This window comes from Camellia sinensis, chromosome 12 (genome assembly GCF_055761805.1).
Source record: "Camellia sinensis isolate YWXY chromosome 12, ASM5576180v1, whole genome shotgun sequence".
Lineage (NCBI taxonomy): Eukaryota > Viridiplantae > Streptophyta > Magnoliopsida > Ericales > Theaceae > Camellia > Camellia sinensis.
This window is the reverse complement of record NC_138972.1, coordinates 37621302-37693390: the sequence shown is the minus strand read 5'-3', so window position 1 is coordinate 37693390 and position 72089 is coordinate 37621302. Positions and strand designations below refer to the sequence as shown.

Genomic DNA, 72089 nt, shown 5'->3' with positions numbered 1-72089 from the left:
GATCTGTTGAACCTTTGCATCCGATCTTCATTTAGGTTTGAAACTCATTCTATTTATTTTTTGCTGAGCTTCATTCTATTTATTTTCAGCAGCTTCATTCTATTTATTTTCAGTAGATTTTTTCCAGATTTTTTCCAAATTTTCTGATCTTCTATTTATTTTATATTTTTTTTCCAGATCTGTAACCTTTATCCCTGTTGGTTGATTTCTTTGTTTTATTGATTTATGTATCTTTACCTTGGATCTATGGTAGATGGCAAGTATACAAAAGACAAATCCATTCAGTTCAGATCTGTAACCTTTCGTCTTTTTTTTGCTTTGTTTTTTGTTTATACAAAGAAAATCCATACTCTGTTTTTTGCCACATTTGGGACAACATCCCTAAACAAAGATTCATTAGTACTCTTGACATTTTATAGGTGGGAGTGCCTTTTTTGGTATAGTTATATTTAAAACATTAGTTAAAATCTAAAATGATCTCCTTCACTATACTTGGACCATGATATGCAGCAGCACCAGCCATTCTTTCCTGCAAATTCCACATGCTAAACACAATTATTTTTTCATTTCAATCTAAAAATACCCATATTATTAATTTCCTCACACATTTGCCACTACATAACTGATTAGGCTATGCTTGGATGTTGGATTCGTCAAGTAAGAGGGAAATGTTAGAGAAATAATATTACTTATACAATTTCAAGATCCAAACACTGCATTAGTGCACCCAAAAAAAAATTGAGATGATGTACAGAAGTAATGATCTCATGGTAGCAAAATACAAATATTGTTAAAAAGACATGGCAAAACGTAATCCATTCTTCCAATTACATATTTCAAATCCACTAGAAAAAGCTCATCTGAACCACAAAAAGAGAGCTAAAACATAATACCCATTTCTTATTTATAAGATACAAAAAAATTAAATAAAAATAACTTTCCTCTTAGAAAATAATTAAGCCTCTAAGCTGTGGCCTGGGGCAACAAAATCAATCTTCTATGTAGTATTTAATTATCAATAGATTCTCTGCAACCAGGCTTTAAAGGTCCATTTTCAGTGTAACAGCTATCATCCTATTATAGTGGTGGCCAAGAAGTTCATTACCTCCCCAATGTAACCACACAGGCTGCATCAAACCACGAAAAGACCAATAATCTAAAACATTAATTTTGTTTATTTTCCAATAAAATAATCTATTTATTTTCAGCAGCTTCATTCTATTTATTTTCCGATCTTCTATTTATTCTTCGATCTATTTAGTAAATTGTTTATGATTTGCCGTTATGTTTTCTCATTTACTTAATTTATTTGTAATTTTAAATATTTTCTTCTATATAGAGATGGATCAGAATATCAATGATTTTGATTATGAGAGTAACGATGAGCTTGAATTATACGTAGTGTTGCAAGATGTAATGCAAGAACTACACGCTTTATGCGCCGTAGCTTTTGTTGTCATTAAGGTTGTCTTGAAAAGGTATTTATCTGAGTATCGCCATAACCTTATTAGAGAGCCCAATCGATTGCAAAAACAAATGGACTATATTAACCGTTTAGTGAGAGAAAGTGACATAACATGTGTTGAACAACTCTGTATGGATCGGCGTGCTTTTATGACCTTGTGCAATATGGTTCATACAATAGGTGGGTTAGGGCATTCAAAATATGTCACTTTAGAAGAGAAGGTAGCGTTTTTCCTCTTCATCTTGGCACAACACTTGAAAATACGAAATGTTAAGTTCAATTTCTATAGGTCTGGAGAGACTGTTAGTCGGTATTTCAATGATGTCTTAAAGGCTGTGTTGCATCTGCAAGCCAATTTACTCGTCACACCAAATCCTATAACTGAAGCAAGCACCGATCCAAGATGGAATTGCTTCCAGGTAATGGATTTGTAAAAATTTGGCAACACTGCATTACTTTTTTTTTATTTCTTTTATTAAATCTTTTTTACCAAAAACAAAAATCATAACTATTATAATGTCTATTGAATTGGTTTGTTTAGAATTGTCTTGGAGCACTCGATGGCACCTATATTAAAGTTCATGTACTTGTGGTTCATCAACCAAGGTATAGGACAAGAAAATGAGAGATTGCTACTAATGTTTTGGGAGTTTACTCCCAAGACATGAATTTCATATATGTGTTGCCGGGGTGGAAAGGGTCAGCGGCCGACTCTAGGGTTCTGAGAGATGCAATCAATCGACCCAATGGCTTAAGGATACCAAATGGTAATACAAAAGTACTTAATTTTTCTTAAATTCATGAATAAAAATTTAATCTAATGCATAACATTCCACGCACAGGTTACTATTACCTAGTGGATGCGGGGTATACGAATGGGAAAAGATTCTTAGCACCTTACCATGGTCAGTGATACCATTTGTCTGTTTGGAGAGAAGGAGCAACTCCAAATAATTACCAAGAATATTTCAACATGAAACATGCATCAGTTAGGAATATCATAGAAAGGTGTTTTGGAAAGTTGAAAATGAGATAGGCTATACTTCGCAGTGCATCATACTATCCCATTAGAACCCAAAATCGAATTATCATAGTCTAGACACCCCATTTTTGACCGCCCTCAAGACTTGGGCGTTACTGATGGTTTACTTGGTGGAGAAAGGTGTGCAGGGCAAAGGTTTAGTTTCTTCAGCAAGGAGAGAGACAAATCTCAACTTCACACCCCATTTTGGACCAAAGTTATTTTGGAGGGTTTTTAGACCTTAGAACCCTCTCTTTCAAAACATTTTTGAAATAAAGTTTCTACAATGTTCCGAGGCTCACATTTTGTCAAATGATGCGCTTTTCGATAAACCAAGCAAGGACAAAGTGGAAATGAATGAAAGAGAGATGAAATCTTTAAAAATATTTCAAAACACCTTGCTTAGGGGTTTGAATTTGAGAAAAGAAGGGGAGGAGAGAAGAAACCAAGTTGGAGAAGAAGATAGGCAAGAATCGCTAAGAGAGGGACGAGCAGTTCTCGCTAAATCAAGCTTATCTGTCTATACAAATGAAGTTAAGCTATGAGGCCACCACCGCTGGAAACAAGACTTTCGAGGCTTCATTTTTTATTCAAGAATCTCTTAAATCCGAGTCCGGATGGCGGAGATATGATTGGTTGAAGTTGGGCATCATCCCGGTTGGACCAAAACTGAGCAGCCTTCACCAAAACAAGCATAAATCTTTGCACAGTTGGAATTTTGATGCAAGGATGGTGCCATTAGAAAGCTTACTTCCAGGGCTTCACTTTTGACACAATATTGACCTGAAAAGGAGTTCATATGAAGAAGTTATGCCCGTTTGAAGTTGGACCTACAGAGCAGATTTTTCCTGCCGACCGGCCTGAACAGATGGCCGACCGGCCAAATAGATTGCCGACCGGCTAGTTAAAGTAGCCGACCGACCAATTTTGCTAGCTGACGACCTTCCGGAGTATTCTACAGATTGAATGGATGCCAGCTGTGCCAGCTATTCTCCACTCAACCTACTGTCCGAGGGGCTACCTTTTGGGAGGGAAATTTGAATTTGTTTTTCCCCCCCTTTCCTTAGCCTCTCTCCCTCTATATAACCAGCCCTCCACCACCATTTTGAAGGGTTAGAAAAACCAGCTGGAGCTATATGCATACAACCCTCCCTATCTCTCTCATCCAAGCCTTCAAACACCCTTGACCTTGCACCATTTACCCTGCACCTCATAGCACAAGGCCTCCATCCTTCATTCCAGAACTTTGAGATTGTTTTGGAGAGGTTAAAGGCTCAGAAATTTGGTCCAAGAGCTGCTGGTTCATTGGTCTTCAAGGGTAAGTCCTCTTCTCCTCTTTTCTTGCCTTATTTTGCTTTGTATCTAAGCCATACTTGCTAGATTTTTGTGGGCTTCGACCCAAACTGTAAATAGTCATATTTTGAGCTTCTTTTCATGTTTGATTAAGGGTCTTTCTCTGTTTGAGAACAGCAGCTGTCACTTGCTTCTTTATCTCTCTTTTAGGCCAATTTTTGCATAGTATTTTAGGCCTATTTGTGAGTTGTTTTGGACTTTTCCATAAACTGTAAAATAAATTTTTTTGAGCCCCTCTTCAACATTGTTGAAGGGCTCTCCTCTGTTTAAGAACAGAAGCTGCCACTTGTCTCTTTACCCCTCTTTTAGGCCTTTTCTTTCATGATGGTTTAGCCTTATTTGTGATTATTTTCGTGGCTTGACATAAACTGTGAAATATCTTGTTTTGAGCCCCTCTTCAACTTTGTTGAAGGGCTCTTTGCCATTTGGGGCCAGATGTTGTCCCTTTGTGTTTAATCTCTCTTTTAGGGCCATTTTTGCATGATAGATTAGCCCTATTTGTGTTCATTTTTGAGACTTGTTATAAACTGTAAATATGCATGTTTTTGGACTTTCTTGTATCTTTCTTCATGCTTCATGATCAAATAATGCATGCTTTGTATAGCTGTAAGTCATTCCGGGTGCCTAGTTTCGAGTTGCGGGTTTCATCTCATGCATCGGGTGCCATTTTTTCATGTTTTGGGGTTGTTTAGCATCATGTTTCAGTGCTAAAATCATATGTTTGTATGCCATATTGCATCCATTGCCATGCCTTGGTAGAGTCGCATTTTATGCCTTAGGTTAGATCCTCGGTTTGCGTGCATGTGTGCACGCATTTCGATTGTCTCATTTTCATCTAATGGCCACTGATTTTGGCATGCTTGCGAGCTATCCATGTTAGTTTAAGTCCATCATCGCATTTTGTTGTATGACATGTATGCTTACATGTTTAGGTTATGTGCCTATTACATATTAGATGCATTGCATAATCATCTTGCATTAGCCTTGCTTGCATGCTTAGGTTGCATTACATTGTGCATGCATCCCTTGCCTCTCGATCAAGCATGATAGAGGTCGAGGCCTTTGATGTGTTTTGTGTGTGCATTCCATTTGATATCGAAGTTGCTAACTTGGCCTCTTAGGCCATCATGCATCAAAATGCATAATTGATGGCCCGAGGGTCGAGGGCCATGCTCCCTTGAGTCCATTGCATGATAGGGGGTGTGACCATGCATACATTTGCCTAAAAATTTCATGTCATACACTGCTTGCCCTCTGCTGCTGTCAATTGCAGGTTCTGCAGGAAGCTTTGGCCGGTCGGCTAAATACAGTGCCAACCGGCCAGTAATCTGTGGCCGACAGGTTAAAAGGCGGCCGGTGATCATCCTGTTAGGCCGGTGGTGTTTCTACTTGGTCGGTGGTATTCCCCAACATCCAGAGAGCATGCCCTTGGACTTTGGCAGTCCTCAGAGGAGCAGAGCAGTGAAAAACAGAGGCAGCAGTGCTATGGCAGCGAGTTTTCGGGCGAGACGAGTCAAGAATGCATCATTCATGCATCCCGAGGCGGGGCTGTGGCCCCCTTCTTTTGTTATTAATTTGTTAATTAATTAGAGGGTCTGTAATAATTAATTAGCTAGGATAGTTGATTCATTATTCGGACTGTATTATTCTTTTGGACCCTCCGAGCGAGGGCAATTGTGTAATAAGTGTGCGTGAGTGTGTGTATGTCTTCCAACCCCACGTCTTTCTTACCTTTTATTTACCCGCTTATGATGGTAGACTAGGGCATATTTAAATTAGCATACCTTATGCTATGCATGCGTGCATTCATACATTTGTCTTGCATGCACCAGGCTCGGCACATCATGCTAACTGCATTGTGTTTCAATTCCAAATTGAATATATGTTAGTTGTAGCATTTCACATGCCATGTTTAGAATAGCCGAGCCCATTTCTAGTTGCATTTCGCATGTGTTGCATTAGCCATCTTAAACTAGGATCATGCATATGATTACTAGCTAGTTTCTATTTTGGCTTGGAGTACTTGGTAAGCATTTATCCTTTAGCATACCACATGCGTGTGAGTGTTGCCATAACAGCATGATTACCATAAGGCTAGCTGCTTATGTGATATAACTGCTTGAATGCCTGTGGATGGAGGTTGAATTACTTAAATTGGAATAATGCATTAAAACTGTGAGTTTTAAGCCCACTAGATAGTGGCAAAACCATTTTTTCTAAAAGCCCACTCGAAGGTGGCAAAACCTGCATTTTAGCCTACTTGCGAGTAGCAAACCATCTTCAAAACGAACATGCAATGTTTTGTTCCAATTTAGGCGATTTGGTCTATACTTGTTTACTGCGTGCATAACATAGTAATTCTAGGCTAATAATTGGAATAAGAACATATAACGTTTTCAAAACTGGATATCATGGTTAGTAGAGGCCGATCTTCGGATCGGGCGAGAGGGGGTGCTCATAGCTGACCTTCCCCAATCGTACCCAAGTTCCTGAGCCGAGGCAACTTTGGTGATGACGGACACGTGGCCTTTGGCACCGAGTCAAGGTTTCCTAAATTCCCCCAAAATAAAATATTTAGGTGGCGACTCTGTATCTGGCAAAGCAGTCCATGTTTGGCACTTCTTTTCTAAAAATCTGTTTTTCTCAAAACGATTTGCCGGATTTGGACTCTTTGGTTCAGATTAAGAACCGTGACAATTCAAGAGTCCGAACTGTAGTGAGCCCATATGAACAGAACGGGGGGACTCGTCCTCCCGGGGCGTTTGGGGACGTCTACACATAGCATGTTGCTTGTTGCACAACTTCATTCGACGAGAGATGGTAGTTGACCCTCTAGAGGATGATCCAAACTTAGCGGATGCCTTAAAAAATCAACCCCCAATGGGAGATGATTTTATTGAGACTGTTGAGACATCTAACGAGTGGACTGAGTGGCGGGATACATTTGCAATGCAATTGTACAACAATTGGTTGGCTAATGGAGGGGCTGGATAAAGATGGCTTTGTGTTTCTACTTTGCTTTGTTGTTAAACCATTTAAATTTGTGATGTGCCATTGCTATGTACGTTTATGAATAATTGACATTGTGGATGTTGAATTATATTTGCAATGGTTGGTATTATGATATATATGTTTGTGAGTTATTTATATTTTATGGTAATGCATATGAAATGTTCAATTATTACTATAGGCATGGATAATGAGGTATCCAGTTCTCGTAAGAAAAAGAATAACAAGGTCGATTCATTAAAACAAAGACCAATATAGAGCCCACGTGAAGAGAACTGTCTAATTTCAGCCTTGTTGTTCATTGTGAATAATGGAATGAAAGTTGACAATTCTTTCAAGGCAGGCTATCTTATGAAATTGGAGAATAAAATGGCGGAGTTGTTACCCGGGACAGATTTACGTGGCTCTTCCCATATCGAATCAAAGATTAAAATATGGAAGAAGCAATACAATTCTATGTCTGGTATGCTTGCTACTAGTGGGTTTGGATGGAATGATACTGAAAAAAGAATTGACGTAGAGAGTGATAGTGTATGGGAGGCATATGTTCGGGTAAAGTTATCTCCTTTTGTTATTTACGTACTATTTCATATATGTATTTTAACCTGATGTTGAAGATATTAATTGGGATTAGTTGGTCATTGTAGAGGTACAATGATGCAAAACACCTGAGGAATAAAACTTTCTGACACTTCGATGAATGGATTCAAATATTTGGCAAAGATCGAGCTATAGGAGAGTTTTCTGAAGGCCCTGCTGATGCAGTTGAGGCTATGAATGCTGAGGAAGATGTGTTGTTGCATGGTCTTGCAGATAATGATACTTTTTTGGAACAAATGGGATTAAATAGTCAGACTGGTGAAGCAATGGACTATTCAAACTCAGCAACTCAACGGCCTTCTGATAGTTCTACCAAAAAGAAAGACAAGAAAAGACCTAGAGCCAATGATGAAGTAGTTGAAGGGCTGACCATGCTTGCTAACAAGTTGGTGGATGTCTTGGGAACAACCAATGATAAGCTAGAATTCATTGGAAAAAGAATGGGGTATTCACATGATCTTGCATCTAAACAGGCATCACTAAACGATGAACTTACGAAGTTGCCAATTACTGTAGATGAAAGGTTAGATGCTTGTGAAATCATATCCCATGATGTCCAAAAGCTTGACATGTTCTTCAGCTTGACACATGATGATAGGCTAAGGTGGGTGATGAGGTTGTTAAGTAGGCATGCTCCATAATAAACTTGTTGCATTTCATTGGAGTATTTTCTTTTTGGCCATGATTTGACATGCATGGTAGGGAATGCTTTTTGTTTAGTCTATTATAAACTTGTTGATAGACTTAATTATTGCTTCTTTTGTGTACAAGCACCCGTATTTTGTTAACTATAATTGGGATGCTTTTTATATATTGTTTCTGTGGTTGGCTTTGTATAGTATCTTTGCTTTAGACTTCGGATCATAATAGAAATTGTGAAGTGTCCTTATTAGCACTTTTCCTTTATGGTGTTTATATTGCCACCTGATTGAATAATCGAATAATTGAAATTGTATATATTGCCTTTATGGTGTTTATAATTGAATAATTGAAATTGAAATTGTATACATTTTATGGTGTTTAATTGAAATTGTATATGGCCCTATTTGATAGGGCTTATTTCCAACTTATTTCAACTTTTAGTTTAATTTAAGCTATTTTGATGTGTTTGGTTCAGCTTAACGATACAGATTATAGCTTTTTGTAAGTCAAAAATCAACTTATTCTTTGAGTGGGGGAGGAGAAGCTTAATTTATAAGTAAGAAATCAGCTTATGTTCATAGCTATAAGGTATAAGCTGTTAAGCTATAATCTATAATCACTTTCCCACAGCTCTACCAAACGGGGCTTATATTGCCTTTCTGTGGTTGGCTTTGTATTGTGTTTCCAAATTGCTGGTTATGACAAAGCAAAAAAATTCTGATAATAACATAACAAAGCAATATATATCACAATTTTTTAATGTAAAAGTGTTCACAAATTGTGTTTTCAGATTTTTTTGCTTTGAGGTTGTCATTTGATTTTTTATGATAATAAAATTGTGATTTTTTATATCAAGGGTTGTGATATATATTCTTTTTATACAAAAATCTAGCTACACTAAAAATCTAACTAGATGTTTAGTTGAACACTTGAAAAAATTGGCATGACAAGGTAGAATTAGGCATGAAGTCAAAAAAATCTGTGACGCATGAAGTCAAGAACTTTGTCATGTTATTATCACAATTGCTACCTTGTCCTGATCTACTAGAATTAGGCATGAAGTCAAAAAAAATTCATATTTGGTGCATTTATGGTATTAATTATACTTAATAAAGTAAAAAAAAAAAATTTAAAATCTCAATTACAAATTAAAATAAATTTATGTAATATTTATTAATATTCTATTTATTTAATATTTTAAAAGTTCTAGTAAACAAATTAAATAAAATTTATAATTTAGATTTAATATTCTTATTATTTAGTAAATAATTCAAAAGGGCAAAATAGTCTTTTGAACATTTATCATTCTCCATAATATCCCAAACAAATATGAGATTCAATAGAATAGTTCAATCCAGACCTCTAATCCCATGACTAAACAAACATAGGATACAAATCCAGTCCGACCAAATAGTCCAGGGACAATGTATCCTAGGACTAACAGTCCGATGGATTACAATCCCTCCTTATCCAGTCCGTCCAAACAAACGCACCAGGGTGTGTTTGATTGGGGGGACTATTTACTGTGCAAATTGTAATCCGGGGGAAGCATCCAATCCGCCGTTTGTTTTTTTTTAGTCCACCGGACATGGAGTCCGGTCGGACTCCTTATCCCCACTATATGGGGACTATTGTATCCTGGGGGGGTATGGGACAATTTTTTGGGGACTACTCATTTGTTGGGATTAAGTGGTAAAATGACCATTTTGACCATCTATTATTTAATTATGTATTATATTTAATAAAATTCAATAAAATTTAAATGTCTCAATTTAAAAATAAAATAATTTTATTTAACTTTTTATTGATGTTTTATTTATTTAATTTTTTTAAAATAATTTTTTATAGATATTTTATTGATGTCTTATTTTAAAATTTTGTTTATATTTTATTTAATTTCATTATTTAAATTTAATAGATGTTTTATTTAATTTCATTGTTTAATTATTATTATTATTTTAAAAAAAATTATTTAAAATTTTAATTAAAAAAATAACATATATTTTTATTGATATTTTATTTATTTAATTTTTAAAAAATAAATTTATTTGATTGTGTAAAAAATAAAATAAAATAAATTTTTATTTAATCTAGCTAAAAATAATTAAAATATTAAAGATATGTTTAATATTGTTATTACTTAGTAAACAATTGAAAAAGGGTAAAATAGTTTTTTGTTCATTTATCCTATCCTATCCAGTCCGTCCAACCAAACGTTGGATTCACTAAAAATAGTCATTTCCAGAAATCTAATCCCATGAAAAAACAAACACATGATACATATCCAATCCAACCAAATAGTCCGAGGGATCTATAGTCCTAGGATTCAAGTCCGATAGATTCAAATCCCCTTTATCCAGTACGTCCAATATAAGGGGGGGATTATTCACTATTGAGATTGTAATCCGGGGGAGGCTCTTTATTCGGCGTTTGTTTTTTTTTTAATCTGCCGGACTCCTTATCCCCATATGGGGGACTATTGTATCCTAGGGTATGGGGCAATTTTTGAGGGACTATCCACTATTGGGATTAGGTGATGAAATAACCATTTTGACCCTCTACTATTTAATTATGTATTATATTTAGTAAAGTTCAATAAAATTTAAATGTCTCAATTTAAAAATAAAATAATTTTGTTTAACTTTTTATTGATGTTTTATTTATTTAATTTTTTAAAATAATTTTTTATAGATATTTTATTGATGTTTTATTTTAAATTTTTGTTTATAATTTATTTAATTTCATTATTTAAATTTTAATAGATGTTTTATTTAATTTCATTATTTAATTATTATTATTTTTAAAAATAAATTTATTTAAAATTTTAATTAAAAAAATAACATATATTTTTATTGATATTTTTATTTATTTTATTTTTAAAAAATAAATTTATTTAATCGTGTATAAACTAAAATAAAATAAGATTTTATTTAATCTAGCTAAAAAATAAAAATATTAAAGATATGTTTAATATTGCTATTACTTAGTAAACAATTAAAAAATGGTAAAATAGTCCTTTGTTCATTTATCATATCTAGTCCGCCTAACCAAACGTTGGATTAACTAAAAGTAGTCATTTCCAGACATCTATTCCCATGAAAAAATAAACACAAGATACATATTCAATCCAACAAAATACCGGGGGATTCACAGTCCCAAGACTCAAGTCCGATGGATTCTAATCCTCCCTTATCCAGTCCATCCAATCAAAACACACCCTAAGGAGTTTGTTTAGAGTGTTACGTTATTTAAATTTAGGAAAAGTGCACTAAAACGGTTTTTAGTGTGTTACATTAGAGTATTACGTTGTTAGAGTATTACGTTGTTGTTCGTAATATGAGATTTGTTTCAAAATTAGAAAAAATTCAAAAACTCTATAGTGCGGATTGCTCAAACCCACTTTTATCTCTAAAAAATTAAAGTCAAGTGTGTAAGTGACTACCATATTGTGTAATTTCTACTTTAGTGGGATCTTTTGGTTCATAAAAAAAAATGGAGGACTGAACCGTTCATAAGATCACATTTTGCGATTTATTGATATTTCCCAAATTATTAATTATAATACATTTATAATTTTAATTTGGAAAATTTCCCTATAAATCCTATCTTGGGAAATGATGATCCATTTAATCTAAAAAAATTTCTTATAGACCAATTAGTCTCATTGATTTTAGAAAAGTAAATTTAACATATTATTTGAAAATTAAATTTACAGTTATACCCTTATTTCTATTATTTTTTTCTCCTTTTTTCTTTCATGTTAGAAAGATAACGTACACGATATATGATAATCAAATTTGAGATGAATTTTTATATAGGAATATTTTTTATTTAGAAAACATTTCAAAAAAAAAATACAAAAGTAATTTGAAATATGGGATTCTTCAAACATTCTAAAAGAATATAAGATTCTTCAGATATTTCAAAATGAGTACAAAATCTCCTTAGTAAGATTTGGACAAATGTATAATTTAAGCTATACCACTCAAACGTAACACTCTAACGTAATATTCCAAAAAAAAAAAAATCTTTAGTGTTCTTTTTTCAAACTTAACACTCTAATATAACACTCCAAAAAAAATTCCTTAGTGCAATACTCCAATGTAACACACAAAAAAACTATTCAGTGTACTATTTCTATCACGACCCTAACCAGCCCCTACAGGTTTAGTATCATGACCGGCCAGTAATCACGGATTACCTACGACCTCTATACAAATATCCAACCAATATTAAATACAGGGCTTAGCGGAAGCAAAGTAAATATGGAAGAAGTCCATCGAGCCGTGCATAAATGAAAAGAGTTTACAGTAGCACTGTTTAACCATTCCAAAGGTACGTACTTATATATTACAAAAGCTTTCAAAAAAAGAAAAAAAATAAAACAAACAAAGGTTCAACCACAATTCAACTAGACAAAAAACATACAAAAAAAAACCCCTTTACCAAAATTCAGCTAAGAGTTCGTAACAAAATTGGGGGGAGGGGGGATTAGGCTTGCTTGGCTCGACATGAGCCCAAGTGGCTCCATCTTGAGAGCTCCACAAAAGGCTGACCATGGGATGACTCCAAGGCAATCTCTATCCTTGATGTTCACCTACAAATATATAAATTTAAATAGTGAGCTGATGCCCAATGAGTAATAACAAGATAAATAAGTTATATAAATGAAGTTTCACAATAGTACAAATATCAATTAGATTAGCCATCATATCAATCCTTCGCAATAAACAAAATCATTGATCGATAACATATTCAATACAATTCCGATTTCAATTTAATTCTCAATGATCTGTGTTATCCTAATAACAATTCTCATTCAATAACAAATTACGTGGTACATCCAATAGAGTAACAATGTATCAGTAGCAATGGGGCCTTGAGGGTCAATCAATATATATCTGTAGACGTCCCCGAACGTCCCGGGAAAGATCCTGTTTTGTTCATTGGGCTCACTACAGCTCGGACTCAAAGTCACGGTCCTGTATCTAATCTCCCTGAGTGCAATGCAAGACCGATGGATCATCAAAAAGTCCAAATTCGGCAAATCGTTTTGAAAAATTGATTTTTTAGAAAGAAGTGCCAAACATGGACTGCTTTGCCAGATACAGAGTTGCCACCTAAATATTTTATTTTGGGGGAATTTAGGAAACCCTGACTCGTGCCTAAGGCCACATGTTCGTCATCACCAAAGTTGCCTCGGCTCGGGAACTTGGGTACGATTGGGGAAGGTCACTTTGTGAGCACGCCCGCTCGCCCGATCAAAGATCGGCCTCTACTAACCATGATATCGAGTTTTGAAAACATTATGCGCTCTTATTCCAGTTATTAGCCTAGAATTACTATGTGATGCACACAACATACAAGTATAGACTAGATTGCCTAAGTTGGAACAAAGTATCGCATATCCGTTTGTTTTAAAAATGGATTGAAGTTTGCTACTCTCAAGTAGGCTAAAACATGGGTTTCGACGAATTATTCCAATTCAAACAACCCAACCTTCACCCACAGGCATTCAGGCAGTTATATCACATAAGCACATAGCCTCATGGCAATCATGCTATCATGGCAGTCACTCACACGCATGCAAGGATGCTAAAGCATAAACACTTACCGAGTACTCCGAGCCAAAGAAAAAAGCTAATTAGAAATCATGCATAAATCCTAACTATACTAAGAATGCCTAATGCAACACATGCAAAAATGCAACTATGATAGGCTCGGCTATTCTAAGATGGCATATGAGATGCAACAATCGATACATGTATTCAACTTGGAATTGAAATACAATGCAGTTAGCATGATGCGCCAAGCCCGGTACATGCAAAACAGATGAATGGATGCAAACATACGAGCATAAGGATGCTAATTTAAACGTGCCCTAAAACTAACCATCATAAGCTGGTAAATAAAAGAGAGAAAGACGTGGGGTTAGAGGACATACATCACACACACGCACACTTATTACAACATTGCCCTCCTCGGAGGGTCCAAATAAATAATACACAACCGAATGAATAACGAATTACAGCTAATTATTACAAAACCCTAATTAATTAACAAATTAACTAAAATAAATAAGCTAGCATGCAAAACATATGAAATGGACTACCTCAGCTCGGTCTTAAATGATAAGGAATACATGCATGCTCGAGTCGCCTTGCCGAAAAATCCATCGCGATGCCCCGATTTGCCTCTGTTTGCAACTGATCCCAAAACACTGTTCAAAACTCCAGAAGGTTGAAACTCCACCATACTGTAGGGATACTACTGACCAGTTTTTGCTGCTGGTTTCTGGTTTGCTGCAACAGAGAGCAAGAAAGGGGCATGGCAAAGTATTTTCAACATATGTGTGCACGACCACTCTCCCCGTCATTGCATAAGCTCTAGGGAGTGTAGTCCTCGATCCTCGTGTCACTAATCACGCATCTCGATGCATGATGGCCGAGGAGTCGGATTGCACGACTCGATGTAAAATGAATGCACATATAAACACAACAAGGCCTAAACTCCATCATAGGTAATCCGGAGTGTCAGCGATCGAGAATCGAGGCACGTTTCATCACTTGGAGTATGAAACGTCCCTCGTTTCCCGTATCTGGACTAAACCCTACTCCAAACACAATGCAATACACATGACATGCATGAATGCAACTCTAACATGCAACCTAAACATAATGCCACTAAATGATGCAAGCATACAAATGATGATATGCAAACATGCTACTAGCATACACAATGATATGAAATAATCAATGTCATACTCAATGCACATGAAAACTATATGGCATACGCAATGCACACATGGAGACTAACAATGAAATGATCAAGGCATACACAATGCAATGGTCAATCATGCAACAACATGGATTATATGGCATATACAATGCAAGATGGACTTAAACTAAAATGAATGGGCCTCAGCCACACTTAAATCAGTGGCCAAACATGATGAAATTAGGCAACGAAAACACATGCAAATATGCACAAATGCAAGGGACCAAACCTAAGACACCAAATGCTACTCTACCAAAGCATGGCAAGGGATGAAATATGGCATACAATCACACATTTTCCAGCTCTGAAATGACATGCAAGATGGTCCCGAATCATGTAAACACCTCACACAATGCATGCTAGATGGCCCGGATACCGAAACTAGTGAAGTGCATTACACTAGAGGTACACAAAGCAATGCTCAAATGACCCAACCAGCCCCAAATAGTCCCTATGCAGGTCCAAGACAGTGGGAAAATGATCTAAAATGATGGCTCAAAATGCATAGAAATGAAGCTCATGCAATGGTCCATAAATGAGGTATTTAAGCACGACTCTCAAACACATTTAAAGAGTGGAAAACATGAGAATATGGCACAAGTATAGGCTCTGAAATGACATGCTCAATGGCCCCAAAACATGAAAACACCTCAGTATAAGCATGCAATAGGCTTCAAAACTCAAGGCTAGGCAAGGGTATTACACTACAACCATGCATAGCAAGCATCATTCGACCATGAGGCATAAAAACAGAGCTAAGATAGTCCAAAACATGCACAAAATCAGTTTAAGGCATGGCCAAAAAGTGCTGAATCAAAGACCAAAATAGCATGCAATACAAGTTAGTGAAGCGGATTTACACTACAAGTATATGAAGCATTCAAGAGGTCACTAAACTAACAAAATTCAAAGGTATGACATGCCAAATAAAGCCCAAAAACTCATTGAAACATGGTCAACGCATGCAAGAATGACATGCTCCTTTGATAGGCTATGAAGAGGGTTGTTCTACACATGCAAGAGACACACCCAAGGTGACAAAACCAACTCTGGAAAGAGCCTATGCAGGCCCTAAAAGTCACTGAAAAGGCCTGAAATAAGGCTTGGAGGTGTGCAAATAAGGGCTCCTTTGTTAGGCCAAATATGCTAGGAAACAAAACAAGGGGAGAGGGGGTCACCCCTCTCTCATTTTGGCACTCAAAATAGCATGCTAGCCACTAAAAATCCACTGGATTTCAGTTGCTAGAAGGCCAAACAAAGGTCAATGCAAAGGCCCTAATGCATGGCTCAAAATAAGGCAAAATAAAGCATGCAAGGGGGTAGATGACCCCCAACAGAAAAATGATCTTAAATAAACATGTTAAGGACCTCAAAATAAGACTTTTTTCAGTTTACACCAAAGCTCGAAAATGCTTGCAAGTATTGCTAAAAGATGAAGCAAAATAAAGCTCAAAAGAGGGAATAGGGTGTTACCCTTGTAGCTCAGCAACTCCAGCAACTTCTGGACAAAAAATGTAGCTCCTTAGGACCTCTCAAGACCCTCCAAGAAGCTTAGGTTGGTGTTGGAGGGGTTAGGCTAGGAGATGATGTGCAAAGGGCCAAAAACTTCACACTTTCTAAGCCTAAAGGGAGAGATATAGAGGGAGATAGATGTATATGCCTTAGAGAATTTCAGAACCCTCTACAAAGGAAGGGAAGGCCTTCCTTTATAGCCAAGAGGGTCCAAAGGTTCTCAAAGAAGCTAAACAAACAAGCTTGAAGATCCTCCATACACGTGTATGGAGGGTTCATTCTGTGCCTTCCAGCTGGCACAACTGGCAACAACTCACAAAGACAAGACTAAAGGAGGCAGGCCGACCAGTTCAGGTGGTCGACCGACCACTTCCCCTGGTCGGTCGACCAGTTCAAAAGGTCCAAGCTCAAGAAAAGTGGTCGGCAGCCCTAAATGGTGGTCTCCCAATTGAATGCAAGCTAGTGGTGTGGCGAGAGACCAACAATTGTGGCCCAAAAGTGAAGGAGACCAGCTTCCTGTCAAGAAAATCGGCAGGCGGGGAAAAATTGGTCCCCAAGGAGAAAAGGTGGTCTCCCACCCTTGTACCACCTTTCAAACAATGAAAATAGGGTCCATGCCAAAAATAAATCAAGACGGATGCAAAATGAGGGTTCGAGGGCCAAAACGCGCAGTCGGGTGCCCCGAAAATTGACTGTTAAGCATTGAAAGTGGCGTGCAACCAAAAAGGTGGTCTCCTGAGACACAGTGTCCCTCTAGAGAGAGGAAACAAGGTGTGTGCTAAAAATCGGGGCAAACGGAGAAAGCTAAGCAGTCCCGAACCGAGGCGCATGGCGACGGCTCTGAAAATCGAAAATTGGTCTCCAAACGGGAACAGTGGTCTACAACCACGAAAAGTAGCCTACGGCCACTGAGAGATGGTCTACGAGACCTCTCCCTCCCTTCGGGAACAGAAAACAGAACTTGGTTCGCAAACCAAAGCAAAGCACAATAGAGACCCGAAATTCGGAGGCAAGGCTCTCAGCCGAGACTCCGAAACTCAGAACGAGCACAACATGCGCAATTATCGAGCGCTCAATCGATGACGTCTGAGTCTTAATGTCGGTCAAAAATGGAGTGTCTACAATATCATATTCAATTATCCAATGGGCCACGGTATTGTCTCTCCAGGGCGAGGGCCAATGGGCCATGGTATTATATCCCCCAGGTAAGGGCCTATTTAACAATGGGTCGTGGTATTGATTTCCCCCAAGCAAGGGCCTATTTAGCAATGGGCCACGGTATTGTTTCCCCCGAGGGGAGGGCCTATTAACAATGAGCCACGGTATTGTTTCCCCCGGGCGAGGGCCTATTAACAATGGGCTACAATATTGTTTCCCCCAGGCGAGGGCCTATTAATAATGGGCCACAGTATTGTTTCTCCTGAGCGAGGGCCACACTAAAGGATGCCACGAGTTTACTTTCATAAATGAACTTCATTCATTAGTAAAAATTAGTACTTCAATAAACCCAATCAGTCAATCATGTATCGATTTCGATAACAATAACATATTTGAAAAAAAATATCACTTGAACATATCTTTATAAAGTTATTACTCACCGTGGTTTGCGTTGTCACTAAGCCTTGAACGCCCACCTAAACAAAACACATAACAAAATGCAATTGAAACTTCATTTTCTTAATTCAATTCTCTTTATGTGTTTCTAACTTATTCTATGATTATAGGAGTCCAAATGGTGCCTAAGTATGCTTGAAATGACATAAGGATGCAAATATGCACTCAAAAGAGTTCTCAAAATTTGCTGAAAATAGAGTCTACGCTCGAGCGCAACTTCCCACGCTCGAGCGGAGGATCAAAAACAAAGGTGGTTGCTCGAACGTGTTTTCCTTCGCTCGAGCGCAACTTCCCACGCTCGAGCGGAGGATCAAAAACAAAGGTGGTCGCTCGAACATGTTTTCCTTCGCTCGAGCGCAACTTCCCACGCTCGAGCGGAGGATCAAAAACAAAGGTGGTCGCTCGAACATGTTTTCCTTCGCTCGAGCGGTCTACAAAAGTATTGGTTACATGAAATTCTTGCTCGATGGTTGCTCGAGCGGAAGACTGAGAAAAAAGGGTCCTCGCTCGAGTGCCACTTTGGTCGCTTGAGTGACCTACAAAATTTCAGAAAACTTATGGGGGCTCGATTTTCATGCTCGAGCGGAGATTCCCTCACTCGAGCAGACAACACGCATTCTGGAATTTCCAGAACTGCATTTGAAGTTCAAACATGGTATTCAAAGTCTCAAATCTTGGGTTTTTGGTACAAAAACATGGAGAATCATTATATAACATGAAAATACTTACAATTTGAACCCATTTGTTCAAAACCATGGTAATTTCCCAACCAAAGACTTCAACCTCAAATTATAAAATAAGGTTAACTCAAATTGAATGTATATTTCTTCAAAACATGTTCAAAATATAATCAAGTGACACGAGAAGCATGAAAACATGAATGATTCTCCAAATTAAGGTGTAAATGTGCCATGCATATAGGAATTTCATGAATTCTAACTCAAATTATGCATGCATGTGTATAACTGAACTCCAATTCATCATATTCATAACAACTCATGCTCAACCTATTCAAATTCAACCAAATGATCCTATAACTCCATGAACTTAGTTTCTACATGATTCAATTCTAAGAATTTAGGATGAATCTCATACCTAATGTGTAAATTCAAGTGTATTATAGTTCCAACCCTTCAATCTTTCACAATTCTCTACAAGCTCTTTGCTTTCTCTCTAAATATGTTGAGCTCTCCTCCATTCCCTTTCAATTCTCAGCCAAGAGTTATAAAAATGAGCCTATAAGCTTAATTAGGGCCTTATATAGGGTGTGATTAAGTTAGCCTAATCGAATGTGATTAAGATTAATTAATTAGGCTTAATTTTAACTAATTCAATCAGTTTATTCTAATTATTTTGATCCAAATCAAATTTCAATTAAAGTTGCCATAAAATTCTTAGGCCTCGTTTGGCAAGTGACTTTTTTAATCAAAAAGCCAACAACCCATACCAAAAAGTCAAAGATTCCCTTTTCTTTCTACTTTTTGCACATCTTTTAGCTAAAAAGTCAAAAAGTTACTAAAAAAAGCCTGTTAGCCTATTGGGCTAGTCAATTTCGGTTTTTGAAGTCGTTTAGGCTCTCAATTTCCAACTCTAAGTTGTCAATTTAAGCAGATATTCCATATGTCAACAGATAATTATAGAATTAAACATGTAATCACACAAGTAAGCACATAATCATGCAATTAAACTCATTAAAATTATATAATGTACTAGTTTGGAGGTCGGGGTCGTCACACTTTCCAAACGTAACACTCCAATATAACACTAAAAAAAAACTCCTTAATGTGACACTTCAATATGACACACATAATAATAATAATAATAATAATAAACCTCCTTAGCGTACTTTTCTAAACGTAATACTTTAATGCAACACTCCAAAAAATATGTGGAATTCTTCAAACCATTTCAAAAGGAGTACAAAATTCCTTAGTAAATTTTGAGTAAATGTATAATTTCAAATTGTGAGTATTACGTTTAGAAAAATTACATTAAATAGTTTATTTAGTATTTTTGTGTGTGTTACGTTGGAGTATTACGTTAGGGATTACATTAATTGGAGTGTTACGTTCAAGAAAAATACACTAAGAAGCTTTTTTTGGGAGTGTTACAATGGAGTTTTACGTTTAGAAAAATACACTAAATAGTTTTCTTTTTCAGTATTACGTTATTATGTTTGGGAAAAGTGCACCAAAGAATTTTTTAATGTGTTACATTAGAGTGTTATGTTATTGGAGTGTTATTTTTTTGTTCATAATGTGGGATTTGTTCCAAAAGGAAGAAAAATTTAAAACCTCTTTAGTGCGAGTTGCTTAAATGTGTAATTTTACATTTAGAGAAACCCACATTTATTCTTAAAAAATTAAACCCAAATATATAAGGGTGTGTTTGGTAACATTTACATTTTCAGTTTATATTTATAAAAATTTTATAAACTGGTTTTTGTTTATTTTTTAAAAAAACATAAACTACAAACACATTTGGTAAGTGACAAAATATTTAAAATATAAAAAAAGAGTGAAAAATGGCAAGTGGCGGCGGAAGATGATGGTGGAAAGTAGTGACGGTGGGTGGTGGGTGGCTGGTGGTAGTGGTGGCTAGTGATGGGTGGGTGGGCGACGGTGGCGGGTGGTGGGTAGTAGCGAGTGGGTGGTGGTGGTGGTGGCGGGTGGTGGGTGGCAGTGGCAGGTGGGTGGCGGATGGCGGGTGGTGGTAGGTGGTGGCGCGTGGGTGATGGTGGCGGCTGGTGGTGGTGGATAGGTGGGTGACTGTGGCGGGTGGTTGGTGGTAGCGAGTGGGTGGTGGTAGTGGCGGGTGGTGGGTGGTGGTGGCAGGTAGGTGGCAGATGACGGGTGGGTGGTGATGGTGGGTGGGTGGGTGGGTGACGGTGGCGGGTGGTGGGTGGTAGCGAGTGGGTGGTGGTGGTAGTGGCGATTGGTGGATGGTGGTGGTCGGTGGGTGGCGGTGGCGGTGGCGATGGCGGATGGCGGGTGGTGGTGGTGGTGGTAGGTGACGGTGGCGGGTGGTAGTGAGTGGGCGGTGGCGGTGGTGGTGGTGGTAAGTGGGTGGTGGTGCCAGGTAGGTGGTGGTGGTGGTGGGGGTGGTGGGTGGCTGGTGGTAGATGGTGGTGGCAGGTGGGTGGTGAGTGGTGGTGGCAAGTAGGTGGTGGCAAGTAGGTGGTGGGTGGTGGTGGCGGGCGGTGGATGGTAGTGGTGGGTGGTGGGTGGTGACGGGTGAATGACAGGTGGGTGGTGGGTGGTAGTGGTGGTGGTAGTGGTGGTGAGGGGTGGGTGGTGGCGTCGAATGGGTGGCAGGCTGGTGAGTGGTGGTGGCGGAAGACAGCGGTGAAAAATGGTGGCGGGTGGTGGCTAGTGTTGGGTGGTAAAAAAAAAAAAAAAATTAAAAACTCAAAACGGAAACACATTTTTTGGCCAAATTTATAAACTGAGACCACTGATTTATAAATCAAAAATTTTACCAAACAAGTTTTTGAGTTTTTAAAATTTTTGTAAATATAAACAGAAAATTGAAAACGTAAGTGTTACCAAATAGCACCTAAGTGATTGCCTTTTGTGTAATTTTCACTTTAATAGGACTTTTAGATTCATAAGAAAAAATAGATGATTAAACAGTTCACAAAATCACATTTTAAAATTTATCGATACTTTACCTTTTTAATTATTAATCTGTACAAAATTTATTATTTATTTATAATTTTTCAAAAAAATTTTACACCGAAATGAAATTTTCTCTTCTCTCTTTTCAGCTCATTTCCATGTAAATAATATCAAATTCAAACTTATAAACTCATAAGGGCCCTGCTGGAGACCCCAGCAGGGGAGACCCCCAGCAACCCCCCACCTCCACGTGGGGGCTGGTAATGGCTGAAATCAAAAAAAAAAAAAAAAAAAAAAAAAAACACAGTCTTTGGGCCAATAGAAAGAGACCCCAGTACCCCCACTGGGGTCTCATGCATTTTCCAAACTCATAATTTATCTATAAAAAAAAATAATAATAATAGTTTATTTAACTCATAAATTTCGCATTTAATTCAACTTCTAATTCAATTGCTATCGTTTATGAATAAGATAAGGAAAAAGTTAGGAATCATGAAATTTTTTTTTATAAAAGTGATCATGAAGAATTTATCATATTTGAATTACCTTGATTAATGTGTAATGTTTTATTTTAAGTATAATTCAAACATTACAAAATTTTCATAATTATTTTCATAAATTTTTTTTTATGATATCTACCATTGGTGATAAGATAATAGAAAGTTCAAAGCACTTTTGTTGTAATAAACTCATCCAAGTTCGTTAAAGTCCCTTTGTCTTCACTCACTTTGTATCATTTCTTGTAGACCCATCTCACAGAATCCCCCCCCCCCCCCCTCTCTCTCTCTCTCTCTCTCTCTCTCTCTCTCTCTCTCCCTCCCCCTGTGCAAAGCTCTCTTGTTCCAAGCTTCAGAGATTCAATTCATATCAACACAGTTTCCAGAACAAAACAGGGGACCATAGATGGGCCTTTTCAAGGTCCTCGGCCTATTGAAAACCCTGCTCCTACTGTCTACAATAGGTGTCATAACACCCTTTATTGAAGCTTCTTCTGATGGGAATGCTGCTAGAAAATTGCATTTGACAACCACAGTTATGGAAGATAACGACATTACCAGCTCCTCATATCCCTCCCCTTCTCCTCCGCCGTCGCCGCCGCCGTCTCCGGCGGACGAGAGATCGAACATGTCGTCTTTCAAGCCCAACATTGCGGTAGTTGTTGCGGTTCTGACCACCGTATTTTCAATTACATTTCTGTTACTTCTCTATGCCAAGCACTGCAAAGGGGGGAGAAATGGGTACTACTCCGCAAGTTCCAGAGGGAGGGCACCGCCGTCCACGGCGAGGAAGAACTCCGGCGTGGACCGCAAGGTGATAGAGTCACTCCCCATTTTCCGATTCGGTTGGCTGAGAGGCGAAAAGGATGGGCTCGAGTGCGCAGTGTGCTTGAACCGGTTCGAGTCCACGGAGGTCCTGAGATTGTTGCCCAAATGCAAGCACGCGTTTCATGTCGAATGCGTCGACACTTGGCTCGACGCACATTCCACTTGCCCTCTCTGCCGCTACCGAGTCGACCCCGAAGACATCCTCCTCCTCGCCGATTTTGCCAAAATTTTAGCCCCAAACGAGCCATTGCCGCCGCCGCCGCAGCAGACGACGCCGCTAGGCGGCGAGGAAAATGAGAGATTGGAAAGTATACGGCGAGTCTCGGGGAGGCATTCGTCGGCGGGGGAGAGAGGAAGTAGCTCTAGCTCTAGCGGTGGTTCCTTGCAAATTGTCCTCCACAGACCGAGCGATTCTTCTAGAAGATCTCTGGATAGTTGGAACATGAGGAAGAAGAAGACGCCTGAAATTGTCTCCGTTGGGTGCTTCGATCGACAGTGTCGGAAAGATGGGCTGTTACTGACATCGCAGGAGGACCGGCGGCGATTGGAGCACCGAATCATAATCGGCGGCGACGGCGGTGGAGGGTTTTACCGGAGGTGGAGCGACCTGCAGGCGTCGGATCTGCTGTATCTACGGTCGGAAATGGTAATGAGTGACAGCCGTCGATTATCGGCGTCGTCCTCGGGATCTCGGCCGTCAGAGAGCCGACATCAGCAGCAGAATCATCCGCAGCAGCAGCAGCAGAATAATGAGTGGCAGAGTAGCAGAAGCGTAATAAATGGGAGAAGCGTGTCGGAAATCACGGGGCTGAGTAGGTTCGGGAACGCGAATGATAACGGCCACCGTCAGCGGCGGCAGAACCACCAGGAGTGGCGGTGGACGTGGCGGCGGAGGCCGGCAGAGGGGGAAGCAGGGGTGGTTTCGAGATGGATGGGTTGGATTTCACAATCACAATCACACTCACACTCAGAAACACAACTGACTCAACCACATGTACGGTCCTGACCCACCTGCACCTTACTAGCTTATAGTTATTAGTACCACTGTAGCTGTACTATTAAAAGTGTATATATCTAATCTATATATCTTTCGATAAGCTAACGCCTATATGTATAATTATAGCTCATCTGCTCTCAATTGGCTTCTATCTGGCATTAATGTTTGCTTTGTGTGGTTGGTGTGAGTCGTGAGAAAAGGAAACAAAAGAAAATGAAAGATGAGAAAAAAGTTGGAAACAAATGAAAAGATAATCATATTTGAAAGGAGTCTTGCATTATGATATTTTTCTTAAATGCAATAATTTTTGTAGAAAAGTTTTAAAAGGAGCTCTACCTCTTTTTTCTCATATGAAATAGGAAGAAAAAATAATTTTTCTAATATTTTCACGTCTACCAAACAAGTAGGATACAGCTTGTTTGGTTTTGATTTTTAAAAAACACTTTTTAAAAATTTCTATGCTTTTATTTTTTGTATTTTTTTATTTTCAATGAATTTTTTTTAATATTTTAAGTAATTTTTTAAAATTTTTATAAATACCTAACATAAATATACTTAAAAAGTATAATATTTATAAAAAATTCTTTAAAAAATTCACTAAATAAAAAAAATACAAAAAAATACAAAAATTCAGTATATTTTTTATATTTTTGTGTATTTTTTCATTTTAAAAAATATTTTTTATAATTTTTTTACTATTTAAATACATCTAAGTAAGGTATATCTAAAAAAGAAAAAAAAAATGTTGAAAATTTTAAAAGTATTCACTAAAAAAAAAAACACAAAAAACAAAAAACTCAATTTTTAGAAAATTGAATTCAGAAAATTAAAACCAAACAAGGAATGGCTTCTCTCTCGTCTATCAATTTTTAGAAAATTGAATTCAAAAAATTGAAACCAAACAAGAAAATTGAAACCAAACACTGATTAAAATTTTAGCTAAATTTTATCTGTTTATCTTTAACAAAACAAGGAATGGCTTCTCTCTCGTCTGTCATCGAATTACACAGACTTGTTGGGCTGTGGTGGACCTTAATTCGGGTCTATTTCAATGATCTAAACCGTTCAATATGTAGAACTCGTATATCATGCCTGTAAAAAGTCATCTCGATCAGATATCAATAATTATGTAATCAGAATACATTTCTATCAACGAAAAGTATGATTTTCAAATTAAATTATGACAAAAATATGATATGATCAAATGACTATCAGTATTCGATTAACATAATTTAAAAAAAATAATATTCTTAATAAATTTTATATATTCAACGATTTGAATCATTAAAATAAACTCACAACATGGCCCGATACGGCTCAACAAGACCATCCAGTTCCGATACGGCTCAACAAGACCATCCAGTTTAAAAGCAAACTGGAAAGTAGCCCTTGCCTTTTAACAATACTATAAATAATTTCTTTCTTTTTTTTCACATTCCTAAATATAAAGCAATGGGTTCATTTTCGTAAATAAATATAAAATCTACTGACTTATGTTTTAGAGTGGGAAAATAAAATAATAAAAAATGATTATATATAATACTTTCTTAACTTTTACGGTAAATTACAATAAAGTCCCTTAAACGATGGCCTATTTGCATTTTGTCCCACTGAACTTCAAAACTCAATAATTAATTATCTTAAAATATTTTCTTATTACAGTTAATCCTTTCTATTGAAATTTTGTTAGAGATTTATACAAAATCTCATCAAGTGTGAAGCATATGACACACTTGATTTTTTTAGATAATGTCACTATTATCTAATGATCTTATTTATAATTTATCTTATCTTACTGACAAAATGTAAACAGACTCACCAGATAAGCGATCTTATTTATAATTTGACTTATCTTACTGACAAAATGTAAACAGATTCAGTAGATGAGGATATTATTGTTCTAAAAATTAATAAAGTGTGTTATGTGTTTCACATATGACTTGATTTTGTGTAAATCTCTAATGAAATCCTAACGAAAGAGATTAAGTATAACAAAATAATATTTTGATGCTGTTAACTGTTGAACTTTGAAGTTCATGAGACCAAAGTGTAAATGAGTCATAGGGTAAGAAAGTTTACTATAATTTATCTTATATATATATATATATATATATGTATGTATGTATAGTTTATGATTTTCCATATTAGCCTCCATAGGGCCCATTTGTTTGATGGATATAAGGATAGGATATGGGGGAGTCGGACGGATAAGATATGGAGAGTTGGACGGATATAACATGATGTGAGATTTACATATTTTTTTTGTTTCCTTACATTTGGTGTTTGGTTGCTTCGGGTATACAAATTCTGGATATTGTATACTTCAAAAGAAGAGATATGCATTACCACCCCTTAAGCACCGTTTGATTGTCCAAATTGGACATAAGAGTTTGAAGAGAATATATAATACCTAAAAATAATAATGTGATATAATATGTTATAGAATATGAGATAAATTATATATGGGGTCACTTATACTATATTTAGTTAAGATAAGATATAAGATGGAATAAGTGATGGTTATTTTTTATTTTTCGACGAAAGATGAGTTATATCCGACGATATGAGATATACGATATCATGGGGGTATTACATATCTCCCTCCCTTTTTGCATCATATACTATCCGAACTCCTTATATTTAGAGCAACCAAACACAAAATATAAAGAGATAAAAAAAATGTGAGACACACCTCATATATATTTTACCCCGCCCTTATATTGGATCCTTATATATGGTAAATAAACAAGGCTTTTTAGTGTTGCTTATCCTATACCATTCTATATCATATGCTACAGTAAAAGTAATTCCACAATTATATAGGTGGTGTTTGAGAAGAGACTAATATGGTTTCAAAGTTACTAAAATGGTCAAAAACAAATACAAAAAAGTTAGATATTTTTTTTTTAAAATTTTCCCTACTCTTTGTAATTTTATTATTATTATTGTTTTATAAAAAAAAAAAAGTCAAAAGTTATTCCCAAACATTTTAATATTTTTCAAGTCATATTTTAATAATTAAAAAAACACTAGAAAGATTACTTCCCAACTGAACCTATAATTCATCCCATAAATATATTATATCTTACCATTTATTCCTATATATTACATATCTCTCCAAACTGTTATATCTAATCCGAACAGTCTGACACAATTATTTATTTATTTATTTATTATTATTTTTTTTTTTGGTCATATTTGAATCTAGCAAGTTGGTTTCTGTCAATAGTATAATCGGGTTTTGATTAGCTCAAACTATTGGATTTTGATCCTCTCCCTTATATGTTTGTAATGGTGGATTTCTATTACTTATCTAATAGTTATAAAATATTGTGAGAGGTAAATCCGAGCAACAAATCTGAATTGTAGATCTCTTGAGTCCAAATAGGACTAGAGCACGGCTGAGCTAGAAAAGGAGTTAGTTATAATAACTGAACTAGAACAAGCACTTCCGAGCAAGATTGGAAGTCAACTCAGTAGACCGAACTAGATTATGGGCGTAGACGTCAGTCTGAACAATCAGACTGGGTCAACGCTTAGTCCTACATATATGAATCAACCACTCCTAAAAATCCATGAATGTTGAATACAAATCCTACATAAGGTGGGACAGACATGAGGAGTGGCAGGAGAAGTGTTAACCGCCTTCAACGGTAATTTAAGAGGGTATATATTTGATTCCAACTAAAGAGAAATGTAGGCAACCAATTGCACGAAAGATTTTACTCTAAAACTCTCTTACTCCATAACTTTCAAACTTACTAACTTAATCATTAGGGAGTCCCCTAATTGGCCACTAGTCATAGTTCTTTATTTTCTTCAGTGTTTCACGTCGGATTCCACCAAGTTCACGTTAGAGGGCCACCGCAGCAAGTGTGGTCAAGTTTTTCTGCAATTATTTTAAATTAATATCATCACACTTATAGTTGGATGATACTTGGAGAGATTTACAATTCCATTATTGTGGATTGAATAATGTGAAGTTTTTTTTAAGAGTCCCAAACATTTTTCTTAAGGTAATGCATTGGTGATATACATAATAGTCCAAAAGGTTTAATTACACTAATGGTCTACATTTGATCCACAATGAGAGATTGCAATCCTCTCATCATTGAATTATAATCACAAGAGATTACAATTCTATAATTGTGAATCAAATTGTGAGAGATTTTTTCAAAGTCTCAAATATTTTCTTGAAAGTAATGCAATGATGATGTACATAAAAGTGAAATGGTTTAATTACACTATATGGTCTACAAAAATTATGTGACGTGTTACTTTGACCTTTAATCTTTTAATTTTTGTTGCTCTGGTATCCAAAGTATGAGATCTATTGCACTTTAATTCTTGATGTCAATATCATTCAAAATCAATTACGGGTGGAAGACTATTTTTGAAATTTTACGCACAAAAAAAAAAAAAAATTAAAATTTAAAAAATTAAAAGTTTGAGGGGTCAAAAATATAACAAAGTGCATACTTTGACAAAAATGTAAATAAATATATACTTTGGCGGCCATGTATTTGATTTTGTTACAATTTCATATAAAATTTTGAAAATACCTTTCCTTCCTGCTATTAATTTGAACCATGCTATACCAAAAGTGTAACAAATCGCATAATTTAGAGATCGTAATGGAATTTTGTAAGAGATTAGAGACTATAACAGATAACATGGGGACTACTTCAAAATTTAGTCATAACATTACAACCTAACCCCTTTTATTTTTTATTTATATTTTTCTGTGTCTTAACAAGTTCCCAACAAGTTTTCAATTCTGATCAACTAAGACAGTTTTTTGTGCTAGAGAATTTTGTTACTTCACACTTTTTGGAATTCCCTAAATAAAGCAGCTTTTCAATTACAAAATTCAAAAGCTACAAGTTTGTTTGGGGAAGTCTGAAAAAAGCAATTTATACATGAAAAAGCTATTTGGTTTGGAATCTATGCAACATTAATAAAAATACTATATTACCCTGTCTTTGGTTGACAAGTATATCTTCTCCCACATAATATGGTAATTTTAGAACAAAAAGCAAATGATTGGCATGATCCACAAACTTTTCTGCATCACACAAAAAAATGTAGCTTTTTATTAATTCCTAAATATTTTACTTTTTTTGGATTCTTAAATATATATATATATATATATAAAACTGCCAAAAATGGCAATTACCAAACCCCACTTGAATATAAAACAAATACTAAAGAGTAATTAAAACCAGTTTTTTTTGTGTGTTTTTTTTTTTAATTTAAAAAAAAGCACTTTTGCATTGTTGCAAAGAGTACCTTTGTAGACTTGATTATGAAATGTAACTATTGGGCTTGGCTAGTTGGTTGTGCTCAGTTTAAAAATAGTCAACTAATAACATTGAATTTATAAGTAATTTCAATGACAAAAAAAGCATTTCGAATCACATATAGAATGGGGTCATCTAAAAGTTGGACATATTTAAAAGTGGTCAGAAAATTTTTGACCTCTAATTAGGACACTTACGTTGTGTTTGGTTGGAGGATTTGAAGAGGGATTTGGAAAGGAAAAGAGAAAAGTTTGGGGAAATGTGAATAAAATATACCTATATTTCACCTAGTTTCACACATCTTTTCCCTTTCTCTTTCTAAATCTCTCTCCAAATCTCTCAACCAAACACAGCATTAGGCCTGCCGGTTATCATTTTTTAATGAAGAATAATTTATAATGCCATAAAAACACCATAGGAGTAAGTGTTATGAAATTGTTTCACAGAAAATTTTCATGCAGAGAAACCTTTTGTAGTACCAAACCAAAGTCTTGTGTCCAAATCAATTGGCCACATGGATCCTTCATCATGAATCTGCTCTGTAAATATTTAATCAAATTAAATAAATTCATATTCTTATTGAATTCTCATTCTCATCCTAGAACCAATGGCACACATTATAGAGTTTGCAGATGGATGATGTCAGGCCTCATCCTGCATGATGGGAAAAAATTTCGAGGACTAAATATATGTGGTTTTCCATTCAAAGCACAAACAATTTGAAGAAAATACAAAGTTACTTTATGATTAAAGGTTGGATGTAATGTTCGTATGGATGATCCAAGAAATAGAAGAAAAGAAAATGTATGAAACCCGAATAAATATTGTAGAAAGATGAAATTCAAAATTTGATTTTCTAGCCAAATCTGCCTTTGCGGGAGAAGTGCATTTGATTAAAGGAGTATGGGAAATCCTAAAGAAAATGGGTCAACGAAGAACCGAACATGGTTCGACTACTGGGTCTGAAAAGACTAACCACCGTATAAGTAATCGAAGTACAACTACCTGAGGTAAGGCTTATTGAGGCACTGCCCCCACGAAAGACTCATTGCGGCGCCACCCTTGAGGTAAAGACTTAATAAGGCACCACCCCTGCGGGAAGACCTGTTGCGTCGCCCTTGAGAGAAGACTTGTCGAGGCGCCACCCTTAAGGCACAACTATCTGATGCAAGACTCCCTGAGGTGAGTGCAGCCTTAGAGGGTTGCCTCCTTTCTGTGTAAACAAAGATCACTAGTAGGAGCTGATAGCAGGCCTAAAGATACCAAAACTAATGCGGCAAGTCAGAATCATGACTTCCGTGAAGATGGATGAAGACAAGCTTAAAAGTAAGGGACTTCCTTTCCATTTACCTAGGTTAAGGACTTGTCTCGGTCGCAATGGCATGACCAAGGGAGCCCTTGAGGCTTGGTATGAGGCATAGCTCGACTGAGCTAAGGCCTTGCTATGACCCTAAATTGGGAAGTTGGGAATCTTATTCTATTTATTTATTTAGATTCAAAAGTTGGGGATCTTGTAGTTTGGTGGCTAAGAGTAAAGGAATCGCTACAATGAATTCAAGGATAGCTGAAGGAAGGCTATAGCTCCCGAGTAAGGTCTATGAAATGTTGTACCAAGTACGGCACTATCAGGGTAGGTACCATCGAGGAAAGTACCACCTAGGTAGGTGATACTAAAGACTGAGAGAGACACATCTCCACCAAGGCCCGACGATTAGGACAAAGAACATTTCACGTGGTCCCAGAGAGACGTGTCATCATCCTATTAGCCACTTGGTCTCTTGAATATCTAGAAAAAGCTTATAAATATGGCCCATTTCTCAAAGTTTAAAAAGAGGATTTTGGGAGAGGGAAGGTGATGCCCATTTGTTTAATGTCATATTAATTCGTTCCTAACTGCTCACATAGTTTACTGTTCACATTTTGGGAGAGACGTGTTAGATTGTTTACTGTTCACATAGTTTTGCCTCTCTCCAGTGATACATCATACACTGCACATTTTGGACCTCCTACAAATATATACTCTCTCTATGTGAAAAGTTCAAGAAAGAATTGATGCACCTGCAAAGCTGTTAGTCCTTGGTCTATTCAGCAGGGTCAATTCTTAAATTTAAGAGAGAGAGAGAGAGAGAGAGAGAGAGAGAGAGAGAGATTGGGGCCTCAAAAATTGCAATGATCCATTAAGAACTCGAGATGTAGTTTATGGAGCAGTTAATCAATACAAGGGATCAGTCAGTGTATAATTACAGGTACTATTTATTCAACTAAGCCACTTTGGGAACAAACAAAACTGAATCAACAAGTGGTGGCACCAGCCCAAACAAGCATTTTTTGGGTGAAAGGGTAAAAAAAAAAAAAAAAAAAAAAACTTTACTTATTTGCTTCAATGAATTCTTTGTACTCTTTCTTCATTTTGACCCCGGACACTGTCCTGCATATCCAGCACAGAAGAATTAGCTAAAAATTTTGGTTTGGTGATGTGAGAATATCATGACCCTAAATTGCTCCCCCTTTAAAGCTTTGGTTCACTGCCTAAAGCAAATTTCTGGTACACTTAAAACAGAACAAGATGTCGGTTGAAATTGCTAAATATTGTCTGAATCTACTGTTTCAAAATATTTGTAGCAAACTTTCAGATGATATGTAACATCTAAATTGCTAACTTTGGCCAAACTCTGCTACTCAAATTATTTCTAGCACATTTTCAGATGATATCCCATCAGATGACTGTACAAGGAAAACCAAGGGTAATTGCAGGAAATAAAGGAATGAAAACAGGACAAACAAAGGAATTCTTTGCCATCAAAGGATTATTTAAACACTCATCAATAAAATAAAATAAAAATAAAAGAAAATGAAAAATAATAATAAGAAGAAGATGATGAAGAGACATCAAATTACAAAGATTGGGAAGCATGACAGGACGTCAAGAATATATATATATATAGCAAAAGGCAAAAAGGGAAAAATTAGACCAACCTGAGCATTTCCTTATTCTTGAAAAATTGCACACATGGTGTGCCCATAATTCCAGCTGCCTCCGCAATCTCAGGATCTTCCTCAATATCAATTTCAACGAAATGTACATTTTGATCATATTCATCTATCACCTGCCATTTGAGAAAATGAGAAAAAATTTATTCCATAACTAGTGTTTCTTGAAATCCTAAGAAGCAGGGACATGAATACACCAACACAGTAATTTTTTAAAAATGCAAGACACGACACACAGAAGACACATAAAATATATAGTTTCATATAATTTATGAAGTTTAAGGCTGCGTTTGGATCATTGATTTGGGTAGGGATTGGAAAGGGAAAAGGAAAATGTGGATGAAATGTAATTAGTTATATTTCATTCACATTTCACATACTTTTTCCCTTTCCATATTTAAATCACTACCCAAATTCATGATCCAAACACAACGTAAATGATGAGAGATTAATAGGTATAAATCTACGTTATTTATGTTGTATTATTGGATCCAAAGTTATTTTGTTCAAACTTGTAATGTGTTTTGTGTCTAAACAATGGACACGTGCCCTCAAAATTTATACTAATATGTGTCTCTTGAAAACTTAGTGTGTTAGGGTCTAAAAAAAATTAAAAATAATAGGACAGGTTGCACCATGTCAGAAATGAATATCAGTGTCCGACACGGATATGCCATATACTTGGAAGTTTCTATGCTTCTTAGTTCAAAACTAGAAGACATATAGAAGGGAGGGAGGAAGGTTTTCTTGCTAATGAACTGAAATTTGAATGAAGAGACACTGATGGACACAAGACTTTCGTGATTCCGAAAGTCTATCATCTCTTTATTCACATGCAAGAACATGGTCTAAATAAATAGGTGTGTCAGAAGACGGATCAGTGTAGCAGTATTAGGAGTGTTGTTCTGTGTCAAGAATCGAGTGACAAAGTGAATTTTTGAAAATCATTCACAACCCCTCTGAAATTCAATGATGTACAATATTTGTCTCTCCTAAACTTACTACATTTTAATTAATGTATTAATATATAGAATATTGTGAGGTTCATAATATATAGAACAATTTACAATAATAAATCCTAAACTACACAAGTATAAGCTGCCCAAATAGACCCCATTTGGTATCACTTATAAGTTAATTTCCATGATTATAATTTTTTAGATTATTAGCTTAAAAGAATTAAAATAAGTCATAAATCTGTTTGGTATAGGTTTTCATAATCTGAAAGCTAGCTTTTGAGGTGAGGGTGCCCCCATGCTTTTATATTGCATATTACTTTAGTAGCCAAGTAATGTGAGACTTCACTTCACACCCTCCCTCACGGCCAACATGATCACTCAGTAGCACCTGCGACATGCAGGCCAGGGCCACACCCTATCCATCCTTGGTACTTCGACTCTGATACCATGCTATATGGTATTGGGTAGAACTCAACTCCAAAAGCTAGCTTTTGAGATGAGGGTGCCCTGATGCTTTTATACGGCATATTACTTTAGTAGCCAAGCAATGTGGGATTTTGTATCACTATGAAAAAAGTTGAATATGTTTGGTTGGATATGTTGTCAAATAATTTTTGCTGTGCAAATATCTAGAATGCCCTCAAAGGTTATATTTAAAACAAAAGAGATGGGATTCTTTTGTCCATATGTAATTAAGTATTTCAAATAAGCTAAAAAAAGCTACAAATTGTAGGCTAAGAAAATCTCACTTTTTGGCCAAATAAGCTGAAAAATTCTAATGAGTTCAAATTTAAAATTGCAACCAAACAACATTACTCAACATTTTTTAAGCGAATAAGTTAAATAAGTTCACAAGTGCTACCAAACGCGGCCACAAAGCCTATTACTAAAATATACAATTCTACCCACATACCACAAAACTCTGAACCCAATTCCACATCACAATTGCACACAGCCCCCTCTCTCAAAGGCACGTGCATCTCTTATTCGCGATCACCATTGTCTTATTTGTGAACGAAGGTCATTGCTCCTTAACCATCATCGAATATCATTATAGAGAGAGGACTGCGAGAGACTGGTAGAAATGGGTGGATGCATGGATGGGTGGATCAATTGTTTGAAAGTATCAATCAGAAATGAATGGATCACTATAAGAGAATCAAGCAAGAATTGTGTGAGAGGGAGGAGCAAATAGAGTCAGTGATGAGGGGGAAGAAATTTTTGATGTAAAAGTTGTGCAGAGAAAGGTTCAATGGCTCAGATAGGTTGAGAGACAAAGGAGATGAACGGATGAGATTTTTTTATTTTTTATTTTTGAGCAAGACAACAAATAGCTAAAATGACATTGTCAAAATAATAGTGTACCAATGGAGCAACATTGCTAAAATTTGGCATTTTGGTACTGTAGTATGCCAAATTATAGCATTGGAATTGCTATTTTGGCAATGCCAAAGCCATAATTTGGCTAGCTATAGTGCCATATTGCCAAAGTCCACAATGGTCACATGTCATTTTGATACAATGCCAATTAACTTTCGCTCTTTTTTCGAAGGGTTTTTGGAATTCATTTTTTTAGTGATTTTCTTGTTGATTTTTTTCGTCTTTAGTAAAATATATATATATATATATATATATTTTGTTCAAAATGTTTTATATTTTCTACTAGATGGACCAAAAAAAAAATAAACAATTTGAAATAAAGATTTCAAAAAAGGCCACTGGATTTATAACATTGGATCATCATCTCTTAAGTTACAGCATTGGATTCCCAATCTACGCTCCATAATAATTGAAAGCCACTGGATTCTCAAATCTTACTCTTTAGGTCCGCCTATTCTCATCATACATCTCAGTCGGTGACAAAGGAAACGACCAGATCTTGAAACCCTTGACCAGATCTCGCTTGCAATGACGATCTTCAATCTCTAATCATCATCGTGAAACCTTCTAATCTCCAATCGTCACTGTTGTTCATGGTTACAATTACCAATTTCGTCGATAAACTGATGATTCGAGATGACATCACAATATGAGGGAAACAACCGAATCTGAGGAGAACATCAAGATCTGGCAAGATTTGATGATTATCAAGATTTGAGAAGAATGAAGGTCAGAGAGGAATGACGATCATCAGCATCAACAACGATCATCGCTATTGTGTTCTCAAGTATATATATATTTATATATTTCATTTCTTTGTATTGATTTTAGGATTTTTTTTTTTTTTTTTTTTTTTGGGGTATTGCTTTTTGTTTTCTAAATTTTTTTGTTCAGGTTTGTTTTGACACAACTTGATTTTGTTTGTTGTTCAATGGTGGGAAACTTTGGAATACAAATCAATTATTTTGATGATGTGTCAAGGTTTGGCATTGCCAAAATTTGGCAAGAGGGATAGCAGACCACTGAAGAGTTGTTTGTTCAGTCTTTCAAATTTTCGCAATAGTAGATGTTTTGGCAAGACCACTGGAGATGACAATGCCAAAATTTGGCACCAAGGATAGCAACGCCAAATGTTGGTAAATTCAATGGTAGACCCATTGGAGCACCTAGTTGCTATAACATAGCTATGGCAAATTAAATAGAAGCTCAATTGGAGTTGCTTTCTTGGCTACAATGTAAAATTACAAGAAAGAAAATCAAGACCAAACTAAGCCTCAGTAGGTGACTACTCCGTATTGGTGGAAAAGTTACCAACGACTAGGTACATTTTATAGAGATCCAACTGTGGTTAGAAAGATGAGATGATTATTAAGCCAAAAAATGAAACAATCATTAGAGTAAGGTTGCCAAATTTTGGCATTTTTGTATTGTATCATAGCCAAAATTTGTTATTTAGCATTGCCATTGCCAAATTTTGGCTATGTTATGGTACAAAAATGCCAAAATTTGACAATTTTGGCTATGTTACAGTACAAAAATGCCAAAATTTAACAATTTTGCTCCAATGCTTGTGTCATTTTTTGGCATGAACATCATCTTATCTTCGTAACCACCATTGAATCTCTATAAAACACATCTAGCTATTGATAATAATGCCAACATTGGGTAATATGCCAAAACTTGTGCCAAATTTGGCACTAATGATAGAAATACAAAAGTTGGCAACTTCAATGGCAGCCTCATGAAGCACCCAGTGCAATATAGCTATGCCATCTTAAATAGCAGCCCCAATGGAGTTTCCCTAATGGCACGTAATCCCACATCGTTTCAATTGAATGCCTTGAGGCATGCCTCACACTGCAAAACAAAGCAACAACACTTGAACTCTTGCAATCTCACATGGCGAAAGAGAGTGACGTCTGAGGCAACACCAACGTATAAAAGAAAGCATAAGGTAAAGCGTTAAGACTGGAAAGTGTTCAGCACATAGTGTGCCACACGACACTAAATTAAGATTTGAGTTGACCTAAGTGGGCGTAGTAGGAACCATTTTAGGTTTTCACGGTTCTCTCTTGAAGGTCCTATTTCTTTCTCACAAGCATTTTTACATTTAGGAATTTATAATAGCTAAGACTGCTGTGAGCAATTTGGATAGCTCTTCACCAGAAATTCCAGCAGCTATACAAGGGCCCAGAACTATAAAGGGCTTGTTTGGTTTGTTTTTGGAAGAGTTGTTTTTGAAAAAAATTTGGGAGAGTTGTTTTAGAAATTTTTTTGGTTTGTTTGGTTGTATATTTTGAAAGTAATTTTGGAGTTTGTGAGTTTGGGATGATTTGATATTTTGTTGTAATTGAGTAGACGTGTGTGAGAGAAAAAGTGATTGAGAAGGAGAGAGGAGAGAGAAATGTTAGATTTGCATAAAAGAAAGAAAAGGAAGAGAACTGTATATTATTCACACTCATAAACCTATTAGGGTTACACATACTTATAATAAAAGACTAAAGGAACAAAAGACATAACTATCCTTAACTACCCTTATACAATAATACTTAACACTCCCCCTCAAGTTGGTGCAAAGATATCTCTCATGCCCAACTTGCAGCAAATAGGATGGAAAACTTTACTACTAAGACCCTTAGTAAAGACATCAGCCAATTGATTTGCAGACTTCACAAAAGGCATACATATGAAACCCTTATTCAATTTCTCCTTGATGAAATGTCTGTCAATCTCAATATGCTTGGTTCTATCATGCTGAACAGGATTGTGAGCAATACTAATGGCAGCTTTGTTGTCACAGTACAGTGTCAATGGTTCACTACAAACAAACCCAATATCATTCAACAAGGACTGGAGCCACATCAATTCACATGTACCATGCGCCATAGCCCTGTATTCTGCCTCTGCACTAGATCTGGACACCACTGTTTGTTTCTTACTACGCCATGTCACTAAATTTCCCCCCACAAATGCACAATAACCGGAGGTAGATCGCCTGTCATCTATAGAACCAGCCCAATCAGCATCTGTGAATGCCTCCAACCTCAAGTGACCATGATTGGAAAATAAAATCCCTTTTCCAGGAGCAGATTTAAGATACCTCAAAATACGATACACTGCATCCAAATGAGGGGCACGAGGCTCATGCATAAATTGACTCACTATCCCAACCGCATAGGCAATATCTGGACGAGTGTGGGATAAATATATAAGTCTTCCAACAAGTCGCTGGTACCTTTCCTTCTCCACAAGATCACCAACACCACTACAAAGATGGTGATTAGCCTCAATTGGAGAATCAGCAGGTCGGCAGCCTAACATGCCAGTTTCCTCAAGAAGATCTAGAATATACTTTCGCTGAGAAAGAAAGATGCCTTTGTCAGATCTGGCAACTTCAATCCCAAGAAAGTACCGCAATGAACCAAGGTCTTTGATCTCAAATTCCTTGGCCAACAGCATCTTAAGATGTGTCACTTCTTCCTCATCATTACCTGTCACAACTATGTCATCCACATACACTATAAGCACAGTTACCTTATTTGCGTGACGTTTGACAAACATTGTGTGATCTGCATTGCTTTGCTTATACCCGAACCTCAACATAGCCTTTAGGAATCTGTCAAACCAAGCCCGAGGAGATTGTTTTAAACCATATAACGCCTTTTTCAACCTACAAACTTTCCCAACTGTAGACTGAGATGAGAATCCTGGTGGTATATCCATATATACCTCCTCCTCCAAATCACCATGGAGAAATGCATTCTTCACGTCTAACTGCTGTAAAGACCATCCCAAATTAGCTGCACATGAGAGAATAGCTCGAATGGAATTCATCTTCGCCACAGGAGCAAAGGTTTCTTGGTAATCAATTCCATATGTCTGAGTAAATCCCTTGGCCACTAACCGTGCTTTGTACCGTTCAATTGTTCCATCTGCTTTCTGCTTGATGGTGAACACCCATTTACACCCTACAGGCTTTTTTCCACTAGGAAGAGAAACCAACTCCCAAGTGTTATTCTTGCTTAGAGCTTGCATCTTTTCTACCATAGCTACTTTCCACTTAGGATCATTGATAGCTTCTGTCCAACCCTGGGGAATACATGCAGAAGACAAAGACGAAACAAAAGCACGATATGTAGAAGACAATGAATCGTATGACACAAATTTAGAAATGGGGTGTTGAGTACATGCCCTAACCCCCTTTCTAAGAGCAATAGGAAGACTCGAATCATTGACAACAGGACTCTCAACTACAGGTAGAGGGATAGACTGAGATGCATTACCTGGAACTGGCATGAGGGATGATGATGGGTTTGGTGGCACAAGAGATGCTTGCTCTTTCGGACGTCGAGAATAAGTCTTAAAATCAGCCCTGTCCAAACGACCACTAATGTCAGGCTCCACATCAAGAGAACTATTAGGCTCCCCCTTACCACAAATAATAGTCCGCTGACTAGGAAGGAAAAAAGACAACTCGTGTTGATAGGCCATCTCCTTATCCGCAATCTCATCCATACCACTACTCTCCCCCGGAGGAGATGGCGGAGGAGAAGGAAAGAAGGACACAGCTTCACGGAAAGTGACATCCATACTGACATACACTTTGCGAGTGTGAGGATCATAACATTTGTAACCCTTCTGAGTAGCAGAATAACCAATAAAGACACAACGCACAGCCTTAGGATCGAGTTTCCCACGAGTACGAGGTTGCAAATGAACAAAACAGACACACCCAAACACCCGAGGAGGAAGAGACGAGGTGGGATATGCGACAGGAAGCAGTTGAAGAGGAATCTGGAATTGGAGGACACTGGAAGGCATACGGTTGATAAGGTAAGCAGCGGTAAGAACAGCATCACCCCAAAAAGACTTAGGGACATTCATGGTAAACAAGAGAGAGCGAGCAACTTCAAGAAGATGGCCATTCTTGCGTTCGGCAACCCCATTCTGTTGAGGAGTACCAACACAACTAGTCTGATAAAGAATGCCATGCTCCTCTAAGTATGCCCGAAAAACTCCATCAACATACTCAGTCCCATTATCACTACGAAGAATTTTGATTTGAGCATTAAAAAGATTGGTCACCATTTTATGAAAAGTTTGGAAACAAGAAAAAACTTCACTCTTAGTTCGAAGCAAGTAAATCCAAGTCACACGGGAAAAACAATCAATAAAAGTAACAAACCATCGATACCCAGAAGTAGAAACCACAGGGGAAGGGCCCCACACATCAGTATGAATAAGCATAAAAGGAAAAGTACTTTTATTAATTGAAGGGTAACAAGTACGTTTATGCTTTGCAAGTTCACAAGCATCACAACCAAAAATACTCCTAGGACAATCACGAACTAAAGAAGGAAAAAGTTTCTCTAAAACATTAAAGGAAGGATGACCCAAACGGCGATGCCACTGATGAAGGAGAGAAAGAGAGGAGCCAATAGTGCACTTGAGAGCTTGAGATGGGACGACAGGAGGAACGACATCCAGAAAGTACAGCCCACCTTGTGCTCTACCATTGCCAATCGTTTTCCCCGTAGCCAGGTCCTGAAAGACACAATGAGTAGGAAAAAATGTCACTGAGCAATTTAGAGAAGTAGTAAGACTACTAACAGAAAGCAGATTAGTGGAAAAAGTAGGAACATGAAGCACAGAGGAAAGAGAAAGCAAAGATGAACAATGAACTGAACCCTTGCCAGAGACAGAGGATAAAGTGCCATCAGCCACTCGAACCTTGTCTCGGCCGGAACAAGGAGAATAAGAATAGAAAAGACTAGAGGCACCTGTCATGTGATCGGTGGCACCGGAATCAATAATCCAAGAAGGCGATGATAAGGTACTAAGAGCACTAGCAGGAATACCTGTGTTGGCAAAATTGGAAGAAGCAGAAGTAGAAGAAACTGTGGTAGAAGGAGAGTCAAGTCGAGCCATCAAACGTCTGAGAGTGTGTAACTCATCCTGGGAAAGAGTGTTGGGCTCAGAAGGACTCACAGCAATCTCGGACACATGTGCTTGGGGTCGAGCTGTACTACCACGACCTCGACCCCGAGTAGGGCGACCATTCAGTTTCCAACAATGCTCTCGATCATGTCTGTCTTTCCCACAATAATCACACTTCAAGCGATCTCGATCAACCAGTGTACCCTGACTCCCAGACTGAACTGGACTAGGCCGAGGAGCCCGAGGAGGAGGAGCAACAGCTAAAGCAGAACGATCCTGAATAGAGGAATGTACCATAGCACTACGGCGACTCTCCTCTTGCTGGACAAGGGCATAAGCCTCGCGTAGGGTGGGAAAAGGTGAACGACCCAACACCTGGACGCGAATCTGATCATACTCCAAGTTCAAGCCAGCAAGGAAGTCATACACACGCTCTTTCTCAACGGTTTGTTGAAACAACGTGGCATCCTGAGAACAAACAGCCTGGAAGCTTTGGTAATAGTCTAGTTCCTGCCACAAACTACTCAACTCAGCATAGTAGACTGCGAGTGATCTATCTTTCTGATCTAAGCTCCGAAGCTTCTTCCTCAACTCATACGCCTGTGCATCATTACCTTGTTGGGAGTACATTTGGGCTGCAGCTGTCCAAATCTTATGAGCAGTATCTAATAAAAGGAAACTCCGACTAATAGTGGGCTGCATAGAGTTGATGAGCCAAGTCATAACAAGAGCATTTTCAGAAATCCATTGAGTATGGAGTGAGGCATCACCATCCGGTAGGGGAAGAGAACCAGTAATGTAGCCAGTCAAACGGCGAGCAGCAATAGCAAGACCACATGAGCGGGACCAAATCAAATAGTTGGAACCATCCAATTTAACAGGACTAATTTGAAGAGAGGGATTGTCGGTAAGAGTCATAACACGACGGAGGCCACCCTCATCACTAATTGTATCCTTAGTCTCACCCTCAGCCATTGAAAATTAAATGCCCACAATAGGAAAAAAGCAAATACCAGTCGAAAAACAGCAAAAACCAACAGAGGCAATCCACCAACTCAACTTAGGGACAATAGTTACCTCTAGAGACAAAAACAGAGCCGAAACAGGGGCTGGAGAGACCAAAACCAGTCAGAAACTGAGAGAAAACGTGCTGAAACTGAGGAAAATTGACAAAAATAGAGTGAAAGCTTGCCAAATCATCAAAACCAGTCCTCCCAACCCTAGATCAGTCCCAGTCGGCTCCCAAGGTAGAGGGAGGAAGGGAAAAAAAAGCCAAAAACAGGCCGCAGCAGGGGCTTCCAAAAAAATCAATCGTTTTTTCCAAAAATCAACAAAAATTGGAAAAACACTCAAAAACTCATCAAAAAATTAAAATAAAAATCTAGGGTGAAAACCCATCAAATTTCGACCATAAAGGATTTTTTTTTTTTTTTTTTTTTTTCGATTTTTTTTTTTTTTTTTTTTTCTGATTTTTTCTGTGTACAAGGAAGAACGAAAGAAACAAGAAAAAGAAACGAATCTTCAAGAAGGAAGATGATGCTCTGATACCATGTTAGATTTGCATAAAAGAAAGAAAAGGAAGAGAACTGTATATTATTCACACTCATAAACCTATTAGGATTACACATACTTATAATAAAAGACTAAAGGAACAAAAGACATAACTATCCTTAACTACCCTTATACAATAATACTTAACAAGAAAAAGTGATTGATTGATGTGTAAGAGAGAGAAAGTGATTTTGGAAATTTTTTGAGAAAAATCTCAAACCAAACAATTTTTTGAAATTTTTTTTCTAAAACTTATCTCTAAAACTTAAACCAAACATACCCAAAATGTTCTAAATCTTTTGTCAAAATTGCCCAAGCCAAAAAGTGCCACGTAACACAGGTTTACTGTTACACGATCTTGAGTAGAACTCAACCCCAAAAGTTAGCTCTTGAGGTAAGGGTGCCTTCACGCTTGTATGCTTAACATTACTTTAGCACTGAAGCGATGTGGGACATTGCTTCACATTTATAACTTTATACATGAATTTGTAAATATACTTTTGCACTGATGATAAATTTAACCTTTTTATAAACATGCATTCAGAATCACAAATCACACAGCATTCAATGAATCTGGTACCTTGCTAAGAATTGGCTTCAGTGTCCTACATGGACCACATGTTGGTGCTGTGTATAATACACATATAAGCCTTGGACTTTCATGGTACAATTTTCGTAGAGCATACTGTGGGGAACAAAAAGCTCAAGCTTAGGGCTTAAGAGAATTAAAATCATACAGGAAATACGATTTGATCAGAGGTCACTACAAATAATAATGATAACAATTAATTTTTTTTTTAAAAAAAATATCCTTTATATTGATGCAAGCCTCTCAGGAAAACAACATTTACCTGGCCCTTGTGCTTTGTAAGTGTGATGTCAAAACCCTCATGTACATCTCTATCTGTGAGATCCTTCTTAACCTCTTCAGTCTTGGGCTATGAAAACAAGAAAAAGAAAGAATAAAGAACCAAATGCATGAAATAGTGAGATTAACATTAAACTATGGTGTTACAGACACTTTATAATATGGCATCCACTTAAATAAATTTCCACTAATTAATTCCCACTTTCAAGTAAGAATGAATGACTAATGATCTAAACTTAATCATCCACAACTCAAATAAACCTATTACTTTCAAATTTCCTTAAACATTCCACCACAAGAATGACCACATTTAAGCTGAAGGCATAATCTTTTTCTTCAGTATACATGTACACATAAATATTGGACTGCATTTGTGTAGTAAAAACAAGTAAACCTCAGGTTTTGCTAGTCTCCATGCAGTCAAAGCAGATCCCAACTCCATTACCAGGTTCAATTATCTCAGAATTACATAGATTTGAAAGGTTGACTGAGGAAGAGGTTCAGCTGCAATGTCTAATCTTAATTCTTTTGTGTGCCAAATTTACATGCCACCGCAGGATTTTGGCTGAGGATGGCAAAAAAAAAATCATCTCAGTGACAGAGTCATGTATTGTACTGTGGCTACAAGCCACCCACGTTCAGGGTCAAGTTCTTTAGGATGCTTTGGAATAGGCAGTAGTTAAAGCATTCGGGTCTTGACCTATTCCACAGATCCAGCAACAGTGTTTTCGTCCTATTTGTGCAGGATGGAATCCAATAGATGTGATATCAAAAGTGTTTTGTATGATATTGGTCCGATGAGATACAGATTGGTCTGCTATCAAAAGACTGGGAGTAGAAGGCAAACCCCTACCTGCAATGCGAGCAACTGAGTAGCACAGACACATATACAGACACCTGATACAGCACAGACACAACACTGACATGTTGATTTTTAAAAAATGCAGGACATGAATTGCTTCATACACATTAAAATCTTATTATATATGTCATATATATGGATATTTTATTTGAAGATAATGGAAAAAATATAAGATAACACTAATTATATTAAGCTAAATATTTCATAACTTAAACATCAAAATATTATTCATGTAACAGTTTGATTATAAAGAATGCAAAACAATTATAAAACATTGTGTAGAAATTTAATGTATAAAGAGAAATGATTGTATTATTAATTGATATATATTGATTGTCGTATATATTGATATCGATTACAATTACAAGGATTCCTATATATAGAAGAAAATGTGGTAGTAGGTGTAGGAGTGAAGTGGAGGTGGTAGGTGGAGTGTGTGATAGTGGAGGTGGTAGGTGTGGAGTGTGTGATAGTGGAGGTGGTAGGTGGAGATAAATTCTAACAGCCCCCCGCAAACTCAAGGAGGAGAGAAACTAACCAACTTGAGTTTGGAGAGAGTAACAAAACAAGAAAATACATAAAAATAAAAAAGGATAGGAGACACTGTATGGTCGTGTCAGACCGTTGGTGAAGACACTGTATGGGGTGTCATAACGTTGTAGAGGACACTGTATGGTGGTGTCATAACGGTGTAGAGGACACTGGATGGCGGTGTCAGACCGATGTAGAAGACAGTTTATGGGGTCATGTCGGACCGTTGTAGAAGACAGTTTATGGGGTCATGTCGGACCGTTGTAGAAGACAGTTTATGGGGTCTTGCTGGACCCTTGTAGAAACTAACCGGAATCAATGTCGGGACAGTTTACAGAGTCTTGTCGGACCCTTGTAGAAACTAACCGGAATCTATGTCGGGACAGTTTACAGAGTCTTGTCGGACCCATAAAGGAGCTAACCGGAATCAATGTCGGGACAGTTTACAGAGTCTTGTCGGACCCCTGAAAAAGTTGCACCCTCAAAAGGTGTGCCCAAAGTTGTCAAAAAAGGCGTGCCATCAAAAGGCGTGCCCAATTCATCAAAAAGTGTGCCATCAAAAGGCGTGTCCACTTTATCAAAAGATGTGCCATGAAAAGGCGTGCCAGTGTGTCGGGCGTCAAGAGGCGCGCGATGCGCGTGGCTGCCTCGGCTATTTAACCATGACAGAGCCTGAGGCCGAGGCAGAAGCAAAAAACCTGCGAAATCCTCTGTAAAACTCTTCGTTGTGCTGAGAGAGAGAGGCTGTAACACTGTTGTGCTGAGAGAGAAACTCTGTAATACGCTGTAACACTCTGTTGCCCAGAAAAATGGCCTCGTCCTCGTCTTCCCGTGGACTGCTCACCCTCTTTCCCGACCTCAACGAGTCAACGAGAGAGAGAACTGGTGCGGTGGCACTGGAACCTCAACCAAGCGCCCCGGAGTTTGCTCCGTTGAACTTTCCGATGCGGTCGGTGGAACAAAGAATGGCAGTGCAGTCGGATGTGGAAGCCAATCAGTATACATTGAAGTCATGTGTGGAAACCATGACTGCGGTTACAAACTTGTCGAACCGGCTGCAGAGTAGGGCAAATGAGGTGCAGCAGTTAAACTCCCAGCTGGCTCTGCTCCAACGCATGTATAAGGATGCGCGAGCAGAGATAAGTGTGCTAAAGGCGGAAAATAAGGAGCTGAAGCGGAAGGCCACCGTGATGTTCCGTTTTGGAGGTCCGCCATATGCTGCAGTGGAGGAGCAGGGAGTAGTGATCATGCCCAGTGGAGTGGGAAATACGGAGGCAACACTGGCAAGGGCCGCCCAGGACGGAGGCAAGAAGAAAAGACCGGCGGCAGAGTAGAGAAGAAAAATCCCACTGTGGGTGGGTGTTTGTTTGTTTGTTTTGTTTTGTTTTTTTTTTTTTTTTTTTTTTGTGTGTGTGTGTGTAAAATTGTGATCGGGGTTGATCCCTGAGATGAATAAAATATGGGTGTATTGTGCAAATCCGAATGGCTGGAAGCTACAAGACTCAGCAGAAAAAATGAGAGGGAATGAATATATATATATATATATATATTTTTAAAAAGAAAAGATAAAAAGTTGAGGTTCAAGGAAAAGTTGGGCGGTGGAAAGAAGAAAAAGAAATATATATATATATATATATATAAGAAAAAGAATCAATTTGTGTTTCGTTTTCTTTTCAAAAGATGGAGTAAAATAATAAAATAAAAAAAAAGAAAAAGAAAGTTGAGTGGGGAACAGGAGTGTGTGGAAAGAAAAAAGGAAAAAATATAGGTTGGAGAATCTGAGCATCGGAGAAGATGAGAGGAAAAGGAAGTGGAGTGGTATATGCCAAGTGGTACAGCAAAATCTACGTCCCAAACTTTGTTTCAGCGATGGAAAACATCAGTGTACAGATGAGAACATCTGGATTCGGAGTAGCTGTCACAGGAGAAACATAATCCCTCTTCTTAACAAACCGAGCAAAACCAAACAATCCCAATAGGAGCGTCCAGAAGGACAGCTCGGAGATGAAGTCTCTCACGGCTGCAAAAACGATTAAGCCAGCTACTGTAAGAAGGTATGGTTGGCTGTCTACAGAGTCTGGAACAGAAGCTTCAGCAATGGCAATTACGGAAGACACCAGCACGATGATCAGAGTCAGCTCTGGAATAGGAGTATATGCTATCACTGCTGAGTAGAAAGCTAGAATGGTGTAAAGTGTAGTTTCTATTCCTCTGATCAGAGAAGTTACTGGATCACCAATGAAATGGAAAATAAGGGCCAGTGCAAGTTTTAAGAGGTATCCCACGAACTGGGTAATACTTGATAAAACTTTTTTCCAGTTGGACAACTCCCACAATACTGTTCTCCAGGCATACAAAAGGAAAGCAAGAGCTATGAACCAAGGCCACCTAACAAGTGGGCTTGGGGCTTCCTTGGTCAAGGGCCTGAACCGGTCAGGCATGGTACTGTGCCCAGAGTGTACCCAGTAAAGGGTAGTAGAGAGGGATGATTGTGAAGAGGACGCTTTCGAAGCTGCCGTTGCCGACTTGGATGACGCCGATGAAGGTGGTGATGATATTATAGCGAAAGTGACTTTCGACATGAATGAAGTGCCTACAAGGGTTCCACCAGATAGCCCTTTGGCACCTCAATGGTATAGACTAGAGCATCGGAAAGGTGAGACCAAGGTGAAAGGAGAGGAGGTATGTGTTGAGGTCCGGCGGGCGGCCAAGGCGAGACTGCCGCCCGCCGGTGAAGCAAAATGACTAGGTTGTTAACCTTGCTCTGATACCATGTAGAAATTTAATGTATAAAGAGAAATGATTGTATTATTAATTGATATATATTGATTGTCGTATATATTGATATCGATTACAATTACAAGGATTCCTATATATAGAAGAAAATGTGGTAGTAGGTGTAGGAGTGAAGTGGAGGTGGTAGGTGGAGTGTGTGATAGTGGAGGTGGTAGGTGTGGAGTGTGTGATAGTGGAGGTGGTAGGTGGAGATAAATTCTAACACATTGTAATACATATAATGTATTCATCGTATAGATATTTCAAAACATATTTTTAGAGTGCATAAGTTGTGTTTTGAAGAATGTAGAAATTATTATTATGAAGGAATTCATCACATAGGACAGGTTCAGAGGATTTAAGAAGTGTTAGCGATATGTGGTAAAGTGTCCAATATCATAAATTTGATTTTTTAATTAAAACATGTTGAAGAAGTATTAGACATGAGTTTAGAAGTGTCCGAAGAATGTCAGTGTCCAACACGACATGATTCTTCAGCAGAAGTGTTCGTGCTTCTTACACCAGCAAGATGCAAACTTTCAATTGTTCATTTTTAGGAGAGAGGTAAAAAAGAGAGATGACACAAAATAAGTTGCACTACATCTTGCACCATTTTTGATGCGGAGTGTGTGCACATTAATTTTGACAGAGATATTTTATTTATATAATGTCTTTAAAATTTATAATTGTAGTTTAATTAGGAGTCTTTGGTTTACTATTTTATTCAGGTATTAGTTTCCTATTTTGATTAAGGTTATTGGCCTACGAATATTGGGTTTTGCTTTGTATTATGCAGATTTGGGCTAATGAAATTGAGTGTTAGTGGCCTTGTGATTAAGACTGTTGCCCTTGTGTTCTTCTCCTCTCCCTCTTCTTCCCCTCCGTTCTACATCAGTTTCCTAGTATAAGAACAGTTCAATATGAAATTCAATTACCCATGTATTCTATGATGTGATTTAGGGCACCACTAAAGGAACTTAAAATAATGCAGCCTTAAAATTGTTTTATGGAATGCAGAGATTATAGAAAGCTCGTAGATTATGGGGTGTTACAATAAAGTTCTGGGACTGCAATACAGGCTATATTGCAGCTGTGAACAGTAACCAAGGATGGCAATGGCTTCTTTTATGTTTTCGGGCTCATATGGTAGAATCTCTTTATGTAGAAGTTGATTGGACCTATTTTTGTAGAATTTGGCACTACAAAAAATGATTATTAAGGTCTGGATGGAGGTTACTGAAGGGGAAAAAAATCAAACAAAAGGAGGATGACAAAGAGGAGTAGAAGCAGAGACAAAAAGTCTTAAAATTTTATGTAGAATAGAATCATTAAACTTTGCCCACTTAAGGCTCCTAAACACAATGATCAAAAGTCTGTTTTGGCCTGGAGTTTTGATAAGCCTGGAAATAGAAACATTTTGAAAACATTTTGTAAACGTTTTGGAACCCTTGGAAACTTTTCAAAAGTTTTTAAAAAAACAAAAATAAAATTTGAAAACATATAAAAATGTTTGGAAACATAAATTAAAATGCATCTTAACATATAAATGCCTAGCATTTGGTTAATTAAATTTATTGATATTCATGAACCAATTACAGTAAGTCCCACACAAACATGTATGGGTTCAGGGAAAGGATCTCCTGAATATTGGGTAGTTAAATTGGGTTGAATGCTTCATGAAATGATCAGTGTAGTAGAAAATAAATTGTTAAATATTGTCAAATAACTCACTTTATTAAACACAATTGTAAGTGATTGAAAAAGTATGCAAGATTCTACCAAAATAAAATCTAAAAATTAACATAGACAGTTGTAATAATAGTATTACTATCTTACTAATTTACTAATATAATAAAATACGAAATTCTATATTTTTCTCAAAAAAGAATTATAAAAAACTTTATGAAAAAATTTAAATTTGTTTCGATACAATTATTGTTTTCAAATATTGAGTTGTGTTTTAATGCATTTCAATATGTTTTGGTAATTTTTGACAGAAACACTAAAATTTTATCATTCCATTAGTTGTCTTCTTCTTGGACTATGGTGATGCAGTGTTATTCATACAGGTAAAAGCCAGAATGTGACAAATAAAAAAGGGGAGGTCGAAAGTCCATAAAGTAGTTTGACATTGAACTTTTGGTAATCAATTACAAAGAGGGTGGTTCTGGGAGCTGTATTTTTGTAAAGTGAAAAAACAAAAAGGAGAGATTTAGCCCTCAATAAAGCTTTGTATAAGGGGTGAAAAACACTACCTGGTCAAGCGAAACCATGAACATGTTAAATGGGTCACCAATCTAACTAGAGGTTCCAACGGCCTTCAAATACTTCAAAAAAATAAATAAATAAATAAAGTACGTAGAAAGAGAGAATGAAAAGGGTTTCAATAGTTTTCAGAGCTCTGCAACCACCAAACTTGACTAGTTCAAGGGCAGGGCAGTTGGAACCATCTAACACCCACAACTGCTTGATCCATCATTTCGCACATTGGTTTTGTATAAGTTTTCACACAACGCACCACATGCTGCCCTAATTCTCTTTTAACCACACAAGAATCCACCACAAAATTAATCACAGATATAGATCGAAGAGGGAAGTTGAACAGATGAAACAGAATGCAATCAGGACTAAAAATACCTGGTGAAATTCAACAAGGAGATTATTGCTCGTAAGATATCTCTCAACTGATAAAGCAGCAATGCATCCTGAACCAGCCGCAGTTATGGCTTGTCTCCATTCATGATCCTATAAGAAGATCATGAAACTGAAGTACAAGTCTCAAAAAATTACAAGTTCAATGACTAATACAAATCTGTAAGATCATCATGTACATGTTGAGCCCATTCCCGAACAGTTCATAATTTAAAATTATCCAAATTACCCTTAACTACTAAAATTTAATAAAACATAAATAAATCTATCTTGTCCACTTGTTCTCTGTAATACTTCTTTTAATACTAAATTAGAAATAATTACCTTTTAATCAATAACAAAGAGAATATATTAAAGGAAGTTCAACAAAGAACAAGTGGCCAAGAAGTCCACCAAGCACAAGCTAAAAGGAAGATAAAAAACTGAAAGATTAAATATCACACACAGCTTTCCAATATCTAACAATAAAAAATAAGGAAGTCCCCTTGAAAGAGGGGGCCGATGAAGCCCAAAAATATACAAAACAGAAAATTTTATCCCATAAACCCCTTAAATCTTCTATATTTATCCTCAAACACTCCTGAATTTCTTAGCATGTCTTAGATAAATCTAAAACAGACCCTGTAGTGCAGACTCAGCAATATGACTCGGCATAAATCAATCCTTCAAATCACGAATAGTTATCAAAGTTATTTTCTCTAAGACTCTTTAACATATTGAGTCCTCCATGGAAAGGAAAGGAAATACAGTGTCATGGAAATATTTGTGCACTAGGATTGCACTAAAATTGTATACATCTCTTCCACCAGATATATGCATTTGATCAAAGTGTCAGGCAGCAGCCAAACCTAACCTGTCCTACACCTTACTGATGGAGTTTCATTTCCCAAATCCATTTTGAAATGCCAAAGCAGCACATTTTGGGGCATGTAATGAACCTGGAGAGTTCCATAAAATAACAAACAGAAGCAGGAAATAATCAAGTAACATTTGACATAGTTACCTGTACATCTCCAGCAGCAAATACACCTTCAACGGAAGTTTTTGCAGTACCCTCCTCCACCAACACATAACCTGAGCTGTCAAGTTCAATTTGGCCTTCCAAAAATTGGCTATTTGGTGAATGACCTATCCCGTAGAATAAGCCTTTTGCCTCAAGCACAGACTCCTCCCCAGTGTCAACTTTTCTAACCAAAATGCCAGACATTTGCCCTTTCGTATTGCTAACAATATCCAGAGTCTCTGTATTGAAGTGCACGGTGATATTTGGATTGTTGTAAACTCTGAAACATTCGCCATAATCAACCTGTTAAACAAACATTCAGGGAGTTGAAACTCAACATCTAAATTGTTCATTAGTAATTCTATTCACCAAATGGGGTGAAAAGAGTAACCCATCCCATTAAATACATCAAACTCGTATAACAAGAAAGAATCAAACCAAAACATGCATCCAAAAAGAAGGGGGCCACACACACGCGAAAGGGAATAGAAAACAACCACCACCATAAAGGAAACTTTGGGCCAAAGTTTCATATCCAGATATCATAATGCCCCCACAAGCAATCATGTTAAATAATACAAGTTTAGGGGCAATACTCAATAACGACCTTAGGGGCAATACCACATATAAAGAATTAGCATAAACATACCAACTAGGAAGCACAAATGCTTCTAAAAAGGTGCCTTGTACGTATGGGTGTACGTGTTAGACACCAACATCTTTGGAAATGCCCCAACACTGTGAATGTATTGTATATTTAGCATTAGAGCATTATAATTTCCTATTAAGAGTTTCCTATTTTGTTCTTTCCTAATGTGTTTAGTGCATCTCTCTATTTAAGAAACATTTGGTCTTCTAATTGATTAAGAGATTAATGCAAAACTAATTTTCTCTCTCTCTCTTCTACCAAGTTTTGAGACCTTGATGATGGGGTTATGAGAAACAACCACCCACCAATGCTGGACACACATCCTATTATTTTTCAACTCTTTTAAAACCAAACAAACTTCAAACATTTGGCGGCACACATCTCCCTTAGACACGACACAAGTAATTATCTAGTCATACCGGAAGACCATTTTGGTGGTGTGCCACCCAAAATAGCAAGGGGCTTTTTTAATTTTAGGAATTCAAAAGCCTAAAACTTCCAATTTGTTTTGGAATTATGCTTTTTAAAATAAATATAAAAATAATGTAAATTTAAACATATTAATCCCTCTTCCTTTAGCTTTTTAAATTTGAGAATCCGAAAGCCTAAAACTTCCAATTTGTTTTAAAAATAGAGCTTTTTAAAATAAATATGAGGACTCTTTGTTAATATTTCTTTTTCAACACAGAATGTGGAAAACTGAATCTTACTTTTTTGGTATAATAAATATAGTTATTATTATTATTAGAGCATTGCTATTCAGACCTAAAAGTTAAACCTACTTTCTAAATCCAGTGATGTATCAAGATAATTGGTTGATAATTAAATATTCTCTAATTATCAACCAATCATTTTCTTGACACATTACTGAGTCTAAAAAGTGCGTCTAAAAGTTGAACTCGTATATCATTTTCCTTATTATTATTATTTTCATATCTATTTATTTTTTACCATGTCCGTGTTTTTCTTTATTTAAAATTTCCCTGTTAATGTGTACATATTGTATCACAGCCGCATGGTGTATACATGCATTCATGCTTCTTATTATCCTACCAAATCATCATATTATCTGGAAAATGTTTCCACTGGAAGCAAAATAGGAGCCAAGGGTAATTTACTAATGGATCCAGGACAACACTGACCCGAAACAGTTGCTTAGGGTTGAAGAACTAACTAGATAGCTTAAGACCAGGATGACAAGTAAGCTTGCAAAATGTTGGGGTAATAGTGATATCTTTAGCTTGGAAAATTTATTAACCGGGGTTACCATATTATTGTATCATCCTACTGATACGCCTCACACATTGCATAATTAAGAGCATCATACAACACCACCTAGGATGGCAATGTAGTTACCAGTGAAATGTGTCTCTTTGCTTCATTAAAAGCCCATTATCATATCTATTAGTATAAACATAAGTAATTATAACCACAGAAAACAGTTATAAGAGTCCCAAATAGTAAAGGGAAATGATAGAGAGCTCTAAATATAGAGCTCTAATTTGCGCTCTAATGATGTGTCAAAGTAAAAAAAAAAAAAAAACAAAACAAAACAAGGCACAAACATCACATCAGGGTGAGACCCACCTTCCCATTATAGCTATTAGAGCTCCTATTTTAGAGCTCTAAAGCATTTTTGAATAGTAAATTGAAAGTCTAACATGCTTTTAGAAAGCAGAGAGGAATCTGGCACATTTTGCAGATGTTCTTTCAATCGTCCTCTATTGGTCAAACATAAAACTACTCTTCAGTTCTATGTTAGTCTTCATAACCTAACCACAAAATCTAAATACTGCATTTTAAATTCCCATTATCATATTCTAGCTGGATGGTAACACAGGTGAATGTCAGATCTACTGTTTCTGCTGATTATTAAGGGCAGATGTTTGTGATTTCATCTGATATCATATGAATTAGAGAGCTAGCAAAAAAATAAAGACATTCTTTTCTTCACTTTTCTCTGCCAACCCTAGAAATCATTTTTCTACTTTCATATTAAGGGAACATTGTCATTAATATATATTTTAAAGGCTTAATTTCGAGTGTTTCAGTCTTGGATGCTGATGGCTATAATACTGATTCTGAAAGAAACCACTGTTGTATACATGAAAAAACACTGTAGCAACAAAGCAAATGCAATCTGAAGTCACTTGAGACATTTTTCAATTCATTCTCATACAAAATGAGTTTTGCAGAGAGGGGGGATGGTAGACGAAAATTCCAAGAAAATGTTTCTGTAAGCTATTTAAATTTGTGAGAAAAATGTGCTCTTTCAGCAATAAACCCTAGATACTATCAGTGAGGAGTCAACATTTTAGTTTTTTATTATATAGGTTCATTCCAAGTCACAATAGAAATCTCTATTCTTTTTCCTTTCTTTTTCTTTTTTGAATAAATTTTCTTTTCGTTGTGGTAATGCGCAAGAGGTGGCAAATCAACTTGTTAAAGTAGCGACTGAGAAAAGGAAGAATGTATTCTAAAACTTTACTTAAAAGCAACACATTTTTTTCACAATAAAGTTTAGCTAAACATGTTTTGATCAGCATAGCATATCTAAACATGTTCATAAAATTTCTCTGTCGCAGATCCAAAAAAAATAAAAAATAAAAAAAGTCTACATATGATAATCATAAGTCTGAGGTAATTGAATGAAAAAGATTCCTCCAAGAAATTATTTGAAAGATGGAGAAAAAAGAAAAGCACAAAACAACCAAACTATGCATTGCAGTGAAGGGCAACAGCAAATAGCTTCAAACAGGAAAGCAAGGGGCCCTTGCAATGCATGTGCAAAATTGATCCAACAAAAATGGTTGGAATCGAGAAACTCTCCCATCCCATTCTGTTTTAGAAAAAAAAAGGAAGAAAAACTGAAGAAATTATACATGCAAACACAAAGAAGAAAGAATTCCACAATATCTAAGCTAGAAAAAAGAGTCAAGGTGGTGTATACCTGAAAGGAGATAATACAAAAAACAAAATCTCAAACAGATGCCTTCCAAAAAACAAAAAACTTTAATAATATTGTCCAAAATTATATACATCTAGAGGCAATATAAGATGAGCAGTTTTACTCAGCATGATGTAGCAACTAAAAACAAAAATGAAAAGTGGAAAAAGAGGAATAAAAAATAAATAAATAAAAAATTGTTCATCTTAGCTCACCTATCTTGCATTGCTTTGGATGCCCTTAGTTGGTCCCGGCGTACAAGTAAATGAACATGACGGCCATATTTAGTCAAGTATAATGCTTCCTCTGTAGCTGTATCACCTCCTCCAACCACAGCAAGAACTTGACCCTTAAATAGTGGAGATGCTCCATCACAAATTGCACAAGCGCTAATTCCTCTACTCCAAAATTCATCTTCACGAGGTAAACTGAGCCTTCTTGCAGTAGCTCCTGTGGCCACAATAACACTATGGCAATTCACCTGAAAAACAAAGGTGAACAAGCAAACTTCACATGACTCTTAAGCACCGGATACTAGAAGGACTAGGACCAGCAAGTAAGAACACCACAGCCAAAGGCACAATAGGGATAAAGGAGCAAGGACACTAAAACCGGACATGTGGAAATGGGGGCGACAGGCTACCCACTTTCGATACAGCTAGAGCATGTCATATGAAAATACATACATGCAGAGAGAGCAGAGTGCCAGCAGCCAATGAGGAACTTTTTAATTATAAGGTAGTATGTATAACCAAACCAAACCTTAAGTCCCATCAAATGGGGTCGGCTACATAAATCCTTCTTCTCCACTCGACTCTATATAGACTCTTTTGGAATTATCATTTATACAAGAGTATGCTCTTCAAGAGAAATTGTCATTATGTCACTGTCCATATTTTTTATCATTTATGTCATGGACAAAACATATCCATATAGATTGGAAGCCAAAATTAAAGGTACTAATAAAAAAACTAAAGAAAAATCCTAAATATCCAAGTGCCCACAATCACCATGTCACAGAAGTTTGCAAAACCTGCATTTTCCCATCCCATATTCTTCAATCTTAATGAAGATCGCTCTTTCTAATACTAACGTGATACCAGAAAATTAAGAGAGATAAGAAAACTTCATAAGAGTTTTTTTTTAAAAATGGGTCGCACACAAGATTTTAAAAAGCAACCGCAACCGTTACGTAACGGTTGTGGTAGTTACTGTCACCCGTTACGGCCGCTATAGCGGTGTGATGGAAATTCACATGTGTAACAGCCATTTCGGTGTTACGTAATGGCCGTAAGGGTACCGTAACAGCTGTAACGGTCCGTTAGACACCGTTACACCATTTTACAATATTCTGAATAGCTTCTTTTTCCCAAGAAAAAAGACAAAAGTTTACAAAAAAAAGAACAAATATTCAAGTGATCCAAGCCAAACTAACATTTTACTAATTCCATAAAGTAGCTGTTACCCACATAAATCATGTCACTAATTCCATAAATCCTGCCACCTGCAACTTTTGAAAATCAAGCCAAACTAACATTTTACTGTAAGTTTTCTAAACAAAACTGTATATTAGATTGAATTGATTGAACAAAGAATACATACATCATTTATATAGAGTACCACTAATTCCTAATCCTACATGAATACATCACTGAGATATATAGAAGTCTAATAGATATAGGACACTTATTTCTAATCCTAGGAGAACACATATTCTCACACCCCTGCTCAAACTCAAGGTGTTTGAGCAGAAAACACTGAGAGTTTGTCAAGAAAAAACCGAAACCGAGCAGTGGTGTGAGTCTTAGTGAAGAAGTCAGCAAGTTGCAGAGCCGAAGAGACAAAAAGAAGCGAGATAAGACCAGATTGCAGATGCTGACAGACGAAGTGACAATCAAGCTCAATATTGTTTGTCCGTTCATGGAAAACAGTGTTATGAACAATTTGAATAGCACTTCGGTTGTCACAATAGAGAGAAGTCGGGGAAGATTGAGGGACGCCCAACTCAGATAAGAGATTACGAAGCCAGACAATTTCAGCAGTAGCATAAGTCATAGCACGATACTCAGCTTCGGCAGTAGAACGGGCAACAACAATTTGTTTCTTGCTTTTCCAAGAAATTAGGGAATCGCCAAGAAACATACAGAAACCAAAAGTATATTTACGATCATTAACATCACCAGCCCAATCAGCATCAGCATAAGCCACCAGGTCTAAGGAAGAAGTAGAAGAGAACAGCAAGCCCTGAAAGATAGTACTGTGAAGATAGCGAAGAATCCGAAGCAAAGCAGCCCAATGTGTAAAGCGAGGGGCAGAAACAAACTGACTGATCACATGGACAGCATAGGCAAGATCAGGGCGAGTAACTGTCAGATAGACTAAGCAACCCACAAGCTCGCGATATAACGTAGAATCATCTAGAGGAACCCCATCAGTAGTGTTGAGCTTTACATTAAGCTCACGATATAATTGTCAGTAAGTCTGGCACGATGGATAACCTCGTTAGCATACTTAGTTTGAGACAAAAAGTAACCCTTGGGAGAAGAAGCCACCTCAATGCCAAGAAAATACTGCAATGGTCCCAGATCCTTTATTTCAAAGGTGCGGAAGAGATGCTGCTTGACCTCAGAGATAGCAGAAGAGTCAAAGCCAGTGATGATCATATCATCTACATTTAGTAAGAGAGTAACAAAACCAACCGAGGTATGTCTTAGAAATAAAGCAGAGTCGGAAGCAGAAGAATGAAACCCAAGCTCGGTAACAGTAGTCTGAAAGCGATCATATCAACCACGAGGAGACTGCTTCAGACCATATAGAGCACGCCGAAGACGACAGACTTGGCCAGAGGAATGGTGAAGACCAGGGGGAGGACGCATGTAAGCCTTCTCAGTGAGATGGCCATTAAGAAAAGCATTCTTAACATCCATCTGATAGAGGCCAAGAATGAACAGCAGCGACAGATATCAAAGTACGGACAGTAGTCATCTTGGCAACAGGAGCAAATGTCTCCTCATAATCAATACCATACTCCTGGGAGAAACCTTTGGCCACCAGACAAGCTTTGTAGCGCTCAAGAGAACCATCAAAATGAGTCTTGACTTTGTAGACCCATTTGCAATCAACCAGATTCTTACCAGCAGGTAAAGGAACCAACTCCTAAGTACTAGTTTTCTGTAGAGCAAACAACTCATCCTCCATAGCTTGAACCCAATGAGGATCCTGACAGGCCTCCTTATAAGACTGAGGTTCTACAAAAGAGTGAATAGTAGACAAAAAGGTACGATAGGAAGCAGAAAAACAAGTATTAGACCAACCCAACCTTTTTGGAGGATGACGAGCTCGTGGAGGATATCGGTGTGTAGTAGGATCAGAGTCGTCAGAAGCAGGAGGACCAGCAGCAGGGGTAGAGACATCTAGTAGAGGAGGAGCTTTGCGTCGATAATAAACTAACAACGGAGGAGGAGAAGGAGGAGAAGTAGTCAGAGGTGAAGCAGGAGGAGAAGATGGAATAAGCTCAGGAGGAACTGTGGAGATGTACTCATCAGATGGGACCTCAGAAGGAAATGGATCAATATAAACCAAATCCTCTTTGGAAACTGGGGCGGTGAGAGGAGGAAGCTGAAACTAAGATAGACGTTTGAGAAAGGCAACATGACGGGAGACATAAAGGCGACGAGAAACAGGGTCATAAGAGCGATAACCTTTTTGAGTGAGACTATATCCCAAAAAAACACATAGGACAGACCGGGCACTAAGTTTAGTCCTATCTTTACGGGGTAAAAGGACAAAACACGCAGACTCAAACACACGAAGGAGGGAGTAATTAGGAAGGTGAGAAAATAGAGCCTCATAAGGAGACCGACCAGAAAGAAGAGGGGTAAGCATACGGTTGAGAAGAAAAGCACCAGTAAGAACTGCCTCACCCCAAAACAGAGCTGGAACGGAGGCTGAGAGAAGAAGAGACCTAGTTGTCTCAAGAAGATAACGGTGTTTACACTCAGCTCGGCCATTTTGGGCAGATGTATCAGTACAAGAAGTTTGGTGAATGGTACCCAAGTTGGCCAAATATTCACAGAATTCATTTTTAAAGTATTCCCCACCCAAGTCAGACCGCAACACTTTAATAGTAGATCCAAACTGTGTAGTGACCATAGATTGGAAAGTACGATATATCTGGTAGAAGTCAGACTTATGAGTCATAAGATAAACCCACGTGTAACGGGTGCAATCATAAAAAAAGACACATAGTATATTGAAACCCCTTTAGTAAGAACAGGAGAGGGTCCCCAGACATCAGTATGCACAAGAGAGAAAGGAGAAACAGAAATAGATATACTTTTATTAAAAGGTAAAGCTAACATTTTGGCAAGTTTACACCCCCGACATTCATCAATTTGACTAGGAGAAACTTTACCCAACAATCCTGATTGAGCTAAAGACCGTAAGCAGTCAACAGATAAATGACCAAGCCGAGAATGCCATAAGTAAAACTGACTCGATTGAGAATCTAATTGAAACGAGGAAAGTGCAGCTGGAGAGGTAGATAAGGGGAGATGCAAGCTTTCAACCACATAGAGATCTCCAACTCTACGGCCGGTCCCAATCTGCTTCTTGGTCACCCGATCCTGTACACAACAAATAGAAGAGGAAAAAATAACATCAAAACCAGACGCATCAAGTTAACCGATAGATAATAAACTGACAGATAACTGAGAGACGTAAAGAACAGAAGGAATAGTAACAGCAGACATGACGGATGGTAAGACAGACCCAATAGACAAAACAGACATACCACACCCATTAGCAGTATTAATAGTAATAGGAACTGGTGGGGGAATACAGTTTTGAAGTAAGGAAAAGTGAGGAGTCATATGATAAGAGGCACCAGAATCAAAAAGCCAAACAGAAGAAGGGATACCTGAAGAGGACCCAAGCAAACCTGAATGAAGGGAGGTAAGAGCGGAAGCAGATGGCGATGGCTGAGTAGTGGACAGGATATGCTGAAGTTGTGCAACCTGAGCACGCAAGGAAGCCAAGTCAGGATCGGGAGCCGTAGTAGAAACAGTATAAGCAGTAGGAGGTCAGAAAGTAACCGATGTAGGACCGTGGAACTGTGTTTGAGAAGACAGAGCAAGCTGACGTCCTTTCTTGGGACAATTGTTCTTCCAATGGCCCCTCTGATGGCAGAAAGCATACTCATCTGGCCCTAATGGTCCTCTCTTGGGTTTCGCAGTGGCCTGAAGCTGATGAGGAGGAGGGGTCGATAACAAGGGCGGTTTGGCAGGAGCCAAGAACACAGAAGGAGGCAAAGTCTGACTGGCCGTCTTAAGACGGGTTTCCTCGAATAGGAGTTCACGAACAATAGCATCCACAGAGGGAAAAGGAGATCGGTGCCACCTCGAATAGCCTCATACTGAGGGGAGAGAGCTGTTAAGAACTGGACTAAATGACTTTGTTCCCGAAACTCAATATAAGCGTCTAGTATCTTGAGACTAGGTGGTTCCATAAGAACCAACTAATCCCAGAGACCTGTCATCTCAATATAAAAGTCCTGAATAGTTTGATCCCGCTGACGAGCACTCTGAATAGTTGTTTCCAACTCATACCGTTTGGCAAAGTTGGACTGCTGATAAACACAGAGTAAATAATCCCACACTTCCTTGGCAGTACTATACTTGGAAAACATCATTCCAATACGGTCATCCACAGAATTATGAAACCATGTTAAAACTTGGGCATTATCACAATCCCAAGTGTCACAGGAAGACAGATACCCTTCTATCTTCGGGTCCGATGGACGAGGAGCAAAACCAGAAACATAGCCCCATTTTTTTTTACCAAGAAGAAAATTCTTCATGACACTGGCCCAATAGGCATAATTTCCACCAGTTAGTTTACATTTGATGGCTTGGATTTTAGTATCCGACATTGTAATAAAACAAAGTTTGTAATAAACAAACAAATATGGGGCTTGAGTGCAATATTCCTGAAATAGGGTCTTAAATAGAAATAGCCAAGTTGAAGCACAGAGATCACAAAGCAGAGAGAGAGAGAGAGAGACTGAAGCTGAGATCAATCTTCAGACGGAGCTCGCGAAGATCTCAGACAGAGATCGCGAAGCACAAAGGAAAACGAACACTAAAGCTAAGATCAATCTTCTGACGGAGCTCGCGAAGATCTCAGACAGAGATCGCGAAGCACAGAGGCAGACGAACCAAATTAACCAGAGAGCCAAAGTAGATGGCTGCGAATCGATTCAGACAGAGATCGCGAGGAAGAGAGAGGCCTTCGCGAGACGAACCAGAGAGGGCTAGGGTTTAGAACCCTCGCGAGTCTGGAGAGAGAAAAGTCGCGACTCCGATGGTGACAAACCAGTCAAACCAGAGAGGGCTAGGGTTTCGAACCTAGCTCTGATACCATGTAAGTTTTCTAAACAAAACTGTATCTTAGATTGAATTGATTGAACAAAGAATATATACATTATTTATATAGAGTACCACTAATTCCTAATCCTACATGAATACATCACTAAGATATATAGAAGTCTAATAGATATAGGACACTTATTCCTAGTCCTAGGAGAACACATATTCTCACATTTACATCTATGAACCTCATAAACTTTCTTCTCTCATAAAATCCTTACCCTAACAAAAACCCACCACAGTAACTACTGTAGGCGGCTTTGACCCAAGTTTTCTAATTCTATCCACACATCACATGCTCACAGGAAAAGAGGCAAATTAAGAATTTTATGTGAAGACTACTTGAGGCATTATGCAATAAAATTTAAGATTAATGTGTGTGTGTGTGTGAGAGAGAGAGAATAACAGTGTTTCAAAAACGTTATTTAACACCCCCCCCCCCCCCAAAATCTCTTTTTTGCAGCAAAGGTAATTATTGGTCGATACTTGAAACATTAAAAAGTCACATAGACCTTCTAAAGCATGGCTTTGGCCCATTCCAAAGTGTTATCAAATAGGACTTGAACTATAACTACATGTATCAAGCTACTGATGGGCTGGATTGCACGCAAGAAAGACTCCTAAAACCTACTCAAAGCGGGATTCATAGAACATTCAAATCCTGACAAAAAGTAGAAAACACCAAAAATATGAATTTGTAGTCATAAAAACTAGAAACATATTACTAAATTCATAAATTGACTTAATTAATTGTCAGCAAGAAAAAGAAATATGAAGACTTCTAACCAACAAGCAGCCCTAATATGTAGGTGCTACATTTTTCCAAAAATTCATTTAATCACAACATAGCAAGGTCATTCAAGGCAAATTGAAAGCATCGAAGCAACAGTTCAAGTCAAGGTAAATGTATTTCTATGAGATAGAATAGCAAGATTACATACTTAGGTAACCATTTGATTATATAAATTAAATAGAAACTACATGCCACAAAAATTAAACATCACCTTACGTTCACTACTTTGGACAGTAAAAGGACTGTTCTTCACATCAACAAATTCTACATCTTCTTGGAATAATTCTGCTCCCCAGCGTTCAGCTTGCCGTCGCATCCTAGTCAGCAAGTCAATGTAAAATTTATTGATTAATTATAGTCAAGTTTGTTGCACCCCACACAAAAAACACATGCGAATAAAATGAAATCCAAAAAGCTAATTTCAAATTTTTTGATTTACCGGTCCATCAAATCAGGACCAGTTATTCCATCTGGAAACCCTGGGAAGTTTTCCACTTCAGTGGTGGTCATTAATTGTCCACCAGGAACACCACCCACTTGATACCCCTCGAACACAACAGGCTTCAAGTTGGCACGAGCTGCATAAATTGCTGCTGTGTATCCAGCAGGACCTGAACCTATAATGACCACATTCTCAACACCTTGATCTGCAAAAAGAAAAATATTAATTCCATTTTGAACTCCATATTTTTCCACAATATTCACAAGCCAAATACTAAAAGTGATTATGAATGGTAATTCAATCCGAACAAAGATAATTACTGCATGAAACAAGATTAAACAAAACCATCACAAACTATTATATTATTATACAATCTCTTTCAAAATGAATGAAGCTCGCATCAAATGCAAGAATAAGACAACAGCACTTGTTGAGAGCATTGAATTTGAAAATAAATCAGAATATATAAACAGTTATGTGGTAAAAAACAAAACTACTCGTTATAAACGTCAATGCAAACTAACAAAACAAATTATGTCCATTATCACGTGGTAGTGACTAAACCAATGGACAAAAGTATTCCCTCACATTAGTGAATGATGATTCCATTTGTAATATATTTTTTATCGTTTTTTAGTGAACCAAATGTGAGAATAGATATTATGATGAAATGATTATTTCATTTTACTTCATTTTAATGCACCACACATAAGATAAGAACTAAAATTATCTGGTGACCTTATTTTTTAGACAGAATTCAGGGTCCCAAGGTGGCCATCTTGCCAGCCTTTCCTCAGGGCCCGCCCTGGATAGAAGAGTTAGATGCGTCTTTGCAAACTTATGAATTAAACATGTGTCCTAAAAAATCCTCAGACAAAGGAATAGCCCTAAATTTTGTTAAGTAAGATGAACATGAGACTGAAGTAGAGAGAATTGAAGATGAGGAAGACTTTGCCCTTTTTTACTAAAACATTCAAAAGATATATGAGATTGAAAAAGGGAAGCAATCAAAATCAGTTTAAAAAATCTGGGGGCTATCAAAAGTCAGGTCAGATGAGAAAAAATAGAAAGTGTTTTCAACTGAAACCTAAAAATAGGGAATTCAATGTCATTAGTGTCATTGTTTTGGTCATATCAAGCTGATTGTGGTAATAAGCAAACAAAACGTGAAGGCCTAAAAGCTACTTAAGATGATGAGAGGGAATAATAATAGTGAGCAGAGTCAGTCCGATGAGAACTATGCAAATTACACAGTTTTAGTAGTAGCTACTGTAAATCCTTTTGGGTGTTTTGATCCTGAAGCCAATGAAGTAGATGAAGTGGCAACGTCTGAGATTGTCAGGAATGTGAGCAAGTTGAGGGTAAATCTAATGGAGAGACTGATGAGTCAATCCAAAATGTTTACGAAGAGTGTCTAAAACTAAAAAAAGGGTGGATTAAATTTGAATATTAAAATAAAGACCTACAGGAAGGAAAGGGACAGTCTTCGGGTGGAATTCGTTGAGAAAACCTAAACTGTGGAAGAAACTCAAAACTCAACCCTAAGTGTGGGACGAACAACTCAAAACTCAGAGCTGCATTGTTAAAGAAACTAACTTCACCTCCATATAGAAGAAAATATTATTCTGGCTGAAGTACGGCTTGGATATATATTAGGTAACTTTGGATACGACAAAAATTAATAAGTAGAAATTTGAGTATGTGTCGCGTGCATCCGTTAGATATGCGGAAGTAGCATGCAAATACCTGTACTAGGTAAGTAAATGGCATGTTTGTCGAAGAACTCATGCGTCATAGATAATACCCCAAATCCTCACCTTTTATACACTTATGTTGTGTTTGGTTAGGGGATTTGAGTAGGGATTTAGAAATGGAAATGGAAATGGAAATGGAAATGGTAGGTGAAATGTAAATAAAACATACCTATATTTCACCTAGTTTCACACACCTTTTCCCTTTCCTTTTTCCTTTCCCTTTCCCTTTCCAAATCCCAAACAGAGTATTAACCTACTTAAAACCTCTTGTTTTCCTTTCAATTTATAAAGTGTAAAAAATGTTGTTTTCTCCTTATTTTCTAACAAATTTAGCATAAAGTTCGTAAGTTTTTAACTTAGCTTCTCTAGTTGTCCTTTAAACCTATATCTCTTTTAAAAAATATTCATTTCTATCCTTTTTGCAACTTTTTTAAAACATGACTTTATGTTTCTACTAAGCTTGTATTTCATTATTTGACCACCAACTATCTTTATATATAGGGCATTTTCCCCCAAAAAAAACTCACTGAATTTTCTTGGATCACTTTCTACCAGTGTACGACATTCTTCTCAAACCCCCAAACCAAATGCCATATTGAAGAGATACAAGCCAAATGAAAGTCATAAAATTTGAAAGAGAAGTGATGAGAATTCTAGAGTGAAATCTAAAATCTAAAATTGAATAATTATTAGAAGCTCACATGTATTTGCTCCAGCAGCACTGAATAATTTCTCAGAAATATTAGATAGGAGCAAACAAAAATGCACAAAATTCAAATTCCATAGGAAAACACCTAACTATATATATAGATATAGATACAAACAAGTTATTAAAACCCATTTCTCTCCCATTTGGTAATCGAAAAAAGTGATTAACACCCATTTCTCTCCATTTCATTTCTTTTCTCTCCGAATCACTCAAACCAAACAAAGTGCAAGAGAGGAAGAGAGTTGAATACATACAAACATACATACATATAAGAGAGAGAGAGAGAGAGAGAGAGAGTAACCTGAGGAGCTAGGGAGATCATCTGAGGAAGAGGAAGGGGAGGAGGAGGAGGCTCTGAGTCGAATTGCGGAAGGAGAAGAGCGAGTGAAGGCGTGGTGAGTTCGAGCGACGCGAATGGAGGGGGAGCGTCGGAGAGTCGGCCTGGCGGATCGGAGTAAGATGGCACTGTTTGGAGTGGGAAGAGGGAGAGCGTTGGAGAGAGTGGAAGGAGCGGTGGTCATCTTCATTCGCTGCTGCTCAGATTCCGAGTCCTACTCCGACTCCGTTTGCTATCTTCGTAGCCAGTTCTCAGTTGTTTCGGACCATACAATACAACACTCAACCAACAAACTCACCTCACCACCCTGTTTTTCTTTGTTTTTATTGTGATTTCACAGACACACGTTTACATTAGAGAGCATCTCCTACAACAGATGCCTTTCGCTTACGGGTGAGCGCGACGGTTTTAAAATAAAATTATTAATTAAACGGTAAATTACAAACACACAGTTTATTTAAATTATAAATTATTTTAAAAATTATATTATATATTTTAAAATTTTTAACTTCACAATAAATATGTCATTTTATTAATAAATTATTAAGTTAATTAATAATTTTTAATAATGTTAAAATTTTATTTTAATTAATAATTTAAATAATTTATTAATGTATAGGTGAACAGTTAGAAATTTTACTTTTTCAATTAATTCTATTAAACAAAAAATTCTGACAGGGAGGTATTTGTAATTTTTCAAACCATAGGAAATAATTCATATTTTAAACAAAACTCAAGAGATGTATTTATAATTTACCCTTAATTAAATGACGGATTGATAAAGCGTGAATTATACGATTTTAAATGAATTGAAGAATATTATAATTAATTATCAAATATTTATATAATATATAATATTAATTTGTATAATATTATATATATATATATCATAAATTAATTTTATATAATATTTTTTTTGTATGTATAACTATTAATTTATAATAAATTTTACATCTTAAATCTCTCTTACACTTATTTTTACTTTGATATTTCGTTAGAGATTAAAAAACATATATTTATTAACTATAGTAGAACGGAACGGTTTTAAAGGCGAATTATAAAATTTATGGAATGATGTAGATCAGCACGATTTTAGTAGATTTTGTGGTATTTTGCACAGCACTACTTGCACTTGTGTTGGGCAAATGTTAATACGTTCACTAAGCACTTGTTAATATTAGAGTATCATTATCAAGTTAGGGGTGGTTTGGGATGATCTAAATAAGTGTATTTTTTGACTTTTTATGAAAAGATGCAGAAAAGTAAAGAGGTGATGTGATGGAAAAAAGATAAAAAGATAAAAAGTGTGGACTTATTAGTACACCCCAAACAAGGCCTTAGTCTTCTTTTAGCTATTTTATACTACAAAATCATAGAAACAAATTCTATCAAATTCAATTATTGGCTAATTATTTTAGTTGAATATCAAACCACTAGTTACATGTAACTCGGGAAAGATGACTCAACAAATGAAATAAAGAATAAAGAGTCTGTTGGAGAATATATTTGAAAAGATGGTTAGCTAAAATAGAAAATTAAACTTTTAGTTAAAATTTAATTAAAAATTTGACTATTTTGATAAAGATATTCTTAGAATGCAAATGCTAACACAACAAATCTTATCCTCATTGTTTAATACTAATAAAAAATTCATAAAATAATAAATAAATAAAAATTGGCGGCAAATTCAAGTTGTGCGGTGCATTAGATATTAGGTCTAAGAATTAATTTTATTTGATAAGAGACACGCGTTGAAAAGTCACTGAAAAATTGACTAGAGAGTCGCCGGTGGACAATGGTGACAATAAGTTCAACATATAGGTGATATTGAACAGATATGTGAATATATAGTTGGATAGGGACATGTGTACAGATAGTTGGATATTTGAACAGATAGTTGCACAGATAGGTGACAGATGTATACATTTGAACAGATAGTTAGATATTTGAATAAATAGTTACATATTTAAATAGATAGTTGAACAAATAAGTGACATGTGTACACATAAGTGCATTTGAATAAATGGATAATATTTGAACAGATAGACAAATAATTAAGCTTTCGAATAGATAGTTAAGCTTTTGAACATATAGCATGTCTTTTTTGATAAATTATGTCATTTTGCCCCAAAAATATTTCAGTTTGGGAACAATTCAGAAATAGACCTCTGAACTGCGACCTCCCAAAAAAATTGAAAATAAAGAAAAAAAAATGCAAAAAGTATTGAAATAAGTAAAAACTATTATGAAATTAGTAAAAAGCTTTTTGCTTTTTTTTTTTTCTCATGATTGTATCTTGTGCCTTGAGCCCATATGTAACAAGCCTCAATTAGTAATTTAACATATTACAAAATTATGGATACTAATTTTATCGACAAATTTTATTTTTATTTTTGTGAAGATATATTTATTTATAGAAAATTCAATTTGTGATGTGATCTTTGACTCCACTTAAACATATGTATTCAGACCTTTTGTCTTATTTCTCGTAGCCGTGTACGTCATTTATTGCCTTAAATGGTTGTGGTTGGTTCGTGTCTTGCGTATTCCTTAAGGTTTTAGCAAGGTAAAATTTTGAGTTTCAAGCGTAAAGACGAAAAAGAAAAATGTAGAAACACCTTTGGAAGATTTGGACTTGAATAGGTGTGGTTGCTTGTGAAGCGGGAGTGTCCCACACATACGAATTAGTGCAGGCTCCGTACGCGCAATGAGAGTTTCCGTACGTTCAGTGATAAGCTTTGCATGTACGGTGATGTTTCTCGCACGTGCAGCAAGCCTTGGTTGAAGACTGCTAGAAACCGCACGTGCGGCAGAAGGGCACCGCACATGTAGAGGGGGTCACCACATGTGCGGTCTAGGATGTTTTTGCCTCGATTTTTGTGCATCTCTTCTTTATATGATGCCTCATCTTCCTCTTTCTTTCATTTTTCCTTAATACTCACTCGTTCTACACCTCTTCTTCTCTTCTCTCTCTAAAATCCATAATGAACTTTACAAAATTCTTAACTTAACCCAACCTAGCAAGAATTTGACGCTAGTTCTTTGGACGAAAGTGAAGAGCGTGTCAAGAGCTTTGTTTTGACAGAAGTGATCGTCGATCTGACAAACTCAAAATTTTGGAAATTTTTCATCATTCATTCTTATCTTCTTTCAAGGCGATCAATTGTGCAATCACTTGCTCTCTCACATGTAATCTATCACTCTGCCCAGAAATTACCAACCTTTTCTACACCAATCCGTATGTAAAAGACAGCCTCGCCGCACCTTCTTGAAACTCAAATATTAAAGATGTTATACGTTGAATGGGAATTTACACTGACTCGGTCACAATCATCAAAACATAACTCATGTCATTCCAAGGGATCGAAAGCATATCAAGACATCCATATAAGTAAGTTTAAGTCAGATTTAAGACTGGGGACACTATAGTATATGTCTGAACTAACAATGTTTATTCGACACTAGTTTTTTAAACTAGGCGCTACAACTTCAAGATCTTTATTTATATTTGTTTCCTTGTCAAACTCTCTTTGTCTCAGTTTTGGATTGCGAGAGTAAGTTATGAATGTGGGTTTTACAAAGAGAGAGAAGTTGCACAATTAGGGTATAACGATTCTGGTTTAAACCCAACCCGTTTATTGTTTTAGATTCGGGATTCCTTGTCTTCAATGGTTGTTCATACCCTTATACATCTTATTCTTGATTAAGTTTGGTTATTTGGATATCATTGTTGTGTTTAGAATAGGTTGGGAGTCCATTTTTCAAAGGAGTCCTTGCCTAGATTTTGGTCAGTTCGCTCAGGTGGTCCTTTGGTCGCTCGAGCAGTCTTTAGGAACTTCCAGTATATTTGCAGGTTTGCAAAAGTACTGGGAGGATAGTATTTTTTGCTCGAGCAGTGTTTCTTGCACTTGAGCGGTCCTTCTTGAGCTCGAGCGATTAGCCTCTGTCTGTAAAACTTTTGTCAAACAGTAACTTTGTTCGCTCGAGCGGTCTCACTTATTATGCTTGGTCGTCGAGCAGTGTTTTGGTTGCTCAAGTGATCTGCATGTATATCAATTCGTACAAGTCACTTTTTGGATCACTTTTTCATCTCTCTCTCTCTCTAAACATTCCAAAATCTCAAATCTACTCTCTCTCTTTAGAACTCATCTTCTACCTTCAAATACACTATCATTCATTGATCTCTACACCCTAGTCCCTTTTGATAAAAAGGTAGAGCTCACTTAGAGCTTCATTCTAATCGGAGCAAAGTTGATTTTCGGCTTTGTCGATGTTTCTTCACTCTCTCTTGTCTCCTAGTTTTGAGGAAGGGATTTCTTTGCACTTTAGTATGGTTTTTAACTTGGTTATTTGTTTTTTAAAAGAAATCTTGAGATTTGGAGATTTTTGAACAAATCTAGGGTTTTGGTTTGAAATCAAAAGAGGAATTTTCAAATGAATTCTTAAAAATGGTTGTAAGATTATAAATGTGGTTGAGTTGTGATAAAATGATGTATTTTTATCATTGGAATTGATTTATAAAGAAAAAAAGGGGAATTTGCCCTAAAAATCTTGAATACTCGATTTTGTAAAAAGGAAATGGAAATGATGTTGGGTTTTGCGAAATTGAAATGATGACAATGACGATAGGTGTCGAGCCTTCCGGTTAGTACTGGTAAAAATGGCATTGGTAATGCTTGTATAGCCTACTAGCAAACACGTACCTAAAGATTCTCAGTGTTTGTATCCACTGCCTGTTTTCTATTGGAAAGGAAATATTTTCATGAATTGTGATATAAACTTGACATTGCATGGTTTTGGAAAGAGATATAAAATGTTTGACATGATTATTGCATATGCATTCACCTTATAACTTTGTTAAGATTCATATATTGTGTTAGAGTATCTCTACTGGGCTTTGGCTCACCTTATGTGGAAAACTATTTTCAGGTGCTGATGATATGCCTCCGCTAAGGCCGTAACTTGGGAGGATTTGGAGCCAAGAGCTTCTTTTGTTATTGTTGTATTTACTTTTGTACAAGCCTATGGCTTTAATTGTATTGAGTTTCAAACTCACTTTTGTTGTAACCAATCATTGTCTTGGAAAGTTATAACCAATAGGGCATTACTTTATTTGTTTAACTTTTATTTCGTATTACTTACTTGTGGCACATGCTATAGATTTAAGGTTAGGACTCATGAATTTATAAATGTATGTGTTACTCTTTTCGTACACTTGAAATATATGAATGGAAGGACTTTGCTCTCGGAATATGTTATTGTTTAATTAATTATTATTCTTATTTTATTGTTTTTTTTTTGGGCGTTACATAGGGTTTCGTAAAAGAAGAATGAGGGACAGAATGAGAATGATGGTTGTAATGGGGATGGTTTATAGATTGTCATGCAAAAGTCAGAAGGGGTTTAAGAGGGTTGTCCAAAGTTGGGAAACAGTTTTCGGAGTGGAAGAATGGGTATGGAGGGTACCGCCGAAGATGGTGGGGTAAAGGTAGGGGTAGCGGTACGAGTAGGGTCTAGAAGGTAAGGGATGTTGTAACACCTCGGACCTTTTTAATTAATGGGTTTAATTTAACTCTTTTATTAATATAGTTGGAACCTTCTTATTTGATCTTAGAGCGTTGGTCGATATGCCATCATGTTCATTGAGTGAGTTTTGAACCAAAAACCATGATTCAGATAATTATTCTTAAGTAACCTTTACTCTTTTAACTCTTTTTCTTCCCACACTTTGAATTTTGATATAAGAATAGAACCATTGGATAGCTTGTTGTTGAGGCTTCATTTTAGACCCTTGATTTTCTCGAAACGGAGTTCAGACAAGAGAGTTATATTTAGTTATAGTTTGGTTGTTAACATAGTTCGCTTGAGCACAAAAAATGAGCACTCGAGCAGTCCTTTGACTATTCTGGTTTTGAATTTCGAGACCTAAGATACTGAGAGCTTGAATTTACCACTCTAGCACAAGAATGAACACTCGAGCAATCTACTCTGCAAAAGGTTGAGATTCTGCAAGCCTTTTCTCACCACTTTAGCGCAAGAACGAGTGCTCAAGCAGTTTGTTTAATTTGCCTTCACCGCTATAACATAGGTTTGAGCGCTCTAGCAGTCTGTTCAAAATATAAGCATAAAGGTCACTTTTTTCCGTCAAATTGTGGGCCCAAAACCCACTTTTTTTCCTTGCACTATAAATAGAACCTTGTAGACTCTCTTTCCTCACTTTTTACTCTCTCTCTCTCTCTCTCTCTCTCTTTGTGTGTGTTTGTCTCCTTCTTCTTCGAGTTCTTCACTCTCTCCCTCTACAACCTTTACAAAACTTCACAAATCTCTCGATCCACATCACCTCGAGTTATCTCCTTGCCTTGATCTTCGAATTGGTTTGTAGAACGCGCTGAGAGCTCCATTTTGATCAAAGCGAGTCAACTTTTCGTCACTTTGGATTTTTAAGTTTCCTCCTTTCACTCTCAAACTTGAGGTGAGGATTTTCTTATCTTTGTATATTTGTTTTACCATGTTTATGTGGTATTTTGTTACACACACACACACACACACACACACATATATATATATGATATAGAACTACTTTTGGTTCAAAATTTAGAGATCTGTTTTTCAAATTGATAAATGGTAATTTGATTTTCAAAGTTTGACATCAAAATTGAGAAAGCCCTAAATTTTATGTAAAAATTGGGGGTTTTAATTATTGAAATTAGATGTAGGAAAATGAAGGTTTTGTTCTGGAAATTGGGAGTTTCCTTAGAATTTTGAACACTATTCAATTTATTAAGATTATTGAAAATATTTGAAAAATATTGGAGTTATTGAAATGTTGGAAATTTGAGAGTATTGGAATCATTGAATTAGTTATGCTCTTGTATTGCCATTTGTAAAATACTTTGATAGAGATAACTATTTTGGAAATCATAGAGGATTGCATGATTGTTAAAGAATGAATTGAAACTTTAAGGAAATCGAAACCATTTTTAATTCATGCATTGCATAGTTATACCCATGCTTTCATTCATGGATATCATGGAACATTTCAGAGAAATTGTTGTTTTGTATCATTTGGAAATCTATGAAAATCTTGTTGAATTATTAAAGTAAATAATGTGGTTAAATCCAGGATGCATAGAAAATATTTGTAAATTGAATTAAGTTGGCTTAAGATCCTTGATGAAAGTCCGAAAATCGCATGCGGAGTTAGGTGTCCAATTGCCCTTCTGGTTAATAGCTAGAGAATGTGGATTTTTGGTAATTCTGTATAGACTGTTTTTTTTTATTATAAATAATTG

General features: G+C 36.8%; 4 protein-coding genes across 5 annotated transcripts; 2 read left to right on the top strand and 2 right to left on the bottom strand.

Annotated features, from left to right (window-relative positions):
* The first annotated feature begins 1341 nt into the window (after nt 1–1341).
* LOC145803507 (uncharacterized) lies at nt 1342–2090 on the top strand. The gene is made up of 2 exons (XM_082896792.1): nt 1342–1884; nt 2007–2090. Exons 1-2 carry the CDS (start codon nt 1342–1344, stop codon nt 2088–2090), a joined length of 627 nt encoding a protein of 208 aa, XP_082752918.1.
* A 20308-nt stretch (nt 2091–22398) lies between these two features.
* On the top strand, nt 22399–24081 carry LOC114262140 (RING-H2 finger protein ATL43). The gene has a single exon (XM_028202498.2). It carries the CDS (start codon nt 22514–22516, stop codon nt 23939–23941), a length of 1428 nt encoding a protein of 475 aa, XP_028058299.2. The 5' UTR covers nt 22399–22513; the 3' UTR covers nt 23942–24081.
* Nucleotides 24082–31381: 7300 nt separating this feature from the next.
* LOC114262125 (NADPH-dependent thioredoxin reductase 3) lies at nt 31382–65175 on the bottom strand. 2 transcript variants are annotated; one of them, XM_028202480.2, is made up of 10 exons: nt 64762–65175; nt 61995–62202; nt 61767–61872; nt 54553–54818; nt 50742–51021; nt 49724–49831; nt 42902–42988; nt 42631–42735; nt 32209–32339; nt 31382–31660 (listed from the first exon to the last, which is right to left on the bottom strand). In XM_028202480.2, the coding sequence occupies exons 1-10, from the start codon at nt 64985–64987 to the stop codon at nt 31600–31602; spliced, it is 1578 nt and encodes a 525-aa protein (XP_028058281.1). In that variant the 5' UTR covers nt 64988–65175; the 3' UTR covers nt 31382–31599. The 2 variants fall into 2 exon arrangements, with proteins under 2 accessions (XP_028058281.1, XP_028058282.1); XM_028202481.2 differs by lacking the exon at nt 54553–54818 and having other exon boundaries at nt 50742–51044.
* On the bottom strand, nt 46009–47034 carry LOC114312643 (uncharacterized). Its single transcript, XM_028258908.2, has one exon. It carries the CDS (start codon nt 46891–46893, stop codon nt 46156–46158), a length of 738 nt encoding a protein of 245 aa, XP_028114709.2. The 5' UTR covers nt 46894–47034; the 3' UTR covers nt 46009–46155.
* Nucleotides 65176–72089: the final 6914 nt, after the last annotated feature.

What these genes read in the sequence shown, in the direction of transcription:
- LOC114312643 (XM_028258908.2), bottom strand. Translation starts at nt 46,893, where the DNA reads ATGTCGAAAGTCACTTTCGCTATAATATCATCACCACCTTCATCGGCG.
- LOC145803507 (XM_082896792.1), top strand. Translation starts at nt 1,342, where the DNA reads ATGGATCAGAATATCAATGATTTTGATTATGAGAGTAACGATGAGCTT. An exon ending in CAAGATGGAATTGCTTCCAG is followed by an intron (nt 1,885 to 2,006) that starts GTAATGGATTTG and finishes TGGTTTGTTTAG; the next exon opens with AATTGTCTTGGAGCACTCGA.
- LOC114262125 (XM_028202480.2), bottom strand. Translation starts at nt 64,987, where the DNA reads ATGAAGATGACCACCGCTCCTTCCACTCTCTCCAACGCTCTCCCTCTT. An exon ending in TCCAAAGTAGTGAACGTAAG is followed by an intron (nt 54,819 to 61,766) that starts GTGATGTTTAAT and finishes TTTGTTTTTCAG; the next exon opens with GTGAATTGCCATAGTGTTAT. An exon ending in TTACAAAGCACAAGGGCCAG is followed by an intron (nt 42,736 to 42,901) that starts GTAAATGTTGTT and finishes TGTTCCCCACAG; the next exon opens with TATGCTCTACGAAAATTGTA.
- LOC114262140 (XM_028202498.2), top strand. Translation starts at nt 22,514, where the DNA reads ATGGGCCTTTTCAAGGTCCTCGGCCTATTGAAAACCCTGCTCCTACTG.